The following is a 60,948-nucleotide window of genomic DNA, read 5'->3' on the forward strand; positions in this document are numbered from 1 at the left end:
CCAGCATTGTTAAGTTTTCTGTCCTAGGAACTTCCAAAGGTTATCTGGTCTACCAAATTGCCAGAAATTCATGCTGTAGTTTGTATACATAAACATTTATGTACCCCCAGTTTATGTACAAGAATGGGAGAGGCAGGGAGGTTTCTCAATCTTACTAAAAGGAAAAGTAAAAAGTTCTGGCAAAGAATCACAACTAGCTGGGTGCTGGTTGATGGCAAAAAGGAGCACAAAATGGACAACGAAAGAGAAACAAGTGTATATATGTATATACAATGCATATACGTGATGTATGTACATATATGTATATTTATATAAACTATAGACACTCGACAAATGAAGGCCTTAGTAGCAATGCGTAATCCTTTCCTTATTTGATATGTACACATTTTTATATTAATCAACTTTTCTTCTCTCCCTTTCCTAATACTCTAACTCAACAGTAGTGCCTCCTTATGTGCAGTTTCAGTTTCCAGTTTCGGTGACCAGTGGTCAACCAGAGTCTGAAAATATTAACTGGAAAATTTCAGAAGTAAGCAATTTGTAAGTTTGAAGGTGCATGCCTTCAAATTTGTAAGTTTGAAGGTGTGTTCTTTGCAGCATGATTAAATCTTGCTCCATCCTACTCGGGACATTAATCATCCCTTCATCATCCCGAGCTACATACACTACCTACCCATTCATCACTTGGTAGCCATCTTGGTTATCAGATCAAAAAAACAAAGTATATAAGGGTTCAGTATTATCCAGGTTTGAGACATCCACTGGGGGTCTTGGAACGTATCCCCCACAGACAAGGGTGGGGATGACGTCAAGGGAGATTGTGATCAAAAGGAATGAATATCACACGGAGATGGGTAGAGTCATTTGTGAAACTGTTTATCTCCTCTTCTTGGGAAGAGGGCAAGTGTATCTTCATTTCAACAGGGATAGCTGCTGCGTGTTGGTCAAAATCATATTCTTTTTGCTCTTCCTTGGGTTTTTAAACACAGTATGAGTGTAGATGCTGTGTATTGTAAAGAGTGAACCATGCTGGACGATGTCTGTTGAATATTCTGTACTATCCCCACCCTTCCTCTGGATACTTATCCACAGAGGTCCAATTAGAATTCAGCTATGAGAGCCATTTGTACACAATTGGAAGGGAAAGGGGGTAGAAATAAGTATTCCCCAGTGGTAACTGCAATAAGGTTAATGGGCATTAGACAGCTAATATGGGATTTACCAACAGCTTCCAGGCATCTTTCTGAAAATCACTCACCCTGGTGTTACAGGCAGCTGAGATCACCATCAGTAGTTCCCCGCACTTCCTACCCTTGCAGGGTTCACAGTGGCCTCCCTGATCTGCATTTCCTTAGGCCTTCTCATGGCTATAAGCCCAATTCTCCATATTAAATCCTTTTCTGGCTAGGCACAGTGGCTTGCACCTATAATCCCAGCACTTTGGGAGGCTGAGTCGGGGAGGATCATTTGAGGCCAGGAGTTCGAGACCAGCCTAAACAACATAGTGAGACCCCATCTCTATAAAAAAATTAGCCAACCATGCTGGCACATGCCTGTAGTCCCAGCTACACAGGAGGATCACCTGAGTCCAGGAACCTTGAGTTGCAGTGAGCTATGATGACACCACTGCACTCTAGCCTGGGCAACAACACAGCAAGACCTGGTCTCAGAAAAAAAAAATATTTTCCTCCTAGAAATGCCAACAGTGATTTCTGATTTCTTGACCAAACTCAGCAGGTAAAGGCACTAAAAGAGAAAATAAGGAATAAAAATGCTATTTACAGCATAATTTAGGCCAGCAAGTATCCCATTAAGCAATTTCTATGGCAAAATCATTGTGCTTAGGCCCTGAGAAATACATAGATTGTTTAAGCAGAGTCCATTTTTCCACAAGTACTTCTCACATGTCCTGTGTACCCCATACACTGGACACTACAAAGTAAGAGAGTGGAAGAGTAAGAGTTGGCTGTTGAAGTTTGTGAAGGGATTATCCAGTTAAATAATGATCCAAGTTTTGAGGCATCCATGGGCATGAGCCAAGCCATGGTTAGGTTAATTTTAAAAACAATAAAATTAAAAATCAGCCCTATCTTCTGATAGGATGAGCCCTTACTTAGTTTCAGGAACATTAAGCCCAAAGGAATTAAGAACCATTAACTCTAGAACATCACACGCAGTTGGGAAGGTCAAGTTGGGGAGTCAAATGTGTCTGCAAGTCAGTTAGCTTTTTTCTGTCCTGGGGAACCCCAAGCACTCTCCTTCTTCCTTTTGTCCTGTCCTGGGAAGAACCAGGAATGCATAAACAAATTTATACAAATCTGTCTCTGCTGAGAAAACAACTCAAAACATTTATTAATGTTGTGTCAGTAAAGTCAATTCTGTATTGAGGCCAGCATATTTTCCCACTTTACTTAAAGCACCAAAAAAAAGACTACAGATATGAAGAAGTTTCAAAGTTCATTTTTTTCAAACAAAGAAATGCTTTAAACTTTAGTACACCACATGGGTCCAAGTTAACAACCAAGAACAAAAGATAGAAATCCTACAAAGATTTCCCACAGTTCCTAGGTTTCTACATAGCAGCAATGAAAGTAAATTAATAAAATCAATATTGGGTTTACATTTTATTTAAAAGATAAATACAAAATTAAGAAAGCAAGAAATAAAGTTCAAAGAAAATGTGTTTGGTATTCCAAAACAATACTATATAACAAAGTATAATAGAAAAAAAAAAACACAAAAGCTCCCATAAATCAAACTGGCTAGACACATTCAAATCTAACAGAAAGAAAACTTGAAACTTAATGCAATGTTATTTCTGCCTAGAAACTAAGCCTTTATCATCTCAGATATTGTCCATCCCATTACTTGAAAATAATAAAGCATCACGCTTTCTAATGAGTTCATCTCACATTGAACTTGCCATAGTAAAACACCGATGACGGACTTACACTAGAATGAGGGCAACAATGTCACTGAAAGGGAGCTATTGGCAGAAACAAACTAGTGATCTTGATAGATCTAGACTTTTGCAGACCTTTAGGTTGTAGTATGACAATCTAAAATTCACGCATATCAACCTTAGGTCTCACAAATTAAGAACGTACCAGTTAGAACCAAGGGGTTATACCCAGTTTAAGATACTGTTTCCTTCATTTGTCCTTTAGTATAATGGATCTGAAATTCTCAGTTGAGTATTATATACTTTGGGAATTCTGGAAATTTTCCTTTCAAGACTTCACTATATTTATCTCCATTTCAAAACATACAAAGCTGACTGACAGAGACAAAAACTAACTTCTAAAGATCTCATGATTTAACTTATTTGATGGTTCTGGTTTTTGGATTATTGGATGCTTCTAAATCACTCAGTATTCTGCAGAAATTAAGAGGATGTGAAAATATGCCAAATGCTTTCATTTTAGTAAGCATCAATAATTTTATACATAGAGAGGCAGACTGATAACTGAATGGGAAAGAAATAACTGTAATTCTATTGAGAGAACATTTCTCTAATTGCTTGCAAGCTCCATTTTTTATTCCATATTTTCAATTACATATCCATACTTCATACTGAAAATCTCCTGAAGCATAAAAAGAGAAATATGGCTACATAACAGCATTATCTATGAGAAAATACATAAGTGACCTTAGAATTTGAGTCAATGAATTATGTTAATATGAAGTTCACAAATGTGCCTTTTGAACCTTGGAAATAATCTGTTGTGTACATGCTAACCAAAAAAAAAAAGAACAGTAAAATTACCTTATACATATATTACTTGGGAAGAGGTCAGCTGATTTAAATAACTTATAACCTGGTAACTTTTCTGTGTATTACCACAAGATTAGTTCATAGCACGAGGATGCTTGTTAAGCTAATACAGTTCCATCATCTAAAAAAAAAAACACGATGGAAACTATTATCTCTCAGATTGATGAGAAAAACTTAACCTTTACTTCTTTGCCTCATCCAAAAAAGTTAAATAATTAATATTTCTCTAAATGCCACTCCAATGAAAAGCAGCCTCTTAATTTTCAAGAAAATCATTTCTTGGCCTTCAGTAAGCATTCAGTAAATACTGATAGCCAACTGAGGAGAATTTAAATAAAACTGTCACTAGAAGTAAAGCTGAATTTTAGGTCAAAAATGTAGCCTGTGGAAAAAATGATACATGCTGGTGGGGCAGCCTTAGGTTTTGCCACAGAGCATGAGAAAGAGGGAAAGGTAGGGGAGGGAGAGAGAAACCAGAGACTGGGCTCAATTCTATGGGAAGGCAAAACAGCACATCTATTCAGTCAAACCACTGTGGCCTGTCTCTGGCAAAACACAGCAAGTGCTGTAAGGTCTAGGGCTAGAGATGCTAGCTTGATGTTTATAAATGGATCCTGTAAAGCAGGGGTCCTCAAACTTCTTAAACAGGGGACCAGTTCACTGTCCTTCAGAGTGCTGGAGGGCTGGACTATAGTTTAAAAAAACTATGAACAAATTCCTATGCACACTGCACATATCTTATTTTGAAGTAAAAAACCAAATGGGCAAAAGCACCCACACGTGGCCCGTAGTTTGAGGACACCTGCTGTAAAGGGAATCTCTGTTCTATAATTAACAGATTGCCAGATACTTCAGAAACCTTAAGATTGTCTTGCTACTCACTCACCTTAAATATCCTTCTTTTGTAACTACCAATTCACTTAAACAAATCACTGTATAATCTGGAAATAACATGCTACAAACAACAGGTTATTGCAAAAAATTTTAAAAGACTTGAGAAAATATAGTATCTATGGATGTGACATCAGATACAGTAGAGCCTTTCCCAAAGAACTGGGAAGTTGGGGTTGAGACATGTGGCTTTAGGCAACCATTTCTTATTTTTAAAAGCAATGATAATGAATAAACTGATGACATCAGAAATGTTTACTAACAACTAAAGTAGACATTGGCTATGTTCTTAGTATAATATAATTTTTAACACAACTACAAACATGTATATGCTTCAAATATTAACATACTGCTTCAAAATGAAATTCTCAGCAAGTTTTTCGTAATTTATTCACAGTTCAGGCTTAGAGTCAATGGACTTAACAAGATATGAAGAAGAAAAGACCAACTGGCTCAGTAAACTAAACATTCTTTTTTTTTTTGAGACAGAGTCTCACTTTGTTGCCCAAACTAGAGTGAGTGCCATGGCATCAGCTTAGCTCACAGCAACCTCAAACTCCTGGGCTCAAGCGATCCTACTGCCTCAGCCTCCCGAGTAGCTGGGACTACAGGCATGCGCCACCATGCCCAGCTAATTTTTTCTATATATATCAGTTGGCCAATTAATTTCTTTCTATTTATGGTAGAGACGGGATCTCACTCTTGCTCAGGCTGGTTTTGAACTCCTGACCTTGAGCAATCCACCTGCCTCAGCCTCCCAGAGTGCCAGGATTACAGGCGTGAGCCACCGCGCCCGGCCGCTAAACATTCATTTTAAAGAACACAAAACCAAAACAAAGTAAGGATGATTTTAAAACTTCCACCTCACAAGAAGAATAACTTAAAAAAATACCAAAAGTTGTATGTAAGCAAAATGCACTCAACCACAAAACATTCAAAAAGCTAAGGGGATCATTTCTATATTCATTCTGAAAGCTAGTATAGTAAGAAAGGTAATTTGAGAATTTCTTAAGATGTTCTTGTTAACCGTTATTTATGATATAGTAAATAACATTTTGATATCAAGCTATTACAGACTTACAAATTAATATGGCATAACTTTAAAGTCTTGCTTTAACTATGATTTTTATCTTACCCTGGATAATACTGGTTTGAAGCTAATGTTATCAGTTTTATTAGCTGTCATTGTCACAGACCTGAAGATATGTTTAAATTCATAAAGCTAGGAAGATATTGTAATATTAACAATCTTTAAATATAGTGGGGGAAAAAACTGGCTTAAGTGTTTAAACCTGGGGTCCTCAAACTTTTTAAACAGGGGGCCAGTTCACTGTCCCTCAGACCGTTGGAGGGCCGGATTATAGTTTAAAAAAAACTATGAACAAATTCCTATGCACACTGCACATATCTTATTTTGAAGTAAAAATACAAATGGGCAAAAACACCCGCATGTGGCCCACAGGCCGTAGTTTGAGGATGCCTGGTTTAAACTTCTAAACTTGAGACTCCAACAGTAATCTGAAATGTTTACAGGGGGAAAACACTCTGCTTGGTAATCTTGTGCACAAATTTTACTAAATATGTGAATATCATAAAACTAAAATATCTTTTATCATTCCCTTCAATTTCTCTGGCCTTCACAAATTCAATGTGAGCTATGAATTCTTTTTCATTAATTACTTTTCAATGACATTGTGCTTTTTTAGAAAAACTACTTAGTTTGTAGCATATAATAATAGTTAACATTAGTCTTTCTCTTTTTTTTTTTTTTTTGAGACAGAGTCTCACTTTGTTGTCCAGGCTAGAGTGAGTGCCGTGGCGTCAGCCTAGCTCACAGCAACCTCAAACTCCTGGGCTCAAGCAATCCTCCTGCCTCAGCCTCCCGAGTAGCTGGGACTACAGGCATGCGCCACCATGCTCGGCTAATTTTTTATATATATATCAGTTGGCCAATTAATTTCTTTCTATTTATAGTAGAGACGGGGTCTCGCTCTTGCTCAGGCTGGTTTTGAACTCCTGACCTTGAGCAATCCGCCCGCCTCGGCCTCCCAAGAGCTAGGATTACAGGCGTGAGCCACAGCGCCCGGCCAGTCTTTCTCTTTTATTGCTATAGTATTCCCTAATTCTTTAAAAAAGAAAAGAAAAAACTGACCCCAAAGGACTTCTGAAAATACGTCTGTTAAAGCAAACATTTCAGCTAGTTCTAACTTCTTTGAAGAGTAACAGAATGAAATGTCAGAGGAATATTACCAAGGAGCCAAAAGAAAAAAAAGGTTGCTTTCCTCCCATCCTCAGAACTACCTCAAGATAAGAGACATGTATTCAAAAAAATGAGACAATATCATCTCAGAAACAACCTTTGGAGAAACTAAGAACAAATACCTGTGTTAGCTCCCTTAACCTCCATCCCCATCTGCACAGCACCATGTCAGTGCCCGTTGGGTAGCAGTAATGCCTGATGGTTTTTCATCTTTGCATATTAATGACTGCTGTTATACATTTATGGGTCTGTTATAGCCTGTGATAATACAATAGCTCACTTTGCAAATACATTTCACTTCTTATGAACACAATATCCCCCAAAACTTGGACCGTTATTTAAGTAAACAAATCTATTCACTCACAGCATTTAACAACCCACCTCTACTCCATCTTCCCACTCTCTCACCCTGTCCTTCCACTGAACCTAGTCTTCACTAGTGATGAGTCCCCCCTGGGGACAAATGGATACTGCTTTAAGGATGTAATTTTTAATGCCTAGCACAGTGACTTCCACATAATAGGTATTAAAAAATACTTGTTGACATAGTTATAATAAACTAAAAATAGTTAACAATTTTTCTCTTACCTTTTATTCCTATAACCCTAGGGTTAGGGTTAGAGTTAGTAACAATTGTTAGTAACTATGATTGTTAGTAACAATCATTTACTGGGCTATGTATTAGATGCTACACATGTCCCCCTGCCTAAAAGAGCTTATGAGGTAAGAAACTCTAAGTTACATGAGCCCATTTAAATGTTAAATGTACTACAAGAAAGAACTTTTTATACAAAGACTCCTTTTGTAGAATATCTTTTTTGAAAAATCCAATTTTCTTATCCTATATTATGTTGGTCTTCACTGGACATGCTCACTTAGTGGCTTGCTTCATTACAGTATCTTTTTTGTGATAAGAATTTATAAAAGCATTTAAAAATCACTACATCAAATGGGATGGAGAACAAGAAGGGATAGGAAGAGGAAACCATGTTTGTTTGGAAAATCACTTTTGTTCTTAATTTTGGTTTTTGATATTCAGTTTAGAACTTATCCTAGCTTGGAGTGAGAGCACGTGTATGTGCATACTGTTCTTTAAAGAGACACTCACAGAGGAAAAGAGACAAACAGAGAGAGAGACTATGCAAACTGATCCTGATTTCACATATTTTAACTAAGAATGCTAAACCAAACTTCAGACTATAAGAAATGCTATAAACCCACCCAAATCATGTTTTGTATAATGTTAATATATCAAACATAAGAAATGACACTATACACATACTTAAACTAGCTGGCTTATGCAAAATAATCTTAGAAACAAAGTAGATAAACATAGCTACAATAGCTATATATGTAATGTAAACAGTGGCCCTATTTAAAAAAAAATAATCAGGTTTCTAGTTTCCATCTATGAGAGTCCTTCCAAATTAGCTCTAAATGTACCATATCTTTCTCTAACCCTAACTTACAAGCAGAATTCTATGCTTCTCTTGCAGCAGTAATAGCTATTAGGAAATCTTAACCTCACCAAGAAGTTCAGACACAAAAAAAAGAAAGGAAAAGAGTGAATTCACTTAAATAATTGTGCCAAATATCTCACCCCCACAATTTAAAAGTAAAAACTTTTAAAAAGAGAAGGACTTGCCAAAACATAAACACATTCTCCTTTAGCCCCTAAGATCTGGCTAAAAAAGCTCTGCAAACTAACATTTTACTTAAAATATTTTAATCAAAATTGTCAACTTCCATTTCTGATACTTAGCAGCTGAATGTACTTTTTAATATCACTTTATTTGGCCAGGCGCAGTGGCTCACGCCTATAATCCTAGCACGCTGGGAGGCCAAGGCGGGAGGACTGCTCAAAGTCAGTTCGAGACCAGCCTGACCAAGAGTGAGACCCTGTCTCTACTAAAAATAGAAAGAAATTAATAGGCCAACTAAAAATATATAGGAAAAATTAGCTGGGCATGGTGGCACATGCCTGTAGTCCCAGCTACTCGGGAGGCTGAGGCAGGAGGATCACCTGAGCCCAGGAGTTTGAGGTTGCTGTGAGCTAGGCTGCCACAGCACTATAGCCAGGGCAATAGAGTGAGACTTTGTCTCAAAACAAAAAAAACCTGTCACTTTATTTATATCTTCCTCATTCCTAAATATATTTCAAGGGTAGAGCACAGAAAATGCAGAGAGGAAAAATACCTGGGAAATAATACTAAATCTGATGCCTATCAGTGTAAAGTATATATAGCTTTTTCTGAGCTTAGCCTACCATACACATTTAGAGTCAAAAATTAGTCAAAGACTTGCAAATCTTCCAGACAATTGCAAAGAAATTCCAAACTGGCACTAAGGGACCAAATTTATTCAACAAGTCAGTGAAGGAAAGTTAAAATTAACTGTAGAAAATTCTTCCTTGGGACAAAGTTAAAGAGAATACTGAATATATCAATATTGATCTAATTTAAAAATTTAACAGCAGCGTTGTGTTGTGATTTCAAAGAACAAGATAAAACATGTCATTCAGCAGTATTTAAAAAACAAAAGACTACAAATATAAGGAAATAAAAAACACTTTTAGGAGATGAAAACACAAGGGGTAGGATACCCAAATGTACATATCACATCTTCAAATTTAAAATCATATTGTCAGTTGTCCAAAGCAGCTCCAATTTAAAGTTTGTGCTAAGAAATTGTGCAAATATGTTCTCTCAAGGGTTGGAGAATACCAATGCATTACTATAGTTTGCTTCCTAAATTATTTTCATCTACAGATAAAAGGCAACAAGTCTGAGAAACTAACGCTAACCAAACTGACAGACATAAATTCCACCAAGAAAATTTTTCAGTTTTTAGGTTTTACAGTTTGATTTAGAAACAAGCTTCAAAATAAATCACAGCATCTTCTCTTTATATATAACTTAGCAAAACCTTCATTTAACATCCAAGCATGAGCATACATTGTCATGGACTTTAGATATTTCAATTAAATGCACTACTCTTTCATTGGTCTGAATGAATAAAACCATGGTAAAACAAATGCTAATTATTTTTAAAACATCCTATCCTCTCAGATTGAAGTGGAGGGTCTAGAAACTCAACACCCAGCATTCTTTAAAGAAAATAACAGCTAAAATCTTTCTGATACAGATTCCAATATAGATTCCATTATTCAAACTCCTCCACAAATTACTGGAAAAATATAAGAGGTAATTTCACAAAAATCACAAATTGAGTGGAATAATTATAACTGATACATAAATAAGGATTTACTTTAAAAAGGCTTCAAGGGGTAATATTTTAAATCAAGGTTTTAAATACAAAAGGTGTCTTGTGTTGCTTAATCATCCGGTGTTTCAGATGCTCTTTATTCGACAGTCACAGATTTGGCAAGATTCCGTGGGAAATCAACCTGCCAAAAAAGAGCAAGATTTGAGAGACTATACAGTTTGGGGAGAGGAGGATTTACTATAAGCAAATTATTTTTGTTTATAAAAACAGAAAACATTATGTTCATTAACCATTTTTATTATAGACTAAAGAGACTAAATTAGAAAATATAATCACACAATGTATCTTGAAAAAAACTGAAATCAGTCAGGAAAAAGAATTCTACAGGCACCAGTTCACACAGAAAGAGTTGCTATGGTTCTCTAAAGAGGTGGTAGTCCTCAAAGGCAACACTAAAAATATAAGAACAGAATGGTTTGGTGGCCACAATGCTTGGGGGACCAGGAATGCTAAAAGTCCTGCGATGTGTGGGACTGTTCCAAATACCAAAGAATTGTCCTGCCCAAAATGCCAATAGCTAATCTATTAAGAAAACACATGGAGGTTCCCCCAAGGAGAGTCAAAATCTTGGAAGTGACTTCCAAGGTTCCTTTTCAAGTTCTATAGGTAACAAAATATAGTGATGTACCCTACAAATTGGGTCATGAAAATATAACAGCTGACAGATATATTTGAAGGATTTCTTAAATGATAATGTTAAAAAATTTAGGAAAAAAAAATGTAAGAATGTACCCAGGTGAAAAACCATACCAAGATTTCTGCAGTGGTAGACCACTTACATCATAGCCTCTCAGCACAGCTAGGTGGAAAGCCAGCAACTGCAAGGGGATCACACTGAGAATGCCCTGCAAGCAGTCCACTGAGTGGGGCACCTTGATTGTTCTTTTTGTGTTCTTAATGGTCTCAGTATCCTCCTTATCACAAATCACCACAGGGCGCCCCTGGGAAAGAAAAGCACACACAGATGTATACGCATGCACACACAAAAAATTCACTGGTAAGCAATGGCAGGGCTACATAGTATGTGAATGTGCAAATTTTGTACCGCATAATCCACACGTGGCCTCAGTGATGCTTATTTAAACCCTTAATACTATATGGTAAGTCTAATATAACATTCCAGTGGAAGAAAAGGAAGCTTTTTGGCATTTAGTAATTTGTTTAAACTCACAACATTAAGAAATACCGGGCTTAGTACTTAAATCCAGGTCTGCCTACCTTCTAAGCTCAAGTTGATTACTACTACAAAGCTCATGGGAATAATATATTTTGGGATTTATATATAAAGCCAACTGATATGAAGAAAACACAATTAAGCACAGCACTTATAATTTTTTTTTTACTTCTGACTTACATAATTGGAAAGTATCTGTAATATTAATGTACAATCTGTTAGATTTCTTCAGAAATACGTATTTAAGAATATTAAATTAAAATAGAGCAGCATATGTTCATTGAAGAGGACAGGATTTGGAGGCTAAGACCTCAGTTTTGGTGTTAGTTCTGCCCACTATGAGACCTATGAGCTGCGTGCGTCCTGTCAAAACTCTGAGTATTTGATTTCTTACATGAAAACCTCAAAGGCTATATTCCAAAGCAAATGAGTTAACAAGAATAATCATGTTTTGTAAGTTACCTATCTGGCACTGGTCTGTCACTTTCATGTCATAAAATTCAAATAAGCTTTAGTAAATCCACCCTTAGATCCTCAAGGTGTCCTCACAGCCTCTCTGGCTTACCTGCCGAGCAACCACCTGCTGAAGAGCATTCTGACACTTGGTGTAAGTGTGATCTCTCATGATGATCATGATAACAGGCATCAACTTATCCACCAAAGCCAGAGGGCCATGTTTCAATTCCCCAGCAAGGATGCCTTCAGAGTGCATGTAAGTAATTTCTTTGATTTTCTAACAGGAAAGAACCAGATTAGTCCTTCGTCTGTTTTTCAAAAATCCATCCTTAAGTAATTATTATACAAAACATATAAGTTAAGCCACTATTTATCCAAAAGTATTAAAAGACCACTAATCTGTATATATAGCTAACAAGTTAATATTAATAGATCACTATATTTATGATATCAACAAGTAGTGGGAAGTTTAAAAGCTCCACAAGGACTTTCTGAAGATTTTAGATTATCATCAACATATTCATATTTCTTTATAACTGTTCTCCTATTTGTCTCATGTTTGACCTCAATTAAATTTCTTATCTAAAGAATTTAATCCTTATTTTACTCATATTTGGACAACAGATTAACCTGAGTTACTTGCTAAACCCAAGTTATCATGCAAAAATCTTGGTTTTTCACTTTTGAATTAAGTTCTCTATTGTATTTTCTCAAGGTAAAACATACTACAATGCATAAATATACAGGCAATTTTAAAAGTTCCACCTATTTCATTCATGTAATTTAAAAGTACGACTATGTGCCAGCTCCATAAGTCAAGAGACTGAAATTAACTATATGTGAGAAAACCTACCAGTGCCCCTTCAAGACAAGTAGCATAATGATAGCCCCGGCCCATTATCAGGACTGACTTCTGATGATAAAGTTCTGTTGCCAGTTTTTGAATTTCATCATCCATGCTCAGTACTTCCTTAATCAAATCTGTTAAAAAGTAATATTAGCAAAAGCTATGAAAAAAAGAACAATAAACTGAACAGCTATAATAATATATTGGTAGCAACTAATGAAAGACCAGTGTTTCTGTTCTTCTGTGGTATCAGTGTGGGATTTTTTAACACATTGGAGCAAAATAGGCAGATCTTATTGACTAAATAGCTACAAGCCCCAGCTTCAAGGATAAGAAGAGAACTTTACTCATTACCCACTCTTAGACAACTTAAGTGTAATATGTTAATATCTTTGTACCAGGCAGCCGTTTCAATCCAAGCATGATCTCTTTGCGTCTTTCTTGCATGGAGATCCTGTCATCACACATCATGAGGGCGAACATCACAAGGGATACAAACTGGCTGGTATAAGCCTGAAACACCACAAAAAAGCCGGAGAGTTAGTTGCAGTTGTATTTTAAGAATTTAGAAATTTTAATTTTAAAAAAGATTAAAATAAACAAAATTCCAATGGGTTTTACAGTATACATTGTCCATCTTTCAAAAACAACATTAGTAACAGTGAACTGAACCAGTACCTAGGGAATCTATCACTAGTCTCCTTTTCTGAATCTTTAATAAATGACTTACCTAACCTTTATTTCTCAGATATAAAAGCAAAACACCTCATACTCACTAATACTCCTGAGAGTAAATCCCTAATACTCCTGAGAAAGGAAAAGAAACATGCCAAAGGAAGGTGAGTTGACAGAGTAAATTTACATGTGCCTAACCAAATTTAGTTTTTGATATAAGTTCAAAGGCAGGGGCTTGAAGAACTCTTTTTGGGGTACTTGCACTGGTATTGTTGGGTTTTTAAAAAATTACTCTTTACCTTTGCCTACTGCCTGTCCCTCACCCTCATTTTTTTTTAAGTTTGGCTAAGAATTTAAAAAGTAAGTTCAATTGTAGAAAAGTAGATAGATACATTAATAAGAATAATCTTCAATCCTATTAATAGGAATTACATTAATAATATGCTATTAATAACATTTGTGAATACTACCTTCTAGTTTTTACTTTTTTCTTTCTTTATATTGGTAAGAAAATTAATTATTATTATTATTTTTTGAGACAGAGTCTCGCTTTGTTGCCCAGGCTAGAGTGAGTGCCGTGGCGTCAGCCTAGCTCACAGCAACCTCAAACTCCTGGCTCAAGCAATCCTCCTGCCTCAGCCTCCCAAGTAGCTGGGACTACAGGCATTCGCCACCATGCCCGGCTAATTTTTTGTATATATATTAGTTGGCCAATTAATTTCTTTCTATTTATAGTAGAGACGGGGTCTTGCTCTTGCTCAGGCTGGTTTCGAACTCCTGACCTCGAGCAATCCGCCAGCCTCGGCCTCCCAGAGAGCTAGGATTACAGGCATGAGCCACCGAGCCCAGCCGAAAATCAATTATTAACAGGTGCATTTTACAACTTGCTTTTATTCCTCATTAACAGTCCAGTACAAGTACTTTCCCAAGACTGAACTCTCTCTCCTTTTAGTGGTATGTAAATAACCTTGAGCAGTTTTCATTTCTTTAGGTCTCAGATGAACATGCACCTTCATATCTTTCCCAAGTAGATATTTTCCATTGAAAGAGATTTTCTGTATACTGTTTTATTTAAAGCACTTATTTAATTCTTATTCATCTTAAGAAAATCTTTTAGTTGATATTGTTAAGCTCTACAGGTAATCAATCATAACTGCAAATAGAATTTTGTTTCATCCTATTACTTTACTTATTTTTTCTTATTAAATTGGATAAAACTTCTACAACAGGGATAGCAAAGAGATTTCATACAGAGCCAACACCAGTCAATTGGCAGTCATATGTTGAGAAAGATTCCAAGGTAATGTAATACAGATAATATCCTAGGAACATTCCAGAAGAACATGTGAGAGCCACTGAGAAGACTCTACAATTTTCTGTTTTATAGTTTATTCATTCATTTTTCTCTATTATTAGCTGCCTACTGTTTTATTGGGTTTTCTTTTTCTAACTTTTTGAGTTACATTCTTAGCTCATTTTCTGTGTGAAGATAAAGCATTTAATGTTGTGAATTTACCTCTAATTATCACTTTGGCCACATTCACTAAATTTTTGCTCCTACTGTTCATTGTCTTTATTTCTTACTAGAAATAGTAGCTCTGATAGCTTTTTAACCTAGTAGTTATTCAGAAAAACATTTTTCTGTTTCAGGCATCTGAAGCTTTTCTTTATATTTTTATTATTAAATCACTAGGATTACTTTCCTGTGGTCAGTTACAGTGTTTTGTGTAATTTTAACTTTAGGAAATTTATTCTGAGAGAGACAGTGTGTGTGCATGAGTGTCTGAGAGAGAGAGAGAGAGACAGAGAGACAGAGAGAGAGACAGAGAGAGAGAGAGAAGCTTACATGCTGAATTTCTATTACTCTTCTCTGGATAAGGGATTACTTCATTAGTAATTCCCTGTCATAATGTAGATAATGGGACTCCTTCTATAATAAAATCAGCCTGCTAATGGGCCTTACCTTCCCACCAGTTAAATAAGACTCCCTGTTTCCTCTACTATACTTCCCAACTTCCATTTGCTCATCTGGTCCTCCACCAACTACCTGTCCCTGTATGCCTATTATGTTCCACTGGCAGATTGGAATTTTTCCCCTTAGCACTCAAGTAGATTTGGAATCCCTTGCCTCCAAGTCTAATGAGCACATCTATAATTCTAAATCCCAGTCCCTCCAGGCTATATCTTCCTACTGTGGTTTACTTTTCAATAAACCAATTAATCACAAAATATACTACCAGGGCAGAGAGACACACACACAATATCTTGAACCCCTGGAATACCCCGATCCAAACTGATCAGATAAAAAGTATTCCAGTTCCTCCAGCCCATAACTATTAACAAAAATGTTATTCTACAAACTAGTGTTTCTCTGTTTCAACTGAAAACATCCCAACATTGGTTTTTATGTGTAAATATTGAATAGAGTAACTTTAATGCATTTATTTTCCACTGCTTTCCTATTAGTTTCATTTCCAATTTCAAATTTTTCATGTCATCAATACATACCAGAAAACCAATTATGAGAAAAATAAGCTACTCCCCACATTTAGAATCTACTGAGGTTTGAAAGAATTTACCAGGAAATGTTGATTCTGAACTTTTAAATTTGGGTTTTTCTTTTTATTCAGCCAAAAACAAAATTATACTGGTTTATTTTTTTAAAATCAACATAGTCAGCACTGTGGTGAAATTCTAAACACCTGCAATAACATAAGAAAATTGCTGAACATGCAAGTTTATACCCATCAACTCCTACAGAAATATCAAATTGTCTATGGTCTGATATTACGAGAGTCCATAATATCCCTCTAATCCTGACAATCTTTCAGGCAAAGTTGGGCATTTATAAGCAAGACCATAGAATTCTTCTGCTCACTCCATCACTGGGCCCAGGGATCAGGAGCTATGATCAACTTCTTTGATTATCAATTAACATAAAAACGTGTATCTCCCATTCAGAAATAGTCCATGACTAAGTATCTCAAAACTTATTTTATGTTAACTCCAAGCCCAGAATATCTAAGACAGTTAAAGAAAACAAAATTACTTTAGAATCCAAGAAAAATGAAAATAACACTAAATTATCATACCTAGTATATTTTTGTATCTTTTTTTTAAAGAGATTAAAGTATATACTATAAAAAATGCTTATTTTTCTCATACGAGACATAATTAGTGGGGGAAATTGGGTAAAGAGAACATGGGACTTCTCTGTACTATCTTTGCAACTTCTATAAATCTATAGTTATTTCAAAATAATCTATAGTTATTTCAAAATAAAAAGATTTATTAGAAAAGAACTAAAAAAGATTTATTATAAAAAGAACTTGCAAAAAGAACGAACTACTAATACAAGTAACAACATGAACGAATCTCAAAAACTTCTTGCTAAATGAAAGATGCCAGACACAAAAAACATATATTATACAATTCCATTTATAAGAAATTTCTAGAAAATGACATAATACAGTAAGAGAAAACAGCAACTGCTGAGCGTGAGGCTAGAGGGGGAGTGAGAACTGACTGTAAAAAAGGAATTTTTCAGATGATCTAAGTTTTCTAAAACTGGACTGTGGTAATTGCTGCACAGCCAAATAAATTCACTAAATCTATATACTTAAAATAGATGAATGTTATGGTATAAAAATTAGACCTCAATAAAACTGTAGGAAAAAAGTTAATGGTAGAATCTAGGTGGTTGGTATATATGGGTGTTAATGTAAAATTTTTAAAACTCTGCTGTATGTTTGAAAATCATCATAATAAAATGTTGAGGAAAATTAGAAGTTCTCATAAACAAAAGAATTAGAAATTTTAAAAAACAGTATTTCCCTTGGCACTTCACAGTTCCACAAAGATTTTATAAAAAGTAAGTCGATAGCATCCTTTCAGTCAATTAATCCCATATCCCACATACACCACACTGAAACCCTTGTTTCACAATGTTTTATGAATTACGGGCCCTAGGGTTTCAATTCCCCAATCAATGTTATCTGTCTACACACTGCTTCAAAAATCCATAAGCTGTTGCTAAGAACAACTGGTTATTTATTCAGCCATGGGATAGAAACCCAAGCACAAATATCTTATGTGTTTTAATTAACCATATGGGAAAATTCAAGTTTTAGCTATCTGTAAATTATAGTATTAGCAATATCAAAACACCCAAGAAATAAAAACCTCACTCAAGAGTTTTTATATAAGAATCACAAATTTTCCACAAAAAATTTTCCATGAGATTCTTCACAAGAAAAAAAATTCAAGTGTGGTTATGTACACAGTAACATCTTCCACCACCTTTAATTAAACTCAAAGCCACCAATATCTAAACATCTTATTAGACAACCAACTGGCAATAAAGCAGAAAAATATATTTTAAGAAATGAAAATTTGAAATCATAAAGAACAGACTTGTGGAGGATAACATCTTTTGCATTTATACAACTTTCTATGCTTCCTATTTTTATTATGATTACTAAATCTATGCACATCCCAATTACAAAGAGCAAAGTAGTCTGACTAGGCCTTTTTTTTTTTAATAGATCGGGGTCTCACTATTTTGCCCAGGCTGGATTCGAACTCATGGGCTCAAGTGATCCTCCTGCTTCAGCTTCCGAATAAATATTACAGGCATGTGCCACTGTGACCAGCTTTACTATGCCTTAAAAAAAAAAAAAAAAATGAAAGTACTTTTAAACACACAATACTCATTTTTTAAAATATTTTCTAAATTGCCAAATTTTATACAAAAGGTATACTTCTCCTTATAAACTTTCAAAATGCAGTAAGTATATTTTGACATATTAGAAACGATAAATATGTAAATAAAAATTTCATAAATTATTAGACTTAAACTGGATGTTTCTAATTTTTAACTTTTCTAATTCCCAACTACACTTAATTTTTAAAAGAGGATGTTATATACTTACTATGTATACCACTGCATCTGGCTGGAGGATAATAAATGATGAATTGAGATAGCCAACAGACACCTTTTCCAAGTGGATATGGACTTACCTTATATACATTTGTCCCTTTTAAAATCTAAGGATTGGGGCCGGGCGTGGTGGCTCACGCCTGTAATCCTAGCACTTTGGGAGGCCGAGGCGGGCGGATTGCTCAAGGTCAGGAGTTCGAAACCAGCCTGAGCGAGACCCCGTCTCTATCAAAAATAGAAATAAATTAATTGACCAACTAAAAATATATATACAAAAAATTAGCCGGGCATGGTGGCGCATGCCTGTAGTCCCAGCTACTCGGGAGGCTGAGGCAGTAGGATTGCTGAGCCCCGGAGATTGAGGTTGCTGTGAGCCAGGCCAATGCCACGGCACTCACTCTAGCCTGGGCAACAAAGTAAGACTCTGTCTCAAAAAAAAAAAAATCTAAGGATTGGGAGTGGGAAGGATGACAAGTGTCTTATCTATTATTGACCCTTAAGTCTTACAAGAATTACAATGATTAGTAAAATATGTGAGTTCTATAACTGCTAACAAATGAAAAATACAATATAGACTAGTCTACAAACTAGTCTGTTTCACCAACATTATGATTAAATAATTACCAGAGAAATAAGTCAAGAATTTACCTTTGTACTGGCCACACCAATCTCAGGACCAGCGTTAATGTGAACTCCACAATCTGTCTCCCTTGATATAGAACTGCCGACTGTGTTTGTGATCCCCACAGTTAAAGCTCCTCTCTCCTTACAGTATCGAAGACCCATCAGGGTATCTGCTGTCTCACCTGTATAAAAAGTATGACAAAAGTAACACATAGAGCAGTAGCATATGCTGTTTCTTACATGCAAAAACAAACTGACCGCACTTACAACAATATCACTTGTTTTAAATAAAAAACATGCACTTAAAAAACTTATAAGACTTTTAGTAATAAGCTTTTTAGAGTCTCTGTTTCTTGTCTTTGTAAATTCAGTTGTTTGAGCATAAAAGGTCTTCATTATGTAATATTAAAATAAATCTGTATCAGTCAAGTCATCTATAATACCAGTTTATCTTATATATCAGTTTTTGCCAAGATACACTAGAATTATTAGAAAGAATGACTCTTTCCCTTCAAGTCTTTAAAATTAACATACCTGATTGACTAAGGAAAAAGCAAACATCATCTCGAAAGACTGGTGTGTTTCTATCCAGGAAGTCACTGGCTAGCTCCACCATCACAGGCAACTCAGTCAACTCCTCAAGAACCTGACGTGTCTACAGAGAAAAGATGACTTGGTCACACAACTTTCCTTCAAATACTCTTTCACTGGACTGCTTTGGACTCAATGTACAGTTTTCACTTTTTCTAATTATAAAAATGATACATGTCCAATGTTAGAAAGTATGAAAAATACAGATTAAAGTATAAAAAATAAAGTAAAAATAATCAAAATCCTACCACCCAAGAGACAGGCACTGCTAACAGTTTAATAAAAGTATCTTTAGAAAACTATCGATGCATACATTCTTGTAAGTAAACACCCATATAAAACATTTTGAGAACTTAAGTGGAAAAGGCACTGTTATGAGTCAGCTTGTGTGTTATCTCTAACTTCCCAATTTTTAATCTCTGAAATGAAAATTTATAATACCCATGTCATTGAGGGATTTCAAATGAGAAAACAGATGTATGAATACTCAGTGAAAAATTAAACCGCTTAAAAATGCAATGTATTCATAAATAGACCCATTTCCCAAAAAAAGTCAATAATAAATTTTAGAAATCCTGTCTAAGAGAGCTCATTATTTTCACACTTTGTAGTACTGGGGAGGGAGGGGAGAAAAGAAGGGTTTAGGTATGCTCCTGTTCAAAGCATGCCCTAATATCCATTTTACTAAATTTCCATTCTAATTAAATTCTTTCACTCTACACATGAGAAAATTAAAAACAACAGAAAAATAAACTTTTAGGCAGCAAAGACTTTAGGCCTGAACAATGTATACATTTACTGTTGCTTTAATATTAACTCTGGAATCACCTATCCGACAGCATTTAACTGGTGTCTTCAAGCAAGTGGCCCTGCACATCCCTTGTGCATCTCTGCATTCCTCTTTCCCGGCAACAAAGACCTTAAAGGTGCCCTTACTTCACAGCCCTTTAACTTTCGCTTGCCCACAAATTTGAACAGAATTGTTTTGTTCTATTTGGGTCCCCAAAGGATATTAAATAACTTTGGTTTGGCAAAGTCATTTTAACAATATTATAACATCCTGTACAGAAAGTCTTTGAAGATAAAATGCTCCTGTTTTTAATTATCCTCTTCCATTGATGTATTTATTTACTAATTATACACAAATTAAGTTACTGACATTAAAATGCTAAATATTTCCTTCAAACAAATGTAAATTGAACTTTTTACTGTGGTTTACAATATAAATGTTACATTAGAATTACATTCTTCAAAATAAAAAGAGAAAGATACAAATCTGGCAACTTGCCAGATATTTAAAAATAATATATTCCAGAAAAGTAATCTCAGGATTTATCTGTGTAATAGTTTGTTCTTTCAATGGAAGCAACTCTTTATAAATACACAGAATGACATATTTTCATCATAAGAGAAGAGTAAATCCTATAAATTCTACTGCATGCTGCTATAAAACCTAGAGTCAAAATGCTGAAAAGCATATTAACTATTCTAGAATAGTTAGAATATAGTCAGTTATTTTTCAGGATACAGAGGATATATGAAAAGAAAGTCTGATCCCACAAAACAGAACAACAAAAAAACATAGAACAGAATTAATGGAATTAATGGCTATTTTTTATAATAAACCACAGAGGGGATTTCTAACATTTGTTAACTATAGTCTTGGCATCCACACAAACTACAATAAAAAAAAACCTTATATTATCTCATATTTCAGAATTAGAGAATTCTAACAGCATATAATTTCTATCTCAAAATTCAGGCTTAGTGTTAGATGAAGCATTCAATCAAATGTATTTCTGAAAAGAGGGTTCATTTAGTAATATAAACTACCACTAAATTAGCCCATCCCTTCTTTAATTTACACTAATATCTTTAATTCATTCTTATTTCCATACTTAAAATAATGACTTTTTTAGACTTCTCCCCTTCAACACTGCATAGACTTTCCTTTTAGGACCATGTACTTTCTTAGGGGAAAGGGGGAGTGAGGGTAGGAGGGAAGAGGAGTGAGGTGAGGGGTGGGGGCAGTGGGCAGAGGATGGCAGATAATGGCTTTAGAGAGGAACAAAGCTTGTTGGGATACAAAAGCTAATGACCAGATAGTTTCACTCACTAGTCAAGTGACTTGGCTCCCAATAAATATTTATGCTGCAGCAAATAAAAAATTATGTCATGAACTTTGGGAATCAACCACAAAAGCAGAAACTGAATGCAAAGGTCTTCCATACTTCACTTACGAGTTTACATCAACAGCACATAAACGGTCTCTTTATAAGGAAACTAAATGTGGATCTGATTTATTGGACTAAAAGACTAATATTTCTGTGCTTCTGCACTGACAACCAACATACATCTTTAATACAGAATTTCAGCTTCCAAAGTAACAATTTAAGGAACAAAGTCTGACAAAAAGCAGACTTACTTTCTTTGCAGAAATGTGCCCACAAAGTAAAATCCTGTTGATTTTAACAGTTACCAGCCATCTGTCTGAGGCAAGTAAATAAAAGTAAGCAAAAGCCATTGACCACTCTTGAACAAGAAGGCATGCTCCCTAGGCTACAAGTCTAGGATGGTACAAAATCTCTCCCCCTCTTGCCCTTTCATGAAGTCGCTTGCAGGTGGTCTACCTGTATACCTAAGGACCCTTCTATAGTAGATCTTCCCTTAATAAATAATTCTAAGCAGCTCTTAAAATTTCTCCCCCTACTTTCTTGATTTTTGTCATTGAAAACATGAAAAACACATTTTAACAAAGGTTAGCTTTATTATACATGGTATGTTAATAGAGGTGCTCTTGGTCTACAGATATACCCTAATGTCCAACATAACAATTAAAATTTTAGGAAGCCACTTACTGCTACACCAGCATGGTAACTTGTTCCACAAGCAATAAGAATCAAACGCCGACACCTCTGGATTTCCTTAATGTGATCCTTCAAACCACCCAAATTCACTGAAATAGAAGTTTGTGTATATAATTATTTAGGAAAGAACCATGTGAAATAGGCAATCATTTTTCATGAGTGTCCACTGCCAATATGAGAAATAACACTGCCCTTTTAAAGAATTCATATTCTTCTCAGGAAACAGAGTTCTCTATAGTTTTGAAAAGTAAATTAAATAGGTCACAACTTAATTGGCCCATGAACTTGTAACTAACCTAACTCATCCTCCTACATGCCCACACAATTACAGTATTTATCTCATCCCACTTTGGTTATTTTTACAATCTTCTTTTTAGATTAAAAGTTATCTTAAAGATAAAACTATAGAAACACAGACAACAGATTGGTAGATGCCGAAGGCCAGAACTGGAGAAGGGCCTGACAATAAAAGGCACGAGGGAATTTCTGGAGTGATGGAACTGTTCTACGTCTTGACACAGTAGAGGTCAGGATTATGACCATGGTGTGGAAGTTTGTCAAAACTCAGAATGACATACCAAGAACAGTGAACTTAATATCTCAATACACCTGCCTAGGAAAAAATTTACCTGTTATGTTCATTTCCCCTCCAGTGCCCAAAACAGTGCTCTGTCTGCAATATAAACCCACTCTCCTCCCAGCCTTTGCCATCTCAGAAAATGCCATCACCATTCACCAAACTGCTCCAATCAAAACGTCAGCGTCATCCTTGAATGGCTCCTATCCCTTCAGATCCACCTTCAAAACAGAGCTCTGATGCTGTCACCCTAGACTGATATCGCTCCCTGGATGAGAGCAATGCTCCCGACAACGCTCTCTTCTGTTCTCCACCCCTAGTAACCATTCATCTGCTTTCTCTCTCTATGAATCCGGCTATTCTAGATACCTCATATAAGTAGAATCATACACTAAAAGGACTTTTTAAAGATAGCTGGGCCCCACTGATGGCTGGCAGCCATAGTTATTCTCCTAGGCTATAAAGGACAATGAACTTTCAGGTTGTTTTTTTTTTTGAGACAGAGTCTCACTTTGTTGCCCAGGCTAGAGTGAGTGCTGTGGCGTCAGCCTAGCTCACAGCAACCTCAAACTCCTAGGCTCAAGCGATCCTCCTGCCTCAGCCTCCCGAGTAACTGGGACTACAGGCATGCGCCACCATGCCCGGCTAATTTTCTGTATATATTTTTAGTTGGCCAATTAATTTCTTTCCATTTATAGTAGAGACGGGGTCTCGCTCTTGCTCAGGCTGGTTTTGAACTCCTAAACTCGAGCAATCCAGCTGCCTCGGCTTCCCAGAGAGCTAGGATTACAGGCGTGAGCCACCACGCCCGGCCAACTTTCAGGTTGTTTACGGCACCTGCCATAAGAGACTTTGAAATAATAAAATAATTCATATGTAATTACCAGTATAATCATCAAAGTTGACTCTTCCTCTCATCGTATTCACAACGGACTCTGGCTGCTCAAAAATTTCCTTCTGCATAAATGAACTGAAGTTGCCTACAGTAATAGAAACCATATAATTAAAACACAATTTAACAAACCAAAGAATAAGAACAGAAATTGGTAAACAACTAAAAGTCTATCTCCTTTTACACAATCCTGGTAAATGACATGAAACAAAAGGTAATGCAACAGAGAACAAAATTCATATATGACTGCCTAAAGGACTAGAAGAATATTATTTTACTCTAGGTGAAGAAAAATGAGCAAGCAGGAAAATTCCTTTATGAACTTCTTGCCTATATGTATAGTTACAGCAAAACAGGGGAATGAGACAAGTAAAAGTTTTGGAGTCACTCCTAGGCTTAAATCATGGTTCTAACCTTCACTATCTAAAATGGGGAAATTCCTTAATCTGTAAAATAAGTATCAGTTACTTCATGATGTGGATTAATATAGCAAGGAATTTTGACATATGGTAGTTATGCCATAAATGTTAGTTTTTATTCCTACCACAAATCAGTAAGAAAGGAGAATAAAAATCAAAATCATAATAATCATAATATCTAATAGAAGCAAACACTACATGAGGCTACGTGTGTCAGGTACAAAACAACCTTAATGAGGTAGATTCTATTATCCCCATTTTATATAAGAAAACTGAAGCACAGAGAGAATAAGAAAGGAAGAAGGAACAGAACAAAACTATATTTATGTTTACAAAGTATCTTTAAAATACCAGCTATTATTTAAATAATCCATCTCTTTTATTTTTAAATTTTTTAAAATGTATTTATTTTAGAGACAGGGTCTCATTCTGTCCCCTAGGCTGGAGTACAGTAGCATGATCATACCTCACTGCAACCTCAAACTCCTGGGCTCAAGTGATCCTCTTGCCTCAGCCCCCAAGAAGCTGGTACTACAGGCACAAGTCACCACACCTGGCCAAATTTTTTTCTGCTTTTTGTAGAGATGGAGTCTCACTGTGTTGCCCAGGTTGGTTTTGAATTCCTGGCCTCAAGTGATGCTCCCCACCCTCAGCCTCCTAAAGTGCTGGCAGGCGTAAGCCACTGAGCCCAGCCTCAATCTCTTTTTTATAACGTTAGAAACAACAACCAAGAATTAGTCTGAAGAACTATTGTAGGACCAGAAGATAATTTTTCTAAAGATTCAGCCCTTTTCCTTGGGTTGTCCCTTCACTAATCATGTGGCAGATTCCACTCATGATTATCATTAGATTCATAAGCTGGAACAGTAGAATGACTCCTTTCCATTAAGGACACCAAAGCTATAATATGACAAAAACTTTCACCCTTCATGATCTGCTGGAGTTCCATCTGCAGTGTTTGCACAGCTCGCCCAGGGTGATCTCCTGCAGTCCGTTTAATTCGATGGATAGAAAGACGGCCATCCACCACTGCTGCAACATCATCATCTTCTAGAAAGATAACACGATTGGTGTGTTCTATGACGGCACTAAAATGTTCAAGGAGATGTTATAATCATTAATTACAAATGAAACTATCGTTAGGACACAACAGGCAACTTAAATACAAACTCTACCATCCTACAATGTCTGATAACCTTCTGGCTATCAAGGCCATCCTCTACAGGGGAGTGAGAGGGAAGTGGTCATTGTAGACAAAAAAATAAATGGATTTCTGCACAGCAACCTAAACCTAATTAGACTAGATCAGAAAGCACAGTTATTTTCTCCTCATTCTACCCATCACCAAATCCTGCAATTTTAACTCCCAAATATTTCTCAAAGCTTCCCTCTATGATCACGACCACAAACCAGTTCAAGCTGCCATCAGCTCTTGGCAGGACTACTACAGCAACCTCCTAATTTATCCACCCATGTTCTCTCTTATCTCCCTCCATCCATTCTTCATTGCTGCCAAAAGTGATACTGAAGACAACTCTAATCAAAGATTTCTACTTCACCCAACAAACCATCTCACAGCTTCCCTTTGGCTCTTAGGAAAACAACCAAATGCCTTAGTGTGACCCACACACCTCCTTCTCCAGCCTCATCTCCCACCAAACTTCCTCTCAACTCTATTCCAGCCATACTCACATCCTTCCTGAGTGCTCACAGGCTGAGCCATCTGCAGAGAATGAATATTTCTCACTCTAATTCTTCACTTAATTAACTCATAATGTCTCCTCAACTCTCAAAGTATCATCATTCCCTTAAAGAAATTTACCCACAAGAGGGTGAATCACTTTGTCATAAGCATTCTGTAGCTCCTCATAGCTGGAATTCTACACTTGTGTGATTGTTTAAAATTTGACTCTTCCATTAAGGAAAAGCTCCTTAAGGACAAGTAATATTTTTATTTTTATTTGCCATTATCTCTTGAGGCTACCATATGGCTTTGCTCAGGGTGTTTCAATATGAATGCAGGAATGAAAGAAAAAAGGCTGATGTATTTCTGTAATTCCCCAGTTTATATAAGCCATAACTGTCAACTCTGTAACAAAACTACTTAATGACACCAATGATACATCCTGGCATTGACCTTACACATCTGCAAAAATTAAGAAACAGTGAAGCTTGTTTTACCACTGAATTAATACATTCCCTGAAGTCCTTAATGGCATTATTTTCTCATTTTTATTATTTTTTCTTATTTTCAGGCACAGTAAATGACTCAAATACTTGTAGACAATTTGAGTGATTTTATTTTATTCTCATTATTATTACTGTTCCATTTATAAATGTATCTAAACATCCCACTGGATTTTCTCTCAAAATATCTTAGTCTAATACTATTCCTTTATAAAACTGATTATACTACAAATCAATTCTAAGTGTAAAATACAAGTGTCCATAATAGACTAAAACTACAATAGTTTGGCAATTATCCTATATATTTGGCAGGATACAAAGCCATTCTAACTCCCCAGTCTAACATCTTTCCTCTCTACAAAACCTAGGTAAGCTTCCTGAAAGATGAAGGAAAAAAACACAAGAGCTTTAAAGTATATACACTAGAACAAGTCTCAAAGAATATATGTGTTCTTGGTAAACTGACTTAAGTGCTCTGAAGTAAGAGAAAAGTATTCTAATAGCCCCATCTCCAAAAAGGTTACCTATATTTCCGTAATTAAGAAAGTTCTCTTATACAGCATGGCTAGATTTATACAAAATGACTTCTCAATTTCCTATAGCATGAGAAGTTTTACTAAAATTCTCTTTGAATCAACTAAGGAAGCTCACCTTGCATCAGAGGCAAAATAATACTCCACTGCTTTTTCTTCAACAGGGAAAAGGCAAGTTGTGCTGTCCACACGAGAGAGATTGCAGCTTCCTTTCTTATCTTTGCCTGGAGCATACAGTTAACAAAAATTGGCAAACATGTAGAAAATCATGGCCAACATGGAAATATATATAATTTTCTACGATGTCAACAAAAAACCATAGCAACACAAAATAATTTTAGCAATTTTAAAATGCCAGATAGATCACCTTATTTACATGCAATAAGCCAATAAAAACAGACAAAAAGTACAGAGTAAAATAGCAACTATCAAAGAATGCATGGCAGAGAGCAGTGCTACATTATTAATTTTTTAATATTTCTGTTCTAGGTAAAAGACAAATAAATTCATTAATATCATTAACTGGCTTTTTAAATCAAAAGTATGTTTAATTTTTTCTTCATAGCCTAAGTCATAAACGTCTATAAATTAACCTTAATTTAACTTTATATACAGATAAGTCTATATACTTATCACAAAAATTACATGAAAAATATCAAAATTGTGTAAAGAAAAATAAAGTGAAGACTAGCGGCAAATTAACTTTTTTTTTTTTGAGACAGGGTCTCACTTTGTCACCTAAGCTAGAGTATAGTGGCACAATCATAGCTTACTGCAGCCCTCAACTACTGGGCCCAAGCGATCCTCCTGCCTCAGTCTCCTAAGTAGCTGGGACTACAGGCATGCACCACCACACCCAGCTAATTTTTCTGTATTTCATAGAGACAAGGTTTCACTATGTTGCCTAGGCTGATCTTGAACTCGTGGCCTCAAATAATCCTCCCACCTGGGCCTCCCAAAGTGCTGGAATTACAAGCATGAGCTATCATGCTTGGATAATTTTTATTATCTCATAACAAAACTTCTCTAGATTTTAACAGCAAGTCACTATAACTAATCAAGCTGTAGTCTACACTAATTCTAATTTTAAAAAAACAAAGATACACATCACTCACTAACCCTGGTATATCATGTGTGGCACCTACTACTGTTGGAGACAGGAAATACAAAAACCAAGAAATCTCATTTCTTAAAATTGGATTTTCTTACACTTCTTTTAAGCTAAGATAAACTATGGTCCTTTTGAAATGGCAAAATCCTTTTTAATTCTATCACTTCAGAATTCTGGCATCTTTACTTAATTTGTCAAGTCATTGACGAATACCAATTTTTTTCTTTTTTGTTCATTCACAACTAAAATCAAAACTGGAATAATGAAATTTGACAAATGAGCCAAATATAGAAAAAAAATCTATTAGTTAAAGACTATATAAACATCCCAGAAGGCCGGGCGCAGTGGCTCATGCCTGTAATCCTAGCACTCTGGGAGGCCGAGGCAGGCGGATTGCTCAAGGTCAGGAGTTCAAAACCAGCCTGAGCGAGACCCCGTCTCTACCATAAAAATAGAAAGAAATTAATTGGCCAACTAATATATATATATAAAAATCAGCCGGGCATGGTGGCTTGTGCCTGTAGTCCCAGCTACTCGGGAGGCTGAGGCAGGAGGATCGCTTGAGCCCAGGAGTTTGAGGTTGCTGTGAGCTAGGCTGACGCCACGGCACTCACTCTAGCCTAGGCAAGAAAGCGAGACTCTGTCTCAAAAAAAAAAAAAAAAAAAAAATCCCAGAGACCAAAAAAAGCACCTTTCATTGTCTTTTGACTATTTGGTAAAAAGAAAATATAAAAAAAAAATAAAAAGTATATTTTTTAAAAAGTACCTTTCCCCAAGGCCAGGACATAGCGGACTTTATAACCTAAGGCACAATAGCCAGAGAATACCACAAATATACTTGCAAAAACTCATATTATATCTATCCTCTAAAATCCACATATAAAGACTTGGCATAATTATTCTTAGAAATGCACATCCAAATATGCTAATTACCCTGATTTGATCATTACACATTGTATAAATGTATTGAAGTATCACACTCTATCCCATAAATATGTACAATGATGTGTTGATTAAAAATAATAAAAGCAAAAACAATATATGACATCCAAAGTTCTCCATCATATGTGATTATTTGGTGAGTTTTAAATAATGAAAACAAAAGAGTTCCTTTCCATTCAAATTCAACAGGAAAGAGGATACCAAACTTTAAAAAATAAGTATAAGATGACATCCTAGAAAAGGTAACACAATAGAAAAATAACAGATCAGTGTTTGCCAGGGCCTGGGAACAGTACAAGGATTAACTACAGGGGACAGCTTGAAGGAAATTTTTGAACTTTTTGAGATACAGAACTTTTTATTCTATATCTTGATTATAGTCATGTTTACACAATTGTTTTGCATTTGACAAAATTCATAAAACTACACCAGCAATAGTGACTTATACTGAATGTACAAAGAGTAAATTAACAGGTGAAAGGAGAACTTAGCAGCTATATATTTTTAAATAAATACAACTAGTTTTGATTATAAAATATCTTAGGGTTGAGTTTCACTATGGTCTTTCTCCAAATATTGATAATTTTATTCTTCAATTAAAAAAGTATATTTTTAAAATGTGAAAGATGCCAGACTTTATTGTTGATGTAGAGAAAAAATAAATAAAAAATAAAAAATAAAAAAAAAATAAAATGTGAAAGAATTTGAAGTATCACTGCCTGTTTAAATCAAAAGAACATTTTTTACTTGACATCTATACGGTTCTCACAATCAACACATTGTCTTCCCATATTTTCTCATCTGATTTAAGTAGAATATAATTTCTATAATCCCTGTCCTACACATAGAAAGATGGCTTTATTTGGTCAGGGGTCACAATGGAAAAAACAGCAAAAGCCTGAAAGCCGGAGTTCTCTCCTTTCTTTATACAGCCTTCTTTGATAAGAGGCTATTCTTTTGAAACTCAACTTCATTGAGCCACAAAATTATTGACCTACTAGGAGCTAGATAAAAAAGGATTTACCAGGAGAAGATAAAAAGAAATTCTAACAACATCTCAGGATTGAAGGTTGTTTGAGGAAATAACTTACTGCCCTAGATAAAATAGTGAAAGCAGCCACCATCTAAAAATGAATAGGTTTAGAGTACTTTGCTAAATGTTTTTCAAGAAACCAAGAATTACACAATACGAGTTTCAATTTCCTGAACATACCACTCCTTGTCTTTTACATGGAAAGCATTCAGTAATAAATAAATGGAAGGAGCACACTGTTGTTCTTCTATGTAATTAATAAAATGACCCAGAGTCTGTACAGCTGAAAATCCTTTTATAATAAAAATACACCTCAAACATAAACGATATAAAAGAACAATGATTCCAAATTCATATAAAGCCAATCACAATATCAAACATAAATCTAAAAGTAAAATGTCATGCATAAAAGACCATTTAAACATATTTCAGTTAAAAGTTAGGCTAAATTACTCAAATAACTACCATTTAGTTCAAACTATAATAACCTAGAACACAATGCTCCTTTCCTAATCTAAGCACATATCCTAGAACAAAGAAAAAAATACTTTACAATTTCAATTATATTCTCAAATCTAGAGATTTTAATGAAACAAATTATTAAAAGCAGTTTTCTAATGCCAAAAGCAGACAGACAAATATGTTCTGCAAATTAGAAAAATGTCAAAATATGTTTCCCCATAAAATAAGCATTTTCTTAGAGGCCCAGCACATTCATCCACTCTAAGAACAAATAATTAGTAAAGAATGAACAAAAGAGGATAAGATACTCCCCATCCATGCAGAGTGCATTTCCCACCTCTTTCTCCCTGTGATCCCCACCATGTGAATTTTGATCCAATCTGAGTCCTAGCTAAGGATATATAACAGAAAAAAATTCTAATCATCAGAAAACTCACAAAAACAAATCTTTATCATGTCTAGATAGAACTATATTATATGTGGCTCTGACCAAAGGGGTATTTATTCCAACTTAAGGAAAACAATTCTTTATATCTACTACAATTTATACATTTTCCCCATGGCATGATATAGGTGTAGCTTTACCTGTTCTGTACAGTATTGGAATGTGATCAGTAGAAAGTTTATGTTCACTCCGAACACCAATCAACAGAGGGCTACCTCGCCTGTAAATGCAAAATTACTCAGAATTAAACCATTTTTATAAATAATGCACAAACAATATAAAATTTACATTAAATGAGCCAACGCTCTTCAAATAATGTTTAAATTTTTCCATCCAAGCTCAACTTCAGATATAACAAAAGTACATAAACAAATTTTTAAAAAATATTCTATAGCAGGTATTGGCAAACTGACTTACAGGTCAAGCTTACCTATTTTTGTAAATAAAGGCATTTTTTATTATTTATTTTTTTAATTGACAAATAAAACTTGTATTATATAAAGTCTTATTGAAACACAGCCATGCCCATTCTTTTACATATTTTCTGTGGCTGCCTTCACACCACAACAGCAAAGTTGAGACTATGTGGTCGAGAAAGCCTAAAATACACACTATCTGGCCCATTCCAGAGTTTGTCAACCTTTGGTCTATAATAACGTATTTAAATTTTTTCTCCCTAAATGGAATCTTTCTTTCAATTGTACACAGAATGCCAATATATGAATGTTTAGCACCTTCTCCTTAGTTACTCTGCCTTCAGATTAAAGACACCTCTTTCTTACCAAATCTTAGGGCTCCTTGCTGTTCTAAAAAGGACTCCATGATCAAACCTAATATCCTAGCAAAAGCAGTGATGGCACAATTATCACGGTATCTGTCTAGAATGTATGTTTCCCCAAAATACGAAGAAAGTTAATCCTCTGGACCTGAATTAGAGAATATTCAATATCCAAATTCATAAAGTAACCATGGTGGCCCACCGAAAGACAAAAGGCCAATTATAAATGTCAAAATATATTTGCTTTATTAAGGGATTCTATTGTATGAAAGAGTGGCAAGACAATAGACAAGAAGGAGCACATGAAAATAAATATACTCACACAAATATCTCTAAGAAAGGGTAGAGCCATTATAGTCCAAAGAGAACATGTATAACTCAAATGTTTCAAAATACATGTAATTATTAGTCCTTATTAGATTTATATGTACCTTGTACCAACTGCTTGCCCAGGAAAATGAACACTTTTAAATACAAGTGCAAAAGCACCTTCCTATGGAAGGAAAAAAATGCATTAGTAATGTTTATTATAATCGATTATCAAATGTGAAATGCCTAAAACATATTGGCTTCAGCATAGAAACTTTTTGTCTGAACAGTGCTCTTTTGCACTAGTTTATTAACAAGTCTAAATTTTTTTTTTTTTTTTTTTTTTTTGAGACAGAGTCTCGCTTTGTTGCCCAGGCTAGAGTGAGTGCCGTGGCGTCAGCCTAGCTCACAGCAACCTCAAACTCCTGGGCTTGAGCGATCCTTCTGCCTCAGCCTCCCGAGTAGCTGGGACTACAGGCATGCGCCACCATGCCCGGCTAATTTTTTTTTTATATATACATATCAGTTGGTCAATTAATTTCTTTCTATTTTTATAGTAGAGACGGGGTCTCGCTCTTGCTCAGGCTGGTTTTGAACTCCTGACCTTGAGCAATCCGCCCGCCTCGGCCTCCCAGAGAGCTAGGATTACAGGCGTGAGCCACCACGCCCGGCCAACAAGTCTAAATTTTAGGTAAATACTCCTGAGCTTTGGTATATCCAAAACCCACTTTTTTAACCAAGCCCACTCTCAAAATATGCTCACTAGATAACAGCTCCAAATATAGATCACACATTGCATCTCTCATACTATAAATTAGTAGGGGGAAGATAGAAAAGATACCAAGCTCAAAATCCAAAACTATTCTCATGCCTACATCATGTTAACTTCCATTCTTTTTGACGTTGATATTACAGATAATATATACACACAATCACAATTATTAACATGTACACCATACCACCCCATCAACCCAACCTCCTTAGGAACAGGGCATAAAGAAACAAAGAACAGATAAAGGAGGAACATAGATAGGTGAGGGAAGAGCCACCATAGAACACAAACTGGATTATACAATGGATAGAAGAGAAAGCCTGCTAGAAACAAGAAAAGGCTGGGAAGGCACACTACTCTGCCTTGGCTAAAAAGAACAGATCTCTATATTCTTCATCTTTCTGATCCACTTTGCTAAGATTTGGGCATGGGTGGGAAGTGAGGGTTGGACTTTAGTGGGGAGGTAGAGGGCCTTTAAATGGGAAAGCTACAATTATGAGTGGGAGAGGAGAGTGTCGGTATCACTACAGACTTGGACTTCTGTGAATCTTTGATGTCTTTACTGTTCAATTAGGGAAACTGGGATGGAATCAGGAAGAATACTGCTTTTCTCTTGGGCTGGGAAATACTTTTCTATAGAGGCGCAGGGCCAGAGTAAAGTGCCCAAATGGAAAAATAAGTAGCTGGCAATGCTGGCTCAGGAACATGCTGACTTTAGCCTAGAATAAAGACTATATTTCTTCACTGAAGCTACTCTTGTGCCAAGTTATTGGTTGGGAGAACACTTGAGGGAGCAGGAAGCAAAAGAGTGACAAATCCTCCATGTGTGTATTGTGTACATATTCATGGTGTGTATGTATGTATGTACGCAGTTTTTAAACAAACTTAGATTTTGGATTATTTTTCATTCCCATGACACTAAACTATAATGAAATTAGTAGAATTTTAAGTAGGGGGAGTCAATAACTCAAACAACCAGTCTCTCTCAAAAGTATACAAGTTGAATAGTTTTTACATATATATATATATATATATATATATATATATATATGAAATAAAAGCCAAAAGGAATTAGCATAGTTCATGCTTATCAAATAGTTTTAACAAAGTTTCCTGTGATTAATATTGGCATAATTATCTTTGAAAGGGTAGTTTAATACCAATTGTTGAATAACTCTCTCCACCAAGGTAGTAAAACTGGTATCTTGACTTTCCCGATTGTCATACATATACTTAACAAGCTTGGCAATTGTCTCTGTGTCTGTTTCAGATTCAAAGTCATAGCCTTTGCTTTCCTGTAAGTAGAAAGGAAAAAAATTGACACATTTAAGGAAATATTCATAACATTCAAATCTTTTCTACAGAATTGTTCCCTTAAAAACCTAACTAATTTCTAATACTTTTTGAACACCATATCCCATTACCTATTATTCAAAATTTAGGTCACCATGTGAAATATAAAATATATAATGCTCACAAAGTTCATTAAAAATATAATTTTTTGATGATATTGCACTATCCAATAAAAGTCATTAGCTATAATGTAGTTATTTAAATTTAATTAAAATTTGGCCGGGCGTGGTGGCTCACGCCTATAATCCTAGCACTTTGGGAGGCCGAGGCGGGCGGATTGCTCAAGGTCAGGAGTTCGAAACCAGCCTGAGCGAGACCCCGTCTCTACCAAAAATAGAAATAAATTAATTAACCAACTAAAATATATATATACAAAAAATTAGCCGGGCATGGTGGCACATGCCTGTAGTCCCAGCTACTCGGGAGGCTGAGGCAGTAGGATCGCTGAGCCCCGGAGATTGAGGTTGCTGTGAGCCAGGCTGACGCCACAGCACTCGGCACTCGCTCTAGCCTGGGCAACAGAGTGAGACTCTGTCTCAAAAAAAAAAAAAAAAATTAAAAATTAAGTTCCTCAGTCATATTAGTTCAACAGCCACACAGGGACACTGGCTACTGTGTTAGACAATACAAAGATACAAAATGTCTTCATTATTGCAGGAAGTTTAACTGGACAGCAGAGAAAGCACTCATGAAGGTCATTATGACCATTTCTACACAGTATATAGCTATTTAGAACATAGAAACACCATTTACTCTGTCCTGATTCTTCTTATACATACTAGAAATTTCAAAAAATGACAAATAGGGTCTCTTATAATGCAAAAGCTGTCTCCCCAAAATTCCAATCTTCTCTGAACCTTTTATAGAGTTAAACACTATTTCCTTTTTGTATAAGAAAATGGAATTGTTGGTCAGGTGTGGTGGCTTATATCTGTGATCCCAGCACTTTGGGAGGCCAAGGTGGGATGATTGTTTGAGGCCAAGAGTTTGAGACCAGCCTGGGCAGCATAGTGAGACCCCCATCTCTACAAAAAACACAAAAATTAGCTGGGCATGATGGCGCATGCCTATAGTCCCAGCTACTTGAAAGGCTGAGGCAGGAGGATCGCTTATGCCCAGAAGTTTGAGGCTGCTGTGAGCTATGATCATGCCACTGCACTCTAGCCTGGGTGACAGCAAAATCTTGTCTCTAAAAAAAAAGACAAAAGAAAACAGTATTGTTCCACTGTTAACAAAGAAAAGTCCAATAAACCATCATACCTTTGTAATTGTCTTAGGTCAATTACATCAGCGGTCCCCAACCTTTTTGACACCAGGGACTGGTTTCATGGAAAACAAGTTTTTCCAAAGATGGGGGAGAGAAGACAGTTCAGGGATGTCACTACCTCAGCTCCACCCCAGATCATAAGATGTTGGATTCTCATGGGGAGTGTGCAACCTGGATCCTTTGCATGGAGTTTGCAGTGGGGTTCACACTCCTATGAGGGGCTGATGCCTCCATGGGGGCAAGGCTTGGGCAGTGATGAGCCAAATGGAAAGCAACTATGGATGCAGGTGGGGCCGGTTGCTGGTGGGGCACAGACTGGTGCTGGTCTGGGCCCCGGGAGTTGGAGACTGCAGAATTACATCATACCTAGATGGTGTTCCACATTCCAATAACCAACCTCACAGCTCTTGTTAAAAGTATAAAAGACTTATGTTTTTTGAGGTCACTTTACTTACCAAAAACTTTTTCAAGTCTTTGTAGTTGGTAATGATTCCATTGTGAATAACAATAAATTCTAAAAGAGATAAAAGTACTGATGAAAAAAATGTTAGAAGTCTGAGAAATGCTATAAATAGGTAATACTGTGATTAGTTTTTTCTCAAGTCAAAAAATTTGTAACATGCTATACTTCAAGGTATGATCAAGTAGCATCTGCTTTCCATTATCAGATTATCATCAGGCAGATCAGAAGCATTGTTTATGTGGTTTAGCAGAAGTACACAATACTAAGGAATGTGAGTATAGTGGGAAAATACAATAAACTAGAAGTCCAGAGACATCCTTTTCAGCTGTGACTAAACTACTAACACAATGTTAGCTACCATGTGAAAGGAGTAAGTTTACTGGGCCTGTTTCCTTACTTGCAACGTGAGAGGACTAAACTAAATATTATTCTCATTTCCCTGTTCACTCATTCCTGAGTATAAGTTTAAAGAGAAGGCCTTCCAAACTAAAACAATGATCTGATTTATACTAAATGAGTTTAAGAACTAAAGAAACTAAGAAAAACTAGATATTGAATTCTATATTTAAATTTACATGTCTGAGGTCAGATAATTCCTAGAATTTCAGATAAATGAATGTTAAAATATCATTCCAAGAGCAAATAAATATGATCTTGGGATAATTTCATCATTTTTTAATTAAGTTTGAGAAATTTAAGAATCGATAATCAAGAGTTGACAATATCATTATTTGTAGCCACTGATAGTACATAAAAACTATTAATGCCAATGTGGATTTATTATTTAATGTTCATATATACCAGGAGAAAAATTACCACTAAATTCAATTTTATATCAAATTATCAAAATGTTCATAATACACTTAAAGATCTGTTATTTTGGTCTGACAGTAAATGAACTGGAACTGAAATACACTTAGAAACCAAATAGTAAATACTTTCATTAGATTTTTAAGAAAGAGACAATGATACCAACTATTAATACAAAAATGAATTTAAAAAAAATTAATGCCAGAATACAAATAATCATAAACAGCTGATAAAAAGCCTTAACTTAGCCGGGCGCGGTGGCTCACGCCTGTAATCCTAGCTCTCTGGGAGGCTGAGGCGGGTGGATTGCTCGAGGTCAGGAGTTCGAAACCAGCCTGAGCAAGAGCGAGACCCCGTCTGTATTATAAATAGAAAGAAACTAATTGGCCAACTAATATATATAGAAAAAATTAGCTGGGCATGGTGGCTCATGCCTGTAGTCCCAGCTACTTGGGAGGCTGAGACAGAAGGATCGCTTGAGCCCAGGAGTGTGAGGTTGCTGTGAGCTAGGCTGACGCCATGGCACTCACTCTAGCCTAGGCAACAAAGCGAGACTCTGTCTCAAAAAAAAAAAAGCCTTAACTTAAAGCCAAATTCTCAGAACATAACTGAAATATAAATTTTTAGGAATGTCTTATAAAGACATCAGTGTTAAAAGTCTCAGTGGTTGCTAGCATTCTGATTCAATAATAATTATTGAAGCACAAGAAACTTACATAGGCAGTTTCTGAATTAAATTATAAAATCAAAAAGGATACATACATACACACATGTATATATATAAGCTTTTTTTTTTTTTTGAGACAGAGTCTCACTCTCTTGCCCCAGCTAGAGTGCAGTGGTGTCATCGTAGCTCACTGCAAGCTCAAATGATCCTCTTTCCTCAGCCTTGTGAGTAGCTGGGACTAAAGGAACGCACCACCATGCCCAGCTAATTTTTTCTATTTTTTTGTAGAGACGGGGTCTCAATCTTGATCAAGCTGGTCTCAAACTTCTGACCTCAAGCAATCCTCCCACCTCAGCCTCCCAGAGTGCTAGGATTACAAACATGTGCCACTGCACCCAGCCTCTGCCTTAAAAAAAAAAAAAGCAGGCCGGGCGTGGTGGCTCACGCTTGTAATCCTAGCACTCTGGGAGGCCGAGGCAGGCGGATTGCTCAAGGTCAGGAGTTCAAAACCAGCCTGAGCGAGACCCTGTCTCTACTATAAAAATAGAAATTAACTGGCCAACTAATATATATATATAAAAAAAATTAGCCGGGCATGGTGGCTTGTGCCTGTAGTCCCAGCTACTTGGGAGGCTGAGGCAGGAGGATTGCTTGAGCCCAGGAGTTTGAGGTTGCTGTGAGCCAGGCTGACGCCACGGCACTCACTCTAGCCTGGGCAACAAAGCGAGACTCTGTCTCAAAAAAAAAAAAAAGCAAGTAAAGAAAAAGACATCTCTCTCTCTCACTGCCTTTAAAAAAATATTCATCCTGCCTTTCCTATACAATCTGTACCTCAGGGTAACCAAGCAACAGATATGGAGAAGTTTCTCTTTATAGAAGTATTGGAGATAATATATGAAGAAATGATAGCAATGAAAAATAACCATATTACCACCTCTAGAAATAATTAATCTTGGCAATGATAAAAACATCCAAACATTATTGTGCCTCTAGATGCAAAAAACACCATACCAATTTATAGGAAACACAAGGGATAGAGAAACATGTTAAATGACACACAGGGACACATGCAATTAGCAACACAGACTATAGGAAACTATGGGACAAATAACACATTAAACTGAGGAAAAGGGGGAGAAAGAGGGAAAAGCTATAAATTAAGTGACTGAAGAGACATCGATCTACTAAGTCCTTACGCTTTAGGGATACACACTTAAATATATACAAATTAAATGCTATGATATCTAGGTATCTGTGAGAGAGAGAGAGAAAGAAAGAAAGATATGATATGATATCTACTGGCTTCCAAAACAATCTGTGTGGGAGGGACAGAAATAAACTTAATTGATCATATAATGATAAATGTTAAGGCTGGGTGATGGATCATTAGGTTCTGTATACTCTCTACTTCTGAATGTTTTAGATTTTCCAGATGAAAAAAAATTAAAGTAACAAAAAACTAAGAGCTGTCATTCATCTTCCATTATCAGCCTTTTACAATTGTTCCGAAGCACACAAAATCTGTCCATACCATTATTTTTATCAGAGCGCTGAGGGTGGCTATTGACAGGACTGGGTTCTCCATGTGTTGCCCAACGGGTATGAGCTATTCCAAGGTGTACATCAAATTCTATATCCAAATCCATATCCTGTTGCTCTGGAGAAGATAAAGTGAAAAATTTCAATATTAAGTCGTGCTGCAGAGATAGTTATATGCTATATTTAAATGTAATTATTATAATGCTGCTCACCTGGAATATACAATTATTGAAACTGAAGATTAAGCATACTCAAAATAGTAATTAAAAGACTTAGTTCCAATTAAATAATTCAGAAGTTTAAAAAAAAAAAAGGCTCAGGAGTTAATGCAACTGAAACGTTTAGGGCAAATGGTTTCAATAACCACCAAAAAAGTATCTACAGGGAGTTAAAGTAAATATGACAAAATATTAACAACTGGTAACGGTAAGCTGGTAAAGTGTATATGGGCAATAATGTACTATGTTCTTTCAATTTTTCTGGAAGTTTGAAAATTTTCAAACTCAAGAGTTAAGGACAGGCCGGGCGTTGTGGCTCACGCCTGTAATCCTAGCTCTTGGGAGGCCGAGGCGGGCGGATTGCTCAAGGTCAGGAGTTCAAAACCAGCCTGAGCGAGACCCCGTCTCTACTATAAATAGAAAGAAATTAATTGGCCAACTGATATATATATATAAAAAAATTAGCCGGGCATGGTGGCGCATGCCTGTAGTCCCAGCTACCCGGGAGGCTGAGGCAGAAGGATCACTCGAGCCCAGGAGTTTGAGGTTGCTGTGAGCTAGGCTGACGCCACGGCACTCACTCTAGCCCGGGCAACAAAGCGAGACTCTGTCTCAAAAAAAAAAAAAAAAAAAAAAAAAAGAGTTAAGGACAATAGAAGAATTAATGTAATTTTTAAAATTTACATGTAATCTTTGCCTTGTGGCCAGGCACAGTAGCTCACGCCTGTAATCCTAGCACTCTGGGAGGCCAAGGCAGGAGGATTGCTTGAGCTCTGGAGTTCCAGACCAGCCTGAGCAAGAGTGAGACCCCATCTCTACTAACAATAGAAAAAATGAGCTGGGAGTGGTAGCACTCGCCTGTAGTCCCAGCTACTCGGGAGGCTGAGGCAGAAGGATTGCTTGAGCCCAGGAGTTTGAGGTTTCTGTGAGCTAGGGTGACGCCACCACGGCACTCTAGCCGGGGCAACAGAGTGAGACTCTGTCTCAAAAAATTGTAATAATGACAATAATAATAATCATCTTTGCCTTGAAAAAAATCACTATCATTTTAATTAGACAAGTAAAAATAAATTCATTTCCTCAATGCCGCAAACCTTATGACTACAATATCTTTGGTTCCCAGTGAATGTAAACACATCTCATAATATAAACTACAATTATAGAGCCCTTTCAAATCAAAGAATAGGTACTTGAGAATAAAGCAATGCTATGAAAATATGGGGTTACTGAGAAATCAGCATAGGCTGATGTTCTTTCATCTTGAAAGGCAGCTGATTCTTAATTTCTTTTCCCTATAAGCTATCTCTTCTTGCTTCTTCAAAAGAAAAAAAAGAACAGCTCTAAGTAGTAACTAGTAATGCCCTCCTAATTTCCTAAGTATAAAATTCATTTGGCTAAGAAACCAGACACCAAAGGTTAGAACTAGGTCTAAATTACAAGCAAACTGCTCAGAAGTCTCAATAGCAAAGTCCATGCACTTTAACACAGTCTTGGTGGTTTTTTATACTGGCTATCCAGAGGTCATTCTAAAGCACAAATCTGATCAGGAAACAATACTTAAATTCCTTGAACAGACTTCCATTGCTTAATAAAGTGTTTTGCAACTCTAGCTGCACACATGAATTATCCTAAACCCAGTTACAGTGATTTACAAAAAGATCCTCAAATTCGAACATATAACCAGAGAACTATTTTCTCACAAGATAAAGCCCTGATACCTTCTCATGGCATACAAGGCCTGCCACCATATGTTCCCTACCTACCTTTCTACCCTCATCTCCCTTCCCTCTTCAATTATTCCTCGAATCTATCAACATATTCTTTTACAAATAACAACAGCTAACATTTACTGAAAACTTACCTCATGCTAGGTACCTAAGACTTCTCACCACTCTATCCCTGTGACCCAAGCCACCATCATCTCTCACCTGGACTACTTCAACAGAATCCTAGTTGGTCTTCCCAGGTCAATCTTCCCTCCCTAAATCTGGTTGTTTTTTGCACACCAACCAGAGTGGTCCTTTCAAAACAGAAGTTAGGTCATATCTCTCCCCTATGTAAAATCTTCCAATGGCTTCCCATGACACACACAGAACAAACCATCATGCTTAAGTTCCTACGTGACCCAGCCCAGTCTCAGACACCTCTCCAGTCTCATCTCCTCCCACTCTCCTCCTCACTTACTGTGCTCTAGCTCCACTAACTTCAGCTGTAAGCAGGCCAAGCCCATATGGTATCTTTGCACATGATATTCTCTCTGCACAGAATTTTTTCCTTCAAATAATCACATGGTCTCTGCTCAAATATTATCTCTACCATACTTTTTCTTCATAGTACTGATCACTACCTAACATTATATATTCATTTGTTGTTTGGTCCTCTCATTACACAGTAAGCTCCACCAGGGCAGAGAGTTTATCTTGTTTTCTGTTTTGTCCTAAGGACCAAGAACAATGGCTAATATATAACAGGTTCTCAATAAACATTTAAAAAATAAAAAATAAATATTCATTTTACTACTGAATCTTCACAATACTCTGTAAGATGGGTATTACTGCTCCTATTTTACAGATAGAAAGGCGGATAGGGACCAGAACATGGTTCTTTTTCTTCTTTCCCTTCAACTTTAATAACCATTATCATTAAAATGGGCCCCAAAATATGGAAAAGGGGGTATAATGTAGTAGGTAGGAGAGAAGGAAGAGAAGGGGAAGGGGGACAAAAGTCAAAATAAGTACATTACTGTGAACTTCTTCATCCAGTGCCTTAACTTTTCCTTTCTTCTTAATGAGCTGGATTTTGCAGGCATTGGCTTCCCAATCCTTGTCATTGCCTCCATCAACTCCCACACCTAAATCATCAAGAGGTTAAAACAAGCAAGATTTAGAAACTGGCTATTGCTAAGATTATCAATGTGAGGCAAAATTTTTAATTTTAAAAAATTATATGTTCATCTAATTCATTCATTTATTTATCAATTCAACCTACTATGTGTCAAGAACCATGACAGCTGCTGGAGACAATAAAAATAACTCCATTCTTATCCTCAAATTTAATAATTACAATACAGTGTTATCAAAAGTTATCAAAACAGTACTACAGATTGCAACTGGAATACAGTGGAGAAAGGCAGAAGATGGGCACCCACCTCAGAAGGGAGGATAAGGAGGGAAGATCAGGGAACACATCTCTTAAGATTCTACTTAAGTTGCTAAGGAATTTGAAAAAGGTACCCTAAAGATGCTGGGAAAGCACTAATTCATTTCAAGCAGAGAAGTGATATGACGAAAATGTTTGGCAAACCCTCTCTGACAACAGTTTAGAGAATTAACTGGAAAAAGAGAAACAGGAGGAAGAAACCAGCTGTCAAAAGTTATAGGTACCACAAAGCAGAAATGAAGAGGACCTGAACTAAACAGTGGTAATGAAGACAGAAATAAGTGATATTGAGAAGTAGAACTGACTGGACATAAAGTGAGAAAGCAGGAGAGGTCTGAGATCCCTCAAAGGACTTACTGAATGACTGTTGAAAAAAAGAGACTAGAAAGAACAGAGTAGGGGCTGGATGCGGTGGCTCACGCCTATAATCCGAGCTCTCTGGGAGGCTGAGGCGGGTGGATCACTCAAGGTCAGGAGTTTGAAACCAGCCTGAGCAAGAGCGAGACCCCATCTCTACTAAAAAAATAGAAAGAAATTAATTGGCCAACTAAAAATATATAGAAAAAATTAGCTGGGCATGGTGACACATGCCTGTAGCCCCAGCTACTTGGAAGGCTGAAGCAGGATTGCTTGAGCCCAGGAGTCTGAGGTTGTTGTGAGCTAGGCTGATGCCACAGCACTCTAGCCAGGACAACGGAGCGAGACTCTGGAGACTCTGTCTCAAAAAAAAAAAAAAAAAAGTTAAAAAAGAAAAATTAAGAACAGAAAGAACAGAGTAGGGAGTAGGGTTCAATTCTGAATATGCCAAGTTCACAATATTGTGGCCTATCCAGGAAGAAATTTCTAGGCAGCAACTGGAAATACAAGTCTGTAGCCTAAGAAATACATCTAGATTAAAAACACATCTGGATGGTAAGTAACCAACATATAATAAGAAGTTGATGGAGTCAGAGCTGACCCATGAAAGATACAAAGTAAGAAAAGCCGGCTTAGGAAAGAATCTTGAAAAACATTAACATTTAAGCAATAAGTAGAAGAAAAGGAGCCACCAAAGCTAACAGAAAAGAAAATGGGCATCTTAGGACGAGAATAAGTGTTGTCAGATAAGCTAAGGAGAAAAATTTAAGAACAAAGGAGTTGAGGAACTGACTTTCCATTGTTAAGGAAAGTCAAGGAAGATAAATACCCATTCTATGTGGCAATGTTAAGTATACAGAAAAGAGTTAACACAGCAGGTTTGATGCTGCTGTTCTTACAGAAAAGCCTCCTTTCAAAGTTCGCTCTTGACTGTTGTTTGGGAATTTGGATTTGGGGAGGATTCCTACCATCCTAAGAGTGGCTCACAGTGCAAACAATGTGGCTTATGGTGAACATCTGCTTTTCTTCTAGGAGTCTAGAATTTTGGTAAGCAGAGGGTGCCTACATGACCAGCCAATAAAAATATCAGGGACTGAGTCACTAGTAAGTGTCCCCAGCAGACATTTCACATGTGTTGTCACAACTCACTGGAAGAATTAAGCACATCCTATACGATGCCACTGGAAAAGAATCTTTGCAAGCTAGTGCCTAGATTTCCTCAGGACTTCACTCCATGCACCTTTTCCCTTTGCTGATTTTGCTTTGCATTCTTTTGTTGTAATAAATCACAGCTGTGAGTATAACCATAAGTTGAATCCCTTGAGTCCTCCTAGGGAATCTCTGAATCTGAGGGTGGTCTCAGTTGGAACCCTCGACAGTTGAAGGAAGGAGCTAGAGTAGAACATAAAGTTGCCAGAAAGTTATTTTTATTTGTTTTGTGATTTATTTAAGATAGAAGAATCTTGGCCAAGTGCATATGCCAAAAGCATGGAATCCATGGAGAAAATAAATTAAAGTTAAAGGAAAGAAAAAAGAATTTATAGAGTAAGGCCTTCATGAACTTTGTTCTACCATGAAAATGCCCCACTTAACATTACTCCACATACATGGTGATACTGTTGAAATTACATAAACAAATCCTTAAACATAAGACAAAAATTATTCAGATTTAGATTCACCCAAAACAACAAAACACATTACTAAAAAGTCTAGTCTCCTAAAAATAATAATAAAATACTCTATTTAGATTCAATAACCATGCAAAACTCATATTTTTTAAAAAGGAAATACCAGCAGAATCATATCCTCTGTATTCCAGTCTCTGAAGGCCTTTGATTAGGGTCTCCAAGATTTCTCGTCTCGTTCGAGGAACATGGTAGTTTAAGTAAGCAAATATACCTGCAAATAAATAAATATTTGGTTGAAAATTCTGATCAAAGAACCAAAAATGTTTAATAATTATATCTAGAGTGCACAAAAATGTGAAGCTAGATTGCATCTTTAAAAAGGAAAGAAATTGGGGAGAACCAAGATGGCGGACGAGAAACTCCCCCAGAGTGTCTCTGCAGAAAAGACAGATTCTAGCAGAAATTAGAAGAAAGAAGCAAGAAGACGAGCATACAGTGGACGAGAGTTGGAAGGAGGAGTACCTGAGAGCACGGGAGACTCCAAAGGAGGAGGTTGCGAAGGAGAACTGGAAGCTGAGACGGCCAGAGCAGCCCGGAAACAAGAGAGAAGGGTAGGTGAATCGGCCAAGTTTCCCCTCCCCTGCATCTCGGACTGCTGGTGGGCTCGCCAGTGGGTGGAGAGACCTGCAGACACCAGCCCAGAGACAGGCGCCACCTCCAGTGAGCAGTAAGCCAATAACGGACGCAGCACCAGGCTCCCAAATCCCTCGGGGCACCTCCGTGTGCACAGACCTGAGCCACACCTCAGGCGCAATATTGCCTAATTCTCCCCTCCTCCGACCTGCAGCTGCCCAGAGAGACAATATAGCCACCAGCTGGAGGCACCTCCAGGGAACGGGACCTTGACTTTTGGGGCCCTACAGCTGACTAAGAGAAACTCAGACTGTGAGCTCCCTACCCGCCAGCCCTCCCAGGTGCTGCTGGCAAGGTGATTCCAGGAGAACTTGGCAGACCCTGAGGCTGAGAGACATAGACCCAGCTTGGGCAACCTGTGGGCGAATTGGGACCGGCACTCCTCTCCCTGGTGGGGATATAGTTTGAACTCTGGGACCCAGAGGTCAGACCTGAAGACCAGATCCCGGGCACCCGAGGTCGTCTCACATTGCCCGGGGCACAGAAGGGATATACATGAACAGCTTACTGAGGTGTGTGTGCCTTAAGGGGCAGATCGGCGTCGTAGAGGGCAACCCTCCTCCAAAAAGGAGGCCCTGCGCCCAGCCCAGGTGGTGTTCCTGCACAGGGAACCTCCCCACCAGCATCACAATCCGGGGAGACCTGGTGGCACGTGGTCTGGCCTGCTGGCAGAGGCCCAGGAGTAGCTGAGGAGTTGGGGAGGGTGGAAAGAAGCAAGGGCTGCTCCAGACAGCGGGTCTCAGACAGCCCCACCCCCACACTCAGATATTCTGATTTAGCGGGGCCATTCCAGCCCCTCCCTGACAACTTTTCCTGGAAGCAGAGAACAGAACTTTGACCCCTGCTAACCACATTGGTGGTACCTGAGGGCAGGCTTACCAAACCCAGCTCTGCCCAGACTCTCTCCTAGACCAGCCCTCACTGAGGGGGAGTAAAGGACACACCTGGAAGTCCTAGGGCCCCAACAACCACCTGAGGCACTAGAATGCCTCTCTATATGAACAATAGCTGATAACAGGACACAAAAACAACACCGTACCCTGTTCCTCCAAGCAAGCACCATCTACTGACAGGGAGGACATCCTACACACCCTTTTCACGGCACCCACTGACTCATTATACAGGGAGTGGTCAAATCTCACACACAGACACCACCTACCAGCTCAGAAACTAAACAAGGCATGCTAATACCCAAACAAAAACCGAAAGAAAAGAAACAACAACTGATCGACATGGGAAGAAATCAGCGAAGGAACTCAGGAAATATGAAGAACCAAACGGAAAACACACCCCCAAAGAGGAGCACCAGCCCCCTAGAAACAGACACCAACCCAAATCAGGCAACCAAAATGACAGAAGAGGAATTTCAAATGTGGATCATAAGAAAACTCAATGACCTACAAGAACAACTCAATAACCAACACAAAGAAACCACAAAAAGCCTCCAGGACTTAGAACAAAAGTTCACTAAAGAAATAGACACAATGAAGAAAGTTTAACCAAACTCCTGGAAATGAAGAACCAATTCAGGGAACTACAAAATACAGTGGAAAGTCTCAAGAACAGGGTAGATCAAACAGAAGAAAGAATCTCAGAGATTGAAGATAATACCCTCCAACTAAATAAAACAGTCACAGAGATAGAGCAGAGAAACAAGAGAAAAGAGCAAAGCCTACAAGACATGTGGGATTATGTGAAGAAACCTAATGTGAGGGTCATAGGGTTACCAGAAGGGGAAGAAGACAACACTCAAGGTTTGGACAAGCTATTTGAAGATATAATAGAGGAAAATTTCCCAGGCCTTGCTCAAAATATCGATATACAAGTTCAAGAAGCTCAGAGGACCCTGTGAGATTAAATGCAAACAGGAAGATGTCACGACATGCAGTCATCAGACTGACCAAAATATCAACTAAAGAAGCCCTTCTAAGAGCTGTAAGACGCAAGAAGCAAGTAACATACAAGGGAAAGCCAATTCGAATAACACCAGACTTCTCTAATGAGACTTTAGAAGCAAGGAGAGACTGGGGCCCCATTCTCATTCTTCTGAAACAAAACAATTCCCAGCCTAGAACCTTATTCCCTGAAAAACTAAGCTTCTTAAATGAAGGAGAAATAAAAACATTCTCAGACAAGCAAATTCACCAACACAAGACCAGCCCTACAAGAAGTACTCAAAACAGTGTTAAACACAGAACACCATAATAAAAACTCACAAATATAAAAACAACCAAAACCCAAAGATTAAAGGCCAGATAATACAATGGCTCAAGAGAGAAATCAAAGCAACAACATCCAACCCAACAGAATGAACAATAATCTACCTTACCTATCAGTTCTCTCAATAAATGTGAATGGCTTAAACTCTCCACTCAAGAGACACAGGCTGGCTGAATGGATAAGAAAATACAGGCCAAGTATATGCTGTCTTCAGGAAACACATCTAACCTGCAAGGATGCATATAGACTAAAAGTAAAAGGGTGGAGATCAGTATTCCAGGCAAGTGGAAGCCAAAAGAAGGCTGGCGTGGCAGTTCTAATTTCAGACGATTTAGTTTTTAAACCGACAAAAGCAGTGAAAGACAAAGAGGGTCATTATATAATGGTGAAGGGCACACTTCAACAAGAAGAGATAACAATTTTAAATATATATGCACCCAACTTAGGTGCACCCAGTTTCATAAAGCAAACCTTACTGGATCTAAGCAAATGGATTAATAGCAACTCCATAATCACCAGAGATTTTAACACCCCACTGACGGCATAAGACAGATCCTCTAAACAGAAAACTAATAAAGAAATAATGGACTTAAACAAAACTCTAGAACAATTGGGTCTGACTGACATTTACAGGACATTATACCCAAAATCCACTTCTTCTCATCAGCTCTCGGGACATTCTCTAAGATTGACCATATCCTAGGACACAAAGTAAATCTCAAGAAATTTTAAAAAATAGAAATCATACCTTGTATCTTCTCAGATCACAGTGGAATAAAAGTAGAAGTCAACCCTAACAGAAACTCACATTTCTACACAAAAACGTGGAAATTAAACAACCTCCTACTAAATGATTACTTCATAAATGAAGAAATCAAGATGGAAATTTAAAAAAATCTATGAAGAAAATGACAATGGAGAGACAAGTTATCAAATCCTCTGGGACACAGTTAAAGCAGTTCTGAGAGGAAAGTTTATCTCCATAAATGCCTATAACCAAAAGTCAAAAAGATCACAAATAGACAATCTAATGAAACGACTCAAAGAGCTGGAAAAAGAAGAACAGACCAACCCCAAACCCAGCAGAACAAGTGAAATCAACAAGATCAAATCAGAACTAAACGAAATTGAAAACAGGAAAGCTATTCAGGAGATTAATAAAACAAAAAGTTGGTTCATACAAAAAATAAACAAAATTGACACACCATTGGCTAAGCTAACGAAAAGCAAAAAAGAGAAATCTCTAATAAGCTCCATTAGGAACAAAAAAGGAGATATCACAACAGATCCCAGAGAGATACAAGATACAATTTATGAATACTACAAAAATCTTTATGCACACAAACTAGAAAATGTGGAGGAAATGCACAAATTTCTAGAAACACACAGCCTCCCTAGGCTCAACCAGGAAGAAATAGATTTCCTGAACAGACCAATCTCAAGATCTGAAATAGAAACAGCAATTAAAAATTTCCCTAAAAAGAAACGTCCTGGTCCAGATGGTTTCACACCCGAATTTTACCACACTTACAAAGAAGAACTAGTACCTATCTTGCAGAAACTATTCCACAACATTGAGAAGAATGGAAACCTTCCCGACACTTTTTATGAAGCAAATATTACTCTGATACCAAAACCAGGAAAGGATGCAACAAAAAAAGAAAACTACAGACCAATATCCCTAATGAATATAGATGCAAAAATTTTCAACTAAATCTTAGCTAACTGAATCCAGACGCTTATCAAAAAAATAATCCATCACGACCAAGTGGGCTTCATCCCAGGGATGCAGGGATGGTTCAACATACGTAAATCTACAAATGCAAATTCATCACATAAACAGAAGCAAAAATAAAGACCACATGATTCTTTCAATAGATGCAGAAAAAGCTTTTGACAAAATTCAACACCCTTTCATGATACGAACACTTAAGAAAATAGGCATAGAAGGGACATACCTAAAAATGATACAAGCCATATATGACAGATCCATAGCCAACATCATACTGAATGGGGAAAAATTGAAAGCATTCCCGCTTAGAACTGGAACTAGACAAGGCTGCTCACTATCTCCACTTCTATTCAACATAGTGCTGGAAGTCCTGGCTACAGCAATCAGACAGGAAAGTGGAATTAAAGGTATCCAAATAGGGGCAGAAGAGATCCAACTTTCACTGTTTGCTGATGATATGATATTATATTTAGAAAACCCCAAAGATTCAACCAAGAAATTCCTGGAACTGATGAATGAATATAGTAAAGTCTCAGGATACAAAATCAATACACAGAAATCAGAGGCATTCATATAAGCCAACAACAATCTAATTGAGAACCAAATCAAAGACTCAATTCCCTTCACAATAGCAACAAAGAAATTAAAGTACCTAGGAATATACTTAACCAAGGAAGTAAAAGACCTCTACAGGGAGAACTATGAAACACTGAGGAAGGAAATAGCAGAGGATGTAAACAGATGGAAATCCATACCATGCTCGTGGATCGGCAGACTCAACATCATCAAAATGTCTATACTGCCCAAACTGATCTACAGATTCAATGCAATACCTATTAAAATCCCATCAGCATTCTTCACAGATATAGAAAAAATAATTTTACGCTTCGTATGGAACCAAAGAAGACCCCGAATATCAAAAGCAATTCTAGGCAACAAAAACAAAATAGGAGGTATTAATATGCCAGATATCAAACTATACTACAAAGCTGTAGTAATTTAATCAATATGGTATTGGCACAAAAATAGGAATATTGACCAGTGGAACAGATGTGAGAATCCTGATATAAAACCATCCTCATATAGCCATCTAATCTTTGACAAAGCAGACAAAAACATACGCTGGGGAAAAGAATCCCTTTTCAATAAATGGTGCTGGGAAAACTGGATAGCCACCTGTAGAAGGCTAAAACAAGACCCACACCTTTCACCTCTCACAAAAACCAACTCACGCTGGATAACAGACTTAAACCTAAGGTATGAAACTATTAGAACTCTAGAGGAAAAAGTTGGAAACACTCTCCTAGACATCGGCCTGGGCAAAGAGTTTATGAAGAAGTCCCCAAAGGCAATCACAGCAGCAACAAAAATAAATAAATGAGACATGATCAAACTACAAAGCTTCTGCACAGCCAAAGAAATAGTCATGAAAGTAAACAGACAATCTACAGAATGGGAGAAAATTTTTGCATCCTATGTATCTGATAAGGGACTGATAACTAGAATATACTTAGAACTCACAATAATCAGCAAGAAAATATCAAATAACCCCATTAAAAAGTGGGCAAAGGACTTGAACAGAAACTTTTCTAAAGAAGACAGAAGAATGGCCAACAAACATATGAAAAAATGCTCAACATCTCTAATCATCAGGGAAAGGCAAATCAAAACCACAATGAGATATCACTTAACCCCAGTGAGAATGGCCTTTATCAAAAAATCTCCAAACAATAAATGCTGGCATGGTTGCGGAGAGAGGGGAACACTCCTACACTGCTGGTGGGACTGCAAACTAGTTCAACCTCTGTGGAAAGCAATATGGAGATATCTTAAAGCGATACAAGTGATTCTACTATTTGATCCAGCAATCCCATTCCTGGCCATCTACCCAAAAGATCCAATGACACTCTACAAAAAAGACACCTGCACTCGAATGTTTATAGCAGCACAATTCATAATTGCAAGGCTGTGGAAATAGCCCAAGTGTCCATCAATCCAAGAATGGATTAATAAAATGTGGTATATGTATACCATGGAGTACTATTCAGCTCTAAGAAACAATGGTGACATAGCACATCTTATATTTTCCTGGTTAGAGCTGGAACCCATACTATTAAGTGAAGTTTCCCAAGAATGGAAAAACAAGCACCACATATACTCACCAGCAAATTGGTATTAACTGAACAGCACCTAAGTGGTCACATAGATACTACAGTAATAGGGTATTGGGGAGGGGGGAGGGGGGCGGGTATATACATACATAATGAGTGAGATGTGCACCATCTGGGGGATGGTCATGATGGAGACTCAGACTTGTGGGAGGAGGGGGGGAAATGGGCATTTATTGAAACCTTAAAATCTGTACCCCCATAATATGCCGAAATAAAAAAAAAAAAAAAGAAGGTTCAGAGTGATGCAATATTAAATTCACTCAATACATGTAACTCAACAACAGCATTCAACTTCAATCTCCTTGGTTTATACTGATTGGCTCATTGTGTGAATCTTAGTATCTTGATAACATTTTCACAGAAAGGCAACATCTTCTAAACAGATAACCACCCCTCAAACAAACTCACAAAATTGTAACTATTTGATAAACTAATAAAATTCACACTGAACATTTGTTAGCTCATTTAAAAAGTACTCCTGTAAAACATCACATATACCCTATAAATACATAATTAAAAATTTTAATATGGTTTAGATGAAAAAATTAAAATAAAAAGTACTCTTGTGTTGAAGAAATTCTGTGAATGTTTTTAACTCACGTGTGTCCCCAAAACTTTTCATTGTCCCACCCTGTCTCAGCTTTCCCTTCCGTAAAATGAATGGCTTTCCTGAGAGATGGTATTAATAAAAAAGATTTCACTTGCTGTGAAATCTTCACTTTTTTGTTATAACCAACATTTACATGATTTTGTTCTCCATACTTTGTATCTACCAAATTAAAACTGGAAACCTGGTGAAAGGACTTATTATTTTCAGAGTATATTGTTAAGAATTAATAAAAGCAAAGTAACATAAAATATTAAGAACAGCTGTCTACAAAACCATATTATTATCACACCTAAGAAGATAACAGTGCTCTATTATCACTTAATAAAATGTTCAAATTCTAATTTTCCCTATTATAAAAAAATCTTTTACAGCTGGTTTGTTCATTCCAGGAACCCATAAAAGATCACATCTCACATTTGATTGTTATGTTTCTTAAGTCTAATTGGATCTAGAATGGATCCAATTAGCTCCATTCCCCCACTTCCCTGTTTTCCCCAAGGCAAATTTTCTTGTTAAATGTCTCTCCATCTGGCTGTATCTAATTGTTTCCACACAGTGTGGACTAACCAGTTCCTATATCCTTGCATTCCCTGTAAACTGGAAGGCAGACCTAAAAGGTTGAGTTGGGTTAATAATTTAAGGTAAAATTGTTCATAAGCATGAATATTGTCTGGTGGCCCCGTTAGTGGAGGTAAGATTCATCACTGGTTTAGGGTAAAGACAATCAGATCACTGAGGCTCTGATATTATGAAAGCGTCTTCAGTATACTTTCCAAGGCTTTAAAGATTGACAGCATTGGCCAGGCACGGTGGCTCACACCAGTAATCCTAGCACTAGGAGAGGCTGAGGCAGGAGGATCACTTAGGTCAGGAGTTCGAGACCAGCCTGAGCAAGAGCAAGACCCTATCTCTACTAAAAATAGGAAAAAACGCGGCATGGGCCTTTAGTCCCAGCTACTTGAGAGGCTGAGGCAGGAGGATCACTTAAGCCCAGGAGTGTGAGGTTTCCGTGAGCTACAATGATGCCCACTGTACTCTAGCCTGGGCAACAGAGCAGACTCTGTCTCAAAAAAAAAAAAAAAAAAAAAGTTGACGGCATCCATTTTAAGACATGCATATTTTCCTGTCTTTGTGGTCCATTTCCCTATCAGCAGCATCTTATTTCAATGAAATATCACATATCAAATTCCAATTCAAAGCCTGCCTTTTCCTTGATAGAGGAGGAACTACTATTACCAATAATTATCACTGTCATTTTCGGTTCACCATTAGAGCAAAATAAAGAGGAAGAACAGGGGAAGCAGAAGTAGGAGCAACATTTCTCTTTACATAAGGTAGGAATAAGGAAGAAAAGGATGAAGAACATCAAGACATACATGGAGAAATTTTCTAAGATCAAAGTAATAGAGCTGGAACAAGGAAGAAAGGGGATTAGCCTAAATCATACCTGATTAGGAAAATGGGAGCCAAGAAGTTAAATTTGTCAGCTTTACAGACCCGCCCCTTGACGACACTGTTGATTCAAGACAGTCCACCTACTGGGATTAGTGGGTTATTTGCAGTCTTGGGGTGGCCAGGAAAATATAATGCGAGCAAATACCTAACCAATCAGGCATGCAGGACACGTTCACAAGGGAAGCATTCATAACTCAATAGGATGCTTGTTAGAGCAGAAATAATTAGTTTGACCCCTATTTTCAGGTCTTCAACTTGTTTTTTCAAATCTTCCAATAAACAGTTCTGCTTAAGGTAACTATAAAAGCCAAAAATCAACTCTCTGTTGCTCTTTGGTTGTTCTAATATCACACACAGTACCTGTATGAGCATAGGTTTTTCTACCTCCACATCAGCATTAGTGTCCAAAGTGTAAGTTTTCTTATTAATGGAATATGTTTGGAATAAAATATTTCCTTATCTGAAGCAGATGTTTGTACCCACAAGCATCATTTTCAGAAAATGGCAACTTAAATTCAATGACATAAAAGCACTTAAGATTATGAGCACCCTGCTAAGAAAACTTCAGATGCAACTTGGATCACAGACTATAAACACACCTGGTTTGTAAGTAAAGACTGTGAAACTTTATTGAAATGAAAACTGTCTTTTCTCTTTTTTTTTATTTGGAACTGAAATAAAAATTGAATACAACTGATTAGTCAAATTATTAAAAATTCCTATGCCTGGCTGAATTGGTGTTATTATGAATATAAAATTTTACTTTTATATATTTTTTCATTTAACAACATCAATATTTTGGCACCCTAGAAGTTGTAATTGAAACTTATCAGCGATAAGTGTTGAAATTCATTCTCTAAACTTAATACCTTCTGAATCAAAATCCATCTACAATGTCAATTAAAATTTAAATTTGCTTTATTTTTCTTATAATGCAATTTACAAATTAATTCATCATCATTAAAGACTGAAACTACACAGATGCTATAGAATAAACTATGATAATATACCCTTTCTACTTCCATACAGGTTCTAATCCCTTCCTCAGAGTAACTGCTGTTAATCCCATACACATTGTCCTAGTCATTCATATTTTTCTATTTATATGAACTTAAATGTATGTGGTTTTAGAGGGCCTTTTTAAAACACATAAATGTGATGATCATATATATAATTAAATATTATATGTATATAATATATATCATTCTGTACTTTTTTCTTTTCTTTTGTAGAGACAGGGTCTTGCTATGTTGCCCAGGCTGGTCTCAAACTCCTTCCCTCAAATGATCCTCCTGTCTCAGCCTCCCAAAGCACTGGGATTACAAGCATAAGCCTCTGTGCCCAGTCTTTACTTTTTTCTTTAAGATGTTTGGGATCTTTCTATGTCAATACATATGTATCTACCTTATTCTACTTAATGGCTGCATACTAGTCTACAACAGATTTATCCTATATTATATAACCATTTCCCTATTGAGATTTTTCTAACTCTTTGCAATTACAAACAATGCTGCAATTAAACTTATACACATTAATCAGATGCTTGTCATAAAAATATTTAATACTGTAATTATGGAGTTAACATTGTACATGTAAGATTCCTTTAAAAGATGAAGTGTTATTAGTACATGAGTTACATTTTCTATAATCCTAAAAGCACAAAGAAAAAATTATAAAATACAGAGGGGCACAATGAAGATTTCAATTATTTTTGTGTGTTTTTAGTTGCTTTACACTGTTTTCGTATTTACAAAATTCTGGTTCATGTCTCCCCTGCTCTGTCATTAATTATCTGTTGCCACTGGAAAGGGCTCCATGACACCTCCCTTGAACATTTAACATTCTAGAACTCAAAGCACTGTTTAAGTCCTAACATCTCTAATTATACAGTCCTTCACAGGCTACCTATGTCATCATCTTTCTCAAGATAAAAGCATTCACTTCCTGCTCACAAACCTTCAAATACTGCATCTCCCTCTCTTCTCCCTGACCATTCACATCAGACCACAATCTTTCATCATCCCACCAAGTCAGTCCCTCTGGGGACTGTGTGGGGGCCACTGTGCTCTTACCTTACTCGATGTCTCTGAGCACCTCTACATCAAACTGTTAGAGCTGTACAGAACTCATCCATCCATTTCAGTCCACTTTCACATGGGCCCTCTAAATGTTGACCGATCCTGTTAATTCATCACTGTCTAACTTTCAATTTCCCCCATATATTATTTTATTTTCGAGTCTAGAACACACACTACTTTCAAATCCCCATTTCTCTCTTCCTGGCTTCTTTCACATTTTTGGTAGATTCTGACTTTACAAAACTGAAGCTTCATCTTCAACAATGTAACACCATATATACTTCTCATCCTTCCTTATAAGTTCAAAAAAAGAGAGACAGTCTACATATTACTCTCTGAAGCTAGGCTCTTCTACTTGTAACTCTTATAAACTTGATAAGTGATTCTCCAACTTTGTAAATACAGAACCCTTTTGTTAACATCAAAATATTCTGAGGCTCCTATACAATAGTGGGTTAATCTTTTATTATTCAATGATCTAGAACAATTTTTATTTATTTTACAGACAATGCTTCGAGCATGAATCAAGCAATTAACACCATGTAACAATTTCACAGCTTATAGGTCAGGAACCACAGCTCTAGAACTCTACTTTCCAACACTCCCAAGGGACCTCAGTCCCATAATACTCTCTCTTCTCACTGGTATTACTTGCAGCCCTCCTTCTGAACACAAACTCAGGCCCGTCTGCCTTCACATGTGCAACTTCTCTAAAGAATTCTTCATAACCAAATCCAATTAACTTCACCCTGCAGTATTAAACATGAATAACCTTTTTCTACTTCTATACTCTGTCCGAGGCAATACATTACCTTAGAACTGTTTTGTCTTTAGCTACTGTTCTTTGGTCTCTTTACCTGGCACTTCCATTTCCTCCTTCAACCTTCCCTGTCCCCACCCCAGAAGTTCACAATCTATTTCTGCCTCCATTCATGCCATCAATGATTACTTCTCATGGTATGCTAATTCTCTACCAGCCAGCACTATTCCTCAAAGTAAGAGTCCTGCACCGTCATCCAGAACATTGCTGGGCAAACACAAATACCCAAAGCCCAGAGCTCTCCAATCTCTGAATTTCTACTCATTCCACTTGTGGTCCACAACATGGCAATGAACAAGGACAGTGTATTATCACCTACCGCTGTTGCATGTATATTCATTTTGTTTCCTCTGATCACAAAGCAATTCCTTGAAGGCAACTCCCTTACTTTAGTCATCTTTCCAAAGGGCAGAGTGCCAAGTACAAGGCCATCACTTCAAATATCTGCAAGTATCTTCTAACACTTTCTAGGTACCACAAATATGCAGTCAAAAATTCCCAAACCACAGAAACAGAACACTATTTCACAGGCTGCTAAAAAGTGACAAGGTGAAAATAATTTAAGGTTTAAGAAATACCAGGTTAAATAAAGTTTACAAGTTTATATTTAGAATTTTCTAGAACCTTTAATCTTGCTAACTGTGAATCTCCAGGACTAGAATTTCCCAAACTGGTGAGTTACAAAACTCCTGCTTACCTTCTACTACTCATTACCAGCTCCTATTAACTTCTCCCTTTCTGGGGAACACTACTGAGGAAATACTTATTAAGCAATTCATTATTTTCTCTCACAACTTCTTTTCATCCAATATGATTTCATCCAGTAAGGATATGTGAACAGTACCAGTTTTATAACTAATCCTAGCAGCCAATCTCAGCATCCCTCAATTATCCCCAAAGCCATATTGACAGTATAATTACAAAAGATTTTTTTTTTTTTTTGAGACAGAATCTCACTCTGTTGCCCAGGCTAGAGTGCCGTGGCATCAGCCTAGCTCACAGCAACCTCAAATTCCTGGGCTCAAGAGATCCTTCTCCCTCAGCCTCCCGAATAGCTGGGACTACAGGCATGTGCCACCATGCCTGGCTAATTTTTTTTCTATATATTTTAGTCGTCCAATTAATTTCTTTCTATTTTTAGTGGAGACAGGGGTCTTGCTCTTGCTAAGGCTAGTTTCGAACTCCTGACCTTGAGGAATCCTCCCACCTCGGCCTCCCAGAGTGCTAGGATTACAGGCGTGAGCCACTGTGCCCGGCCTACAAAAGACTTTTGAAAGATTCATTTCAGGATACTTCTAAACAAGAACTCCATTTACAAAAATTCCACACATCTACACCATCAGATCAGAAGCATATAATCCCACTTTTATAAAAACAGCAAAATCTGGGGGTAGTTTACATGACTTGACACTCTCTCAGCAAAATCAAAAGTAATACAAATGAAAAAGATAAGGTGTATTCCAAAGAACTAAGAATAAGTGGACAATAAAATAAATTTGGAAAACAGACACACTATTCTTTTCTGGGAGATCACAATGCTTATCATTCACACATTACAAATTCCAAGAAGTCCTCTTTAAAAAAAAAAAAGTACCACACTATTTAATCTGTTGCTTCCCAAATTTATCTGACCACAGAATCTTTTTTCCTAACACTTATTTACATCCCAGCACAAGTCAGTAAACATTATAACAGTTTAGCAGTTTATCTGACTGAAAAAAGCATATCACAAAATCTTCAGTCTTCGTTCCTCTGCTTCAACATTTTACAATGTTAAAACAAAATAATCTTTTAGAAAAACTTGACTAAGCAGCAGGTAATCAGATGGTAAGTTTCTAAATTTTTTCATCTACTCTCAATTTCTCTGCCTAGAAATTTTAATTCAATAATTAAGATGTGGGAAGAAAATAATGACAAACTCAACTTTTAGAATTTACATTATGGAAGAAATAAATTCTGAACACAATTCCTAGAATCATGAAAAATTCTGGTCTGAGTTAAATGCAGGACTTTAGAAATGCCTAAAATATTACCTTTTTGTTTGTGTGGTTTTTGAGACAGAAGCTCGCTGCAGAGTGCAGTGGAGAGAGTGCAGTGGCATCAACATAGCTCACTGCAACCTCAAACTCTTGGGATCAAGCAATCCTCCTGTCTTAGCCTCCCAAGTAGCTGGGACTACAGGCCTGTACCTCAGGCTGGTCTCCTTAGCTCAAGCGATTCTCCCGCCTTGGCCTCCCAGAGTGCATCATTACAGGCATGAATGAGCCACCGTGCCTGGCCCAAATACTAATTTTTTATTCATTCTTTATAACCTGTTTCCTCATCAGTAAAGCTCTAAGGAAAGGAGATACTAGCTACATGAAAACTCCCAACATTTAGTCTCTACCCTAAAAGTCTCACCCTTACTTGAACCCTTTCTAAACTAAATCTCATTTTTTTTATTTTATAGTAATTTGACTACTTTTTTTCCTGGAACAAGATGATGAAATGACCTGTAACCAGAATGTCAGGTACTTGGTTAGGCATACACATTCCTGTCAGGAACAGTTAATTACCAAATGAAGCACACTGGTGATTAACCAGTTTGTAAATGTGTTCTGCAAAACCATTCTACTAATCAGACATTGCAAAAGTATAGCTGATTCTGAAGGCAGCTCTACTCTAATAATTTCAGTAAGCTATTTATAGGAGTTTCTGGTTTTATGTGAGTTTTTTTTTAAACTACTCTAAATTTAAACCTGCTCCTCATTTTCAGAAGCTGAAATGAGCATAAAGTTAAATACAGGAAAAATGTATACTGATGAGTATAATACACCTCCTGCTCAGTTCCTTCATGCAAAAAGCTACAAAAAGTAAATTTCCCAGATAGTTTCAATTCTATTACAACTTTACTTCCCTTCAAAAAGCTTCTTTTCTCCAGGAGGAAAGTCGGCTGTAAATTTCAACAAGAAAGGTAAGAATACAATTCGTTTTAGCAACAATGACCAAGTTAATACCAATTTTAGAGTACATCAGTCATGTCAGGTATGATTCTCACAATCCATTTCGCTAACAATTTTAGGTAATAGTAAAACGAGTAACTCTCAAAACATGAAATAAAAGGGCCTAACTTTATTTTTTAACTGTTCTAGGAAAGACATGTTAGATTTTTCATAACTAGTATTTTAAATGGGTGCATGTGTAAGGTATAAATGATAAATATTTTTCGTAGCTGGTATTTTTTAATGGGTGCACATGCAAATGGCGAATGCTATATAATCTATTGCCACAGATACTTCCGTGCCTCCTCCACCAGAGGATCAGGACCAAGCCCATTCACCACGTATTGATTAGCACTGGTTTCTGTTGAGACAGGGGGTGGCAGGAAGTAAGATCACGTTTAATGCCACTGTCGTAGTTCTAGCTAGAGTCCGTTTCTACTGGCCCTGCCCGGAAAAAAGCAACTGAAAATAAATACTTTTTGAAAGGTAAACCCTTGAAGAATGCAAGATAAGAGGACCTCACCCTATGTTCCACAGGTTGCCTCATTCACCTGGCGGACCCTTTTGAAGGCACCCCCTCCACACCTCAATCCCCTCAGCCCTCTCCTCCTTTTTCCACATAAGCATTTCTTAGTTCTCTCCCCTCTCGGTTCCTTCTCCGCGCAAAGACGCCCCCATCGGCCCCCAATATCCCCTCTGTGGCCCGCCCTTCTCTCAGGTGCCCTCCTCCGGGCCACCAGCCCTTCTCCTGCCCGCGGACGCCGGCTCCCGCAGCCACCGCAGGACGCCCCTCGCCCACCACCCCGACTTCGCACCCTCCTCACTCCCGCTCCCGCCGGGCGCCTCGGGCCTCAGCGGCGCCCGCACCGCACCCCAGCACCGCCCCGCAACACGCCCCCCTCCCCCGGCCTCCTTACCGCACATGATGCAGGAGGCACAGCCCGCAGGGCGACACGCGAACAGCTGACGGGGTCGGGGGCACACACACTAGCTTCGGGGGCGACCGGAGTGGTCAGCGGCCGGGATAGCGCGGACAAGACACCCTCGAGGATGCGACGGCCACGGCAACAACAGGCTTCTCCACCTCCCCGGCTCAGCCTGCAACCGCCACCACGCCCCGCCCCTCGGCGCGCACCGCGCCGCCGCCGGCAGTCCCCATTGGGCTGCGCCCGCGCCGCTCACGCGCGGGTCCCGCCTCCCGTGCCGCCCCGCCCCCGGAGCCCACGCAGGCGCTGGACTGCTGGCAGCTGAGACGTGGCAGCGGCTCGTGGCCGCATCCGCCTGGAGTTCCTGGATCCGCCACCCGGAGGCAAGGACCGGGCGGTGAGGGAGGGAGAAGCTCGGCGCCGGTCAGGGAGTGACGGAAAGAGGAGGATAAAATTCTTAGCAAAGCAAATAGCTCGGGGAGCGCACCCATTGCAAACCAAGGCCCCAAGTTCCGGCACCCCACAGAGCGGGGGAAGTGGAGGAAAAAAAGCAAGAGGGATGAAAAAGGGATCCTGGGGGACAAACAAAATCAGGGTGGAAAAGGGACATAAGACTGAAGAAAATTTGCAAAGAATTGGGTGAGGTGGGGGAAGGAGGTACCAAAATTCTTGACTGCAAATTGCCATTCGGGTTCGGTCACTCTTTCTGGTGTCAGGCAATTCAGTTTCCTACTTAAACGCTCTGTGTAACATGCTTGACCTCTAAAAGCCCTCCGCACCCCATCCCTTCCTTCAGTCATTTCCTCCCTAACCCCTAGTTTATTGGGGAGGTGGGGGGAGGACCGTCAGTTTCAAATATCCACCTATGAGCCAGGGCTTAAGAAACTACTGGCCAGCCTCCAATGGCCCACCTGAGAGGACTAGCACATGTCTAGCTGTAACAGCCATGCGTTTGAC

General features: G+C 37.4%; 1 protein-coding gene across 1 annotated transcript; it reads right to left on the minus strand.

Annotated features, from left to right (window-relative positions):
- Positions 1-2,438: 2,438 nt before the first annotated feature.
- On the minus strand, positions 2,439-60,208 carry GFPT1 (glutamine--fructose-6-phosphate transaminase 1). Its single transcript, XM_012750170.3, has 19 exons — positions 59,983-60,208; positions 44,469-44,576; positions 41,905-42,012; positions 38,936-39,061; positions 35,920-35,978; positions 34,005-34,139; positions 32,195-32,256; positions 31,126-31,205; positions 27,111-27,216; positions 25,197-25,360; positions 23,846-23,941; positions 22,376-22,473; positions 19,461-19,581; positions 18,951-19,108; positions 13,087-13,201; positions 12,695-12,822; positions 11,951-12,118; positions 10,991-11,152; positions 2,439-10,332 (listed from the first exon to the last, which is right to left on the minus strand). The coding sequence occupies exons 1-19, from the start codon at positions 59,987-59,989 to the stop codon at positions 10,288-10,290; spliced, it is 2,046 nt and encodes a 681-aa protein (XP_012605624.1). The 5' UTR covers positions 59,990-60,208; the 3' UTR covers positions 2,439-10,287.
- Between the last annotated feature and the right edge of the window lie 740 nt (positions 60,209-60,948).

Source organism: Microcebus murinus, chromosome 3, assembly GCF_040939455.1.
Source record: "Microcebus murinus isolate Inina chromosome 3, M.murinus_Inina_mat1.0, whole genome shotgun sequence".
Classification (NCBI taxonomy): Eukaryota; Metazoa; Chordata; class Mammalia; order Primates; family Cheirogaleidae; genus Microcebus; species Microcebus murinus.

Bases quoted from the DNA above. Each gene is read 5' to 3' on its own strand.
- GFPT1 (XM_012750170.3), bottom strand. The intron at 19,109-19,460 runs GTATGTTAATTT...CTTTTTATACAG, and splicing joins CTTTTTCCTTAGTCAATCAG to GTGAGACAGCAGATACCCTG. The intron at 12,119-12,694 runs GTAGGTTTTCTC...CTTTCCTGTTAG, and splicing joins CTTGTCTTGAAGGGGCACTG to AAAATCAAAGAAATTACTTA.